The sequence below is a fragment of the Aythya ferina genome, assembly GCF_964211825.1.
Source record: "Aythya ferina genome assembly, chromosome: 21".
Taxonomy (NCBI): Eukaryota; Metazoa; Chordata; class Aves; order Anseriformes; family Anatidae; genus Aythya; species Aythya ferina.
In genome coordinates this window covers 5,264,633-5,324,151 of record NC_140319.1, presented here as the reverse complement: position 1 = coordinate 5,324,151, position 59,519 = coordinate 5,264,633, and the positions used below count along the sequence as shown (strand labels likewise).

The window sequence follows — 59,519 nt, the reverse complement described above, 5'->3', positions numbered from 1 at the left end:
GACTTACAGCTCCTTTAGAAACCCTCAAGGATTTAACTATCAGATGTGCACTGTACTGTAACTCCATTCACCCACACAGATTTTCTGATTCTGTTCACTGATTTCAACTTCCTCACAATCTGGAGCATCAGACTCCTGAATTATTTTCCAGAGCTGATATAACTCAATATAGATAGCATGAAACCACCAGAAATAATGCTGCTGCAAGGTCAGCCCTGGTACCAAAATGGAGAACAGCCCCACAAGGCCTTCTAGGGACCCGTGCAGCTCCTCTGCCCCCAATTCCCTGGGATTCAGGTAGCAAAAGACAGCTCCTCAGCAAAATTACACCAAAATTACACACGGGCACAGCCATGTCATGACCCGTAATCATGACCTGCTGCTGGATTTCAATTCCACATTGTCTCATCCCATACAAATGCAGACACACACTTCAATCACTGCTTTATGTTTGGCAGCTTGTTTTTTTATTATTATTATTTTTATCTCATTTTACTTTTCTTTGCCCTTTTGCATTTTAACTGTACCTTATTGTTTGCTTCTATCCGTGCAGCTTGTGGTTACTTTTATGTGTGCACGGCGAAGATAACGTTCCAAATCCAACCTAATTCTCATCTGAGCGGATGAATTCAGACACAGAAGCAGCTCTTAACGGATTCTTTTCCACGCTGCATGTGATGACACATAGGTCAAGGCAAGGGAGAGTCAGACCTGTGAAGAGAGATGAGTGCATGTGGAAAATGCCATGCCTTGGCATTTGACGCTTGCTGCGTTATTTCCTTAGTTTAACACACAGTCTATGAAGCCTAAACAAATTTTGCAGGCAGATTCCAGCCTTTGCTGTGTTCTACACCTTCCTCCTGAAGATTTTATCCACAGATCTCAAAGAGAAGGTCAGTTATCACACCCCTCACTTAGTCCTTGGTCAGGCATCTATTTACCCATGCTCCTATCATGAGTAGAAGCAATTGGATTGATTAGGTACACAACAGACACTTCTAGTTTAACAAACACATGCTGCAAAGCTTCTTGTACTGCTAAATTTGCTAGGTGAAACCTTGCTGTGAAAAGCTTACATCCAAGCTAGCTGCAAGCAGGCTAAAGGCACCAGTCTCTGTGGTTTGTTTTCCCCACAAAATGCCCCTAGAAGGCCCGCAGTTAAATTTCTGAAAACGTAAGCCTCCTTCTTTGTACACCTACCACAAAGGAGATCCCCTTTCCTTCCATCACATGCTGCTCATCACACATGTCACAGCCTGGAGGAAACCCAGCGACACACAGAGGGCTCGTGCTGCTTCCCAGCTGGCCACCGAGGGCTGGAAGCCACCAGCCACCCTTTTTGGGCTCAGAGCTCTGATGCAAGGTTCCCACCGCCAGCTCTTGCAAAGAGCAAAACCAGAAGGCCTGGGCTCCACAGGAAAGGCTACGGGGTGCTTCCCTTCCACAGAAAGCACGGTACCATCAGCAGCCCCTGAAGAGAGAAGAGGGTCATAAGAGGATTTTAAGACTCTGCTGAGTCTGATGGCGAAGGCAAAGTATTAAGCAAAAGCACCAGACACTGCAGAGATACATTCTGCAGACCGACCTGTTATGACCACATCTGAGCTGCACACAGGCCCTGACCAACTCTGAGGGGATTTTTGTTATCCTCTTGTAAGAACAGGTTGAGAATAAAGATAATGTGGTTCAAGACAGCTACATTTATGTTCACCCCAGGGTGTTTTGATGGCAATACCATTGGAAATGCTCCTCCTTGCACAACAGGGCAAGGAATACCTTGGGGACACTAAGCCCAGCTGTGGCTGCAGCCAAAACTGGGGGGCAGAGCACCCATATAGGCCTCGATAGCAAGCACTGCTGCTGCTCTCGTGAACAGCTTGCTACCAAACTCGGCCTCACACCTTCCCCTACCCTATACTCCTTCCCCAGCAGACGGAGGCTGGTGCAGGGTGGAAACAGCACCAGCACCTTTTAAATCCCCTTACCACACGTAAAAAGTGGGACAGAAGGGGGTACGCCTTCCCCGTTCAGCCCAGAGCTTGCCTTTGCTCTGCAAGGCCTTGTCCAAGTCTCAAAAAGAGGCTGTTGGTCTCACCTGCTGGGAAGCGTTTATCAGACTGGGAACCAATTTTCCCTCAGTGTTTTGGAACAGATCACTCATTTCCCTCTCTGTTTGGGAATGTTGGTGCTTTCTGAACTGGTCTCTACATGTTTTTGTTGTTGTCGAAGCGCTACAGTCGTGTGCAGACACCGCCAGATGACAGGACATGACGGTCAGATAACAGACAACAGCACATGCCAAGACTAAACGACTCGAGTCAGCAGTGACCTTTCAGAGACAACACAACTATCTGGCTGCAAAATCTCTGGGGATTTTCTAAAGCTAATCTTACCTGTCTCTGAGGTAGTGACATTTCATCTGCCAACCCTTTCTTGCTCAGCTCTGTGTGTTTTGCATGTCATTACCGCCAGGGCCTGGGTCCCATCCTGCTGCCTTACCCGGCCAGGTTCTCAGCAGGCTCTGCACCTACTGGTAGAACAAATGCCCATTTCGCCCAGCAATAAGCAGAAGTTTTCTCATCTCCTCTTCACCGGTTTGGTGGCGGTATTAAGCAGGAGCTACAAAATTAACCATACAAAGTTCAACTAAAATTAAACACTTTGGAAAGCAGCAATCCTTACATTTTTTCAACTTCCTACATGAGCAGAGGTCCTGTCAATCCACATGACCTGTGTTCAAAATTATAATCCCAAGGGTTAAAAGGCCATAGGAAGTAATGCAATTTTCAGGGTTGCCTGAGCACTTATATCACAACATACTTTCTCCTTTGCATGCAACAGGAGGACATGGCACAGTCTAGAACAGGCAAAGAGATGAAGCTAGGGGCTGAGATGTTCAGAAAAGCCTCAGGGTTTAGAGTCTGCAGCTGTCAATAAAAAGGAGCATCCAAACACAGGAGCATCCAGTACAAGTGGGTGGAGTTTGGACCGAATGGTCTCTGTAATGCCAAGCTCTAGTTCCTCAGTCTTGGAGGAAGAGGTCTTAATCTTCTCTGACTGTCTCCAAGAAATGAACCTCGCTTCTGAGAGTGGGGCCTCAATGAAGCGGGAGACCCAGGGAGAATGGGTTTCTTTTCCTCCCTTCAGCAAAGGAAAGGGGGCACAGAAACAAATGTTACCAGACACCAAATGCAATGACTTATCTCCTGCTCCAATCTCCCAAGGAACATGCCAATACCTAGCTGTCAGTTCAGGGCAGATTCAGATGGAAACAGGTGAACACAGCAGTGGAACAGAAGAAAAGCTATTACAGATCCCTCAGCCCCTTCTCCCTCTCTGCTGCCATGACCTGCATGCACAACACTAGGAGGGGTGCTCAGGGATGAGATTTGAAGGAAGAACCAGGGAATTCTTTCACCTGATGAAGCTCACCAATTTGGCAATTTGCGTGCTTCAGGGCACGCATTTCCACGATTAATTTCAGAGCTGGCTGTGAGTTCTAGTTTCACCCACCTTAATAATGATATCTCGCCACAAGCTGAGTGTTACACACACTGCCAGGTGACTCATTTTACAGTTCTCATTTTGTTTGAGGTCATTGGAGCCACTGGTTTGCTGACTGTTCAAATTACCTTTTGGGAAGAACAATAACAACAACAAATGACAATAGTGTAACGGCTTCTCAAAGGTAATTATTTCTTGCAAGTCCTGTGGCTTTGCAGACACTGCTCGGACTTGGTGCTGTCAATGGTAAGTCAGGGAGAGTTTTTGGTTTACTGACAATGAGATTTTGCTGATTTCTTATAATGGGTGATTAAAGCAGCAAGCCACGCACTTCTACAAGTAAGAGGTTATTCATGTGAAGTCAATGTAATTTCTGAATGACTATACGTTAGACCGAGGTAGAAATTGCCTTGTAAGCTATACCTCATAAGCACTTTTTGTCCTGCTGTAGAAAACTCCACTGCTAACTAAAGGATTTATACATTGTACAGAATTTGTCTATATTCTTGGAAAGCAAACGTCAGTCTTTATTATAGATCCTTTTGCTGTGCTATGACAGCGATAGGAGGAGTAGCTTACATGAGGTGATGTGATTTGTTGTACCTGCAGCAGAGCAGCAGCTCTGGTGGGCTGCAGGAAGCGTGGAGGAGCAGCCAGGGCAGCAGCGAGCACATGAGCCTGGTGCCACGATGGATACAGGGACAGCAGTTCTCCAGCAGGACACCCTCTGACAACTGACAGAGCAGTGATTTGGCTGCAGCTGGAAACTAGAAAACAAAATTGTTACGTGTTCCTTTCACTCCTTGGGATTTTGGAGTGAATGGGACTGGCTACCATGGGGTTTCCAAGAACCTGGGGTATTTGCTGTGGCTGTTTAAGGTCTGCCCTCTTTTGGCCCATGAGGGGAATTACTGCCTTGCAAGCCTGCAACAGATAGGGCAGGAGTCAGGCAATATAGTAGAAGTGGTCTGCATTATGCCACGTGTGGTTTCTCTAGGCAAGGTAAATTCTTCTCGCCCTGAAAAAAAAAATAAACAAGGGCATTACGAAGACCGGATCCTTCCTTTGAGCAGCTCTAAGCAGCCTGCAGGACACACACAGAACCTCTCTGGGTTACTTACACTGCCTGCCCACCAGCAGTGGCAACTCTCCACAAAGGCAAGAGCACAGGCTGGGTAGTAAAAACATTGACATTTCATAAAGGGAAAAACTTTATGAAACCAGACAGAGACAAGAAACTCAAGTCACTGACGTTACTAAGCTGTGCGTTTCCTCTTCAGCTAGCCACCAGGTACAGCGTGTCATTAGCAGATGTGACCTTTCTGAAGTTTCACATGGCAAACCTGAGTCATTTTGGTGTACTTCCAGGTCAGAGGAGAAGGTGGTGAGGAAGAGAAAATGCATGACACATAGGAGCTGCAGTAGCCACGACACATGGTAGCTGCAGGCGCTAGCACTTTTCATATATTTTGGGAGGGATTTAAAAAAAAAAAAAAAAAAAAAAAAAAAAAAAGACAAAGGAGAAGTTTGTTTTTCAAAAGTTTTTTTGCAGCAGTCCTATGATGCAACCTCCATCTGTGGAGGAGAGCAATTCCAAACAAATAACATAATGTGCTCACCCCAGGCCCTGTAAGTCATGGCTAGTGCAGTTAAAGTTAAATTATTCATGGAAAAATTGGCTTTATTCTCAAGTACAAACTTATAGCCTTTTTTATAGGTGGTTCTTAAAACAACAAAGAGGTCAAATTTTAGTGACAATATTGATGCAGAAAGTTTTACATGGGCTTAAATGAATTCCTGAACCAGGGCTCTGTGGTGTCCAAGACGCATATACCTTACAAATCATAAAACTTCACCAACTACTCTGCCACTGTAAGTTCACACTAAAACCAGAGCTTAGAGTTGCTTGCATAAAAGAAACCGGTATCTTTGCAATCAGAAAGAGAGGCTCATGGCTTTTTTTAAGTTAAAAAAAAGGCAATCAGTTGTGTTACACCGGAAAAAAATCTAGTATAGCCTTATCTTCATCAGCTTAGTTGAAGAAGCACAACTCTGCCCGTGTCGCTTGAGTGCCTGAAAAGGGGGAAATCTGAATGGCTGAAAAACAGGAACTTACTCTGTGACATAGCCCGTATCTTTGAGAAGGGAAAGTTTTATTTCTAGCACGTAGGAAGACAAATGTAGGCTGAAAGCAGCACAAGGTGTTCAAGAGGCTCTGCCTATTTTTAACTGGGGGTTTTAGAGCTTGTTTGTTCCATGGTTTTCATTCTGGAATGAGAAACCCAAGCAGGTTTTTGACAGGAAAGCAACAAGACTGAGCATAATTTTTAAACATTATCCCTTTATTCAGAGCAAAGTAGCCACACCAGTTTATTAAACCAGTCTACCAACACCCAAATACTCAAAAAAAAAAAAAATCAAATCATAAACATAAGCATTAAACGTAACCATGGTATAACTGCAGAAAGGATTATAGGTTGTTGGCACAGGGGTTGGATACAGAGGTCCTACAGCAGCACAGACAGGCTCACGGTCACACATCACCGTAAAAGCCAGCGGCACAGACTTCCTGATGCACACAAGCCAAAAGGCCTGCTGGATTCACTCCTCTTTTCCATGCTGATAAGCAAATTCAACTCGTGCTCAGCTGCCCTCGCTTGGCTGTGCACTTCCAGGGCCACCACCAGTTTATAATTTTGCCCGATGGAACAGCCCAGGCCCCATTTTCCAGGAAATCTCCCCATCAGGAGGCTGTAGGAGGGCACAACAACACGGAGCACTTGAGCATCTTCCTGTGCAGCTCAGCCAGAGGGCAGAAAACAAGAAAGATTCGTGGAAGCAGCTGGTGAGCACACACCACAGCAACACCTCCATAAGCACCTCGTCTGTTCCTGTGGGCTGCGTTGCCATCATTACCCCACAGCCTCAAATAGCTCATCGCTTATCTGCACCGTGCTCAGTTATGTGGAAACGCGGTACGAGCAGTATTGCCTCGGAAGGGCAGGCTACAGACCTGATAAGCATTGTTTCTGAGAAGTGGCCGCGTGCTCTCTGGAATCCATTTCCCAGATTCATCCATTGCACTCCGCCGATTCACAGCATCTAGACCACAGCACGCTTTCAAAGACTTCTACATTCATAATTTTGTTTGAAAGGGCTGAGCCTTATCGTCTCGAACCTCCCAGCAGCTCAGGTGGGAACTGCCACCAGACACAATTCACAAAGCACACTACTACACCGCTCGCTCAGCTCACCCAGACAGCGTGTCAACTTAAAGCCTGCTAAGCCATGGATTTGCCCATTTGGGGATCCTGCTTTTTGTGAGAATTACACTTCAAGCAAAGCAGGTCTCTCTGTTCTTGCAGCTAGGTCACTGTGTCCAGATCTAAGCTACCCAATAATTTTGATATACTTCAGCTGAGACAGCAGAGAACAAGCTCACACACCCCTTCTTTGTCACAATTAGCACAATTAGGGAATTCCTCTCATTGGCAGTCTCAGGAAAGGTCAGGGTCCATGGGCTCAGGCTACTCCCACTGCAGTCAGTGGCTATGATGGTGCAACAGCTGAACGTAAATAAGTTTAATTAGCAATTAATAGAGCACCCTCCACCATGCTTGTAAAATGACAAGATGTCATGCCAGGTCAGGATGAACAGAGTAGTCTAAAAGGCCCCCACATGACTTTAACAAAAAAACTAGAAGTTAAAGTCTTCAGAAGGTCCCTGACAATAGAAATAATTTTTTAAGGGTCAAATGCTCCAGTACAGGAACCTTCTGAAAAGTCAATGCCCATCTTAAGCTCCCACGCTGGTGTAATACCATTGGTTTCTTTGTACTCCCCAAATCATACGCAAACACGCACATCTAGCCACTACTACAATTTATTTGAAAAACTCAGTACTATACTTCATATATAATACAAATATTTATATACATTGTATATGCACTTCAAAATAGGAAGCCACTAAGTACACCATATGTATAACATATAATGAAACATATGTTTAAAAACATGTTTTTAGATAACCAGCTGTATTCTTGAATACATTTCCGTGCTGCATATTTTGCCATATGCTTTGGCACTATGTATATAAAATATGAGTTATATACTAAGGAGTATTTGAAGTGAAAACACTTCTGAATGATATAACTTTCAAGTTATATCAAACTTTTTTTCTCAAACTTTTACACAGAGATATTTAAATTACATCACAAGCTATTCAAAATAACACTTGCCTCTCAGACTTTGGGCTTTGAATTTGTTATCTAAAATTTGAACATTCTTTAAAAAGACACATCGATTAACTCACAAAAAAAAAAAAAAACATTACAGAAGTAAAATTAATTTCATACAGCATGCAGGCAAACAACCAGGTGTATTTTAACTGTGAACAGATCACACGAAGAAAACTTCTTCAGTTCTGAAGGCAGATTCAAGTGACAGTACACAGAAGTGAGCATCCATATGAACGGTATCTATCCACTGTTTCATGATCTTCACACATCTTTGCCAAAATACAACACTTGAAGGCCCATATGGTCACACGGTGTTAAAAGTTCAGCTTGCCTCTTATCAACAGAAAACATCTAGGGAGTTGTCACCACAAATTATCATTCATCAGCAGAAAAAAAAACCTCTGAATGTCCATTTACATGCTACTAAACCTAGGACATGAAAAGGTTTTCCCCAAATCCAGACCACCTGGAAACAAACTTGCTTGTGTGTTTCTTCCTTTATCCACAGCATTACTTTGAAGCAAGCAATCAACTCCCACAGAAGTGGTTTAAACTACACTATTTTACTCTTCAAGCTTGACTGAAGCAGCCTTGCTGGGGATAGACACACCAGGATATTCAGCACAACAGAACATCCACCAAGAAGCAGCACAGAGCTTGTATGTACAAAGCTTACAGATCAAACAGTTTTATACAGCAACTAAGTCTACAGTGCAGACAAGTTGTACTGTACTTCCCCCCTGCTCTGAATTACAGTTTTCACTAATCACGTTCTAATCAGAAATTACCATTCCCTTTGCAGTGAGTACATGGATTCTACTTTCCACACAGATGAAGATCTCACAGAGATTTCCAAACACTTGGAGATCTGGAGCTACTCAGTGATGGTGAATCATTCCATTTGTTGGCCTGTGGGGATCCTGCTCAATGTTAACATGACATTTTCTCAGTGGGTCTGCCCGAAAGAAAGGCAGAAAGGAAAAGAGTGGCACTGAATAGCCATCTCTTAATCATTGCTTAAAAGCCAGCACCAGAATTAGCAGCTGTGACAACTGTCTCTGGAGGCACAGTTGATGTATGCCACTTATTTTGACTAATAAAAAGAAAAAAAAAGGAAAAACAAAATGGAAGCACAAAGGAAACTGGCTAGGTCCATGCATGGAGATTCTCCACCTAAAAGAAAGAGAGCTCCTTTGGGAGCTCAACTGAAACCCTGCAAATGGCTCCCACTGAGAGAAGAGACGTGTCCTGCTCAGCACCTCAAAATTGTAGGGCAAGATATAAACCTAGTTATAAATCAGGTCTTTTATTTTTTCCCTGTACGTCAGTTTGCTCAACAATTAGCTCTTACAGCTTTGTAAACGCTTTCTGCAGCCCAAAGGCAAGTGGCTAGGAATGCAGAGGACTGTATCAACTCAGGTCCAGTACCAGGGATGCTGTGCACAGGATCTGCCTAATAGGAAGAGTCACAATTTGAGAGCAGCTACTCCCATGGGTCCTAATGCCAAAGGGATGACTCAATGAGTCCCAAAGGACTGGAAGTGCAATTAAACAATTACAGACATCCACACAGATAGCCGCTGAAAGTTGTGTCACGTTAGTCGTTAGGATTGATCGGCTCAGAAACGCAGGAAACAGTAACACAACGTGAAGTCAGTTTTTGATGAGACTGGAATTGGAGTCAATTTGTTCTTCCTGGACGGGAACTCGACAGCTCGTTTCTTCTGAAAGACACACGCACACACAATAATGTACAGAGCAGAAGGCAAAGGAAACCAAGGGATTTTCCTAGGTTCATGGACAACTAGGCACCTATGAGTGACTTTTGGTCGCTGCTTGACCTTCCAGCCAGTACTAGGATAGACCAAGCATCAGAAACAGTGAAAATGGACTATACCACTGCTCCCTGAGTGGAACAGGAGGCAGCTGTTGCCTGAATCAGAGCCAAGCTACCACTTAATTCCAAACAGAGAGCACAGTTCTTCTCAGTCAGGCGTTTCCTGTGTTTGCAGAAGACACTTCAAGACATTTCACTTCTATGTGGGCAAAAAAGTTCACACAATATACTCTTAAAGATTCTTGCTTTTAGATCCTCTCTGTACTGAATAGAATTCTATGCACAAATTCATTGCCTTTTTTTTTTTTCAGGGATTAAGGGGGGAAAGAAGATAAGAGAGAAAAATGAGAGCAAAAGAAGAATACAAACCAAGTCAATTAGTTAATGATACACTGGTATATGCTCTAATGATTCAAATCAAGAGCTGCACAGGAATAATTTCACATCATTTCCAGCAGCACATTCTAGAAACTCAATCCTTCTACACAGCAACAGGCAGGGGAATCTCTGCTCTATAACACTGCAACCCTGACATACTATGACCTCCAGTGCACCAGGAATAAGAAGAGGAGTGAACGTGAGCTGAGTAGCACAACGTCATCTGTGGTTAATACCAGGTAGATTTCATTATAATGGAAACGAAGTGCAACTAAGTGGCCAAGTGACCCTGACTAATTCTCTTTCCTATATATTTTTCTCCCTAATGAGATACTCACTCTGATGGTTGCTCCTATAAGGCCTCTTCTTGGTCGTTTTTTTGGCTGCTTGGATAATCAACAGGAAGATGGACATTCCAGACACCATAAGCAGTATTAGACAAATAAGGATAAGTGATAGAGATCCTGGTAAAAAAAAAAAAAAAAAAAAAAGAAAAAGAATATACTAACAAAGATTTATGATTCTAGCTGGAATTTCCATGGGAAAGACTCATTACATTTGTTTCAAATGAAAATTACCAACTAGCTCTCAAATAGAGAGACTAGACTTGGTCATTCTCCCTCCTTACCCCAGTTAGTCTCTGCGGGGCTGTTTGCATCTGAGCAAATAATGGAAGGGATCACACTGGATTTGGAGGGTGAGAGCACTGTAGGTGATGTATTATTCCTGTGGCTGGTAGTAGAAAGATCCAAAGCAGATGTTGCACTCGGAGGAAGAGTTGGCTGTGTCACATGGCTGCTGCAAACAGCATCATTTGTTTTTGTTCCTGCGCGAAGAGTCGTTTTCCCAACAGTGCTGCAGCTACGGATGTAAAATAAGTTCGTGTAATTCTTCAAATAGTTGCAGTAATGACTTTATTAGCCACCTCCATGGAACAAGAGAGTGAACACTGATCCCTCTGTTCTATCAATACAGACTCAGGCTTCACCTTTCCTAGGTTCTACAGATACATAAAGAACAATTAAGCTAATCCAAGTTATTACCAGAAAAACTGAAGCTCTATTTTTGTTAGCATCTGTGCATATAGTAGCCTTGAAGCACAGATGCATTTGGCAAGGGAACTTTTTGCCACAGACATCTCCAGACCTTTTAAAAAAAAGCTGAGAATACTGCTGTTGCCATATGTGAAGCTAGAAAGGACAGAAAGCAGACAGATGTCTCAAATCAGTGCACAAAAACTGTGCTGGTGACTTGGGAGTCATCAGCAATGTGGTTTCACTGAATTTACTGCTCGTTTATTCTAAACATCGTAACTTGGGCATCAGTGGCTACAAAGGTAAACCCAAAACATTGCTCTGAATGCGTTGGGCTCAGTGATACATACTTGGTCCAAGGTTGACAGTTCCCATTTCCCCCTGTGGAATAAAACCCTTCAGGACATGGTAAACACACTGGAAAAAAAAAAAAAAAAAGCAGAAATTGAGTTCAATTAGCAACGTAACTGTATAGTAGCTCAGCAGTAGTTATGCCAACAGCTTCTAAAACAGACCCAACAAAATGCACACAGCCTACAGAAACCATAGGCTTTGTCGAGTCAGAAGTAGCATGGCATGCCCAGTGGTTCATTTTAGTCTGCAGCTAGCAAGGTTTCTTGTCTTCTCTACAGGCTAATTATGCATATTAATGAGAGCATTAAAACTTCTGACAGCTCAAATTATGCAATAGATGTTTGCACAACTGCTATAAACACTTGCTTGGAAATACCAACAAGATAAACGACAACAGCTTTTGTACTAGAAATAGCAACTGTCTCATCTGAACCAGAAGCAATAGATTGGAAAATAATGTGGCCCTAACTTACCGCTCCCCAAGGGATATCTGACATCTGGCATGTAACCGGCTATACACCTGCAAACTCTGTCAGAAGTCTTCTCACACTTCTTCACTTCCACGCTCCCCTTTGCTAGGGACGATAAAGGGAGACAAGAAATTAGACAAGGGAGAGAAAAGAGATTAGAAAGCACACATTAATCTCTCAGCGCCTATCAACTGTGCGTAGAAACACACTGCAAAGTTTAGCAGTAATTCTTGAAACACCAATTTTCGGGCAGCGTAAGCCCACTTCCCTTTGAAGGCTCTATCGTTGGTATCAACCAGGAGATACCAGCTATGGAAACGATAACCCAGAAAGTCTTTGGGCTCAGTTTTCTCAGGAGATAGGCTGCATGACATCAGCGTTTGAGGAAAACACACACAGACCAGTTCCCTCCCAGCTTCCTATCGAGGACTGACTGTTGTACAACCAACTTACTCGTTTTGCAGATGGTACAGCTCTTGCAGAAGTTGTGGCTGTACTCAGTACTGAAGTATTCGTTTTGACAGGGGGCACAGACCGTGTCTGTTGTTGCTGTGCAGCGACTTCTCATCCTTTCACCTAAAAAAGGCCACGCAGGAGGAGCAATTGATCGTTATCAGAAGGAAATCCTCTTCACTTTTACACACTAGAACAAGTGCCCAGAAAATCACAGTTCCACTTACAACTCTGCAACATTCAGCAGCTTTAGGTATTTCAGAATTCCTAAGAAATCTGCCCCATAGCATCCCTGCAAATTAAGCAGGCCATAAAGGCCTGCTGACTTGCTAAGAGTCGAGGTCCCTGATGCATTCCCAGTATCCCGGTGTGTTCCATGCATCACTTCTCCAGGCTGCTACTTCACATGGTTTAGATACCAGGGTTTGCAGCCAATGTCAATAAGGAAAAAAAATCAGTTTTTATCATGGTAGTAGGTCTGTTATCTATGTAACACAGTGGCTTTGTGACAGATCTTGCCTTCCCGTATGAGATATATCATGCAGTTCAAGTCAAAGTAACCCGGAACAGAGAATATGACGACAGACTGGTTAGGTTTCAAGGCAATTCACTAGTGAAGCATTCAAGAACATACATTTGTAGTATCTTCCTGTTGGTATCCTCAAAGCCCATAAGGCATGAATGAATGGCTCTGTGCTTTGATTTACATCTGCATCACCCGCCATCAGCAAACGCTACCAGCTCCATTTTATTTACAGCTAGACAGAACAAGAGGTAAGGCGGGCATTTCCTACCACTCCCAACAGCATATGTGCACCACACGTTGCATTTAAAACCCAGTTAGAGCCAGGCTCTGAATGTCTGCATCCAGATACCAACCTGTATGACACACAGCATGCTCACGGAAGAACTGACGTATGCACTGGGATCTGTGAACAAAACTACTTGTCCAAATTGAAACAGCAAACTAACAACCAGCCTCTGAAAAGGAGTTGGAGACGTTCCTTCCATCTCACTGGCTTCTCTCCATACAGCACAGGCTGCGGGAACAGCTTTAATGACTAGGGTTTTACAGCTGAAGCTAAATATTATCCTTAATTAGTCCTTATTCTCCCATAATGCTTTCATTTTAGTCCTGCACTCTCCATTTCATAGGTGAACAACGAGCACCAAGCCTCTTGCTCACTCTGATTTTTCCTCTGTATTTTACTGAGTGCTGTCAGTGGCAAGAACAGGAGATTCTGAGCAACCACAATACATATAATTCGTTTCTCCATTTTCACTACCTACACGATGAGGAAGAAATGCAGGAATTTCCCCACGATCAGTGGATTAGCTAACAAAGCAAAAAAACTGGTAAGAGCTCTTTCAGAATAAGTAGTAACCAAATTTAAATATATAGGATTATCTGTGTCTGCATACAAGCATGCGTTTCCTTAACCTGAGTTGAGAAATATTCAGATTTCAACAGTTTTGAGAATAAAACTCTTAGATTTCAGGTTGAATGGGGATAATTTCTTCCAATCAGCATCTTTGAAGATAATTATGCTATGTTCAATTTCTTCGGCATCAATTTTATGTAGTAGAGAATTATGAAAAGAGAAAGCAACCATTGTGGAAGAAACACACAGAGCCTCATGCGAGATTTAAAGTTGAAACTGCACTTACAGATGGGATCTGAACACCTTCTAGGGGTGTGAACGTACACTTTGAATTCAGTTAATATTGATTGCCCCTTGAACAGCAAAATTATCTGTTCATTGTGGTTACACTGCATCACAACCATTACTTTAATGAAACCCAACTATTGCAGTGTTTGAGGCTTGCTAGTTTGCATTTGTGCTTCTCAGCATCATTTTCAATGATACTTGGATGTGGAAAAAATGCACGAAATCTAAAATTTATACTCTTTTTATAAAAAGGAGAAAAATACAGTTCTCGTCAAGTCATGCTTTGCTAATCTAGATCTGTGAATCAGACTTGCTTCCCTTCACAGGGGAAAAATAAGTAAATGTGGAATTTCTTCACAGCCCAACAGAAGTTGTGTGCATAGTATCTGTAACTCAAATTTTAATTATTTCTCTCTTAAAAACATCCTAAAAACTTAAGACACCAAGTCTTAAGTAGTGTAAACCTTGCTAAAAAAAAAAAAAAAAAAAAAAAAGGCTTACAAAATATCTATAGCAATTACTTGAAATTTTCTGTTATTACACAAGATTTCTGGGTTGAATGTCTTTTTAATAGGTAAAAAGTAACACAAATGATACCCTCTTTTCTCAGATACCGCTCCCACAATACAAGTGTACCAGGCTGACACAGTAGCAAACTCAGCCATGCAAAAGAATTGTCTCTCAAAGAAGAGAATCCCTAAATTTAGTATGTTACAGAAATAATCTGTCAGTCTAGAATGATAACAAGTGCTCACCAAATGCTTTTTTTTTTCCCCCATGTTATGCTTCCTAATCAGAATACTTTCATCAAGCTCTTTCCCACCCCTTCTGGATTATTAACTGATAGGTATTATAACACACAAGTACAACAAATATATAGGGAAAAATCACTTACCAGGAGCACAGTACTTGCAGCATTTTTTGCCAAAGGGATATTGATGCTCTTTGCACTGCAACCCCAAGCAAGGGGGAAAAACGACTGCCAGCAGCAAGAACAAAACGCTAGAATAACGCAAGGAAAAAGCTACAGCCACCATAATGCAGCCCCACTGTCCCCACCAAATTCTGACTGCAGCAAACTCTTGGAAGAGATGACAGCAAACTGCTGGCGACCAGAACAAATTCATATGTCGGTTGCTGGGAATTTCCCAGCAAGTGTTCCACGCCCCCAGACTTCTTCCCACCCCTTGGCAAGCTTTTTTTTTTTTTTTTTTTTTTTTTTTTTTTGCAGTTTGTAATCGAAATACTCACAAAGGCAGCATGCTGAATAGGATTATGAAAAGACTTAGCCTTAAAAGAGAGCACACCTCTGGCCTGGTACGTACCTCTCAGCAGTGTCACGTACGTGGCTTGGATGTCAGGAGAACTGGGTCATCCTCGTTCTCCTAAGGAGGAAAATTAAAGCAATGCCGAGGTAACAGCTGAAAACCCTTAAAGATCTGAGCCATATGTAAAATGAAACATAGCCCACACAGCCTTACTCCCTAAAAGGTGAGGTGCTGATAGATTCTGGTCCCTTGGTCTCACTGGGACGGTAAAGCTGTGATTTTTATTGCTGCATAAAAACAACCAGCTAGTTTTGATGCCCGTTTTATTGCACAGAAGCAAAATCCCTGAATGCAACTCCCTCCTGCTGTACAAACCAGCAATAACACAGCAGGGTTGGGGCGCAGCACATCAGTCCAACCCTCACCTGACCCAAGCACATGGAATAGACCAAAATAGACCAGAATAGACCAAAAATAGACCACGCTAGAATTAATAGGTTTAGCTATCCAGATTCGCTACTGGAATTTTACTAATCTGACGTTATTGACCCAGGATCCAAACTGAAAAATCTTCCAGTGCCAAGAAATTTCAGCGATCTTTATTGTAGAAGCCCAAATAAAAGACGCCCTACAGTAATCAGATGGTTTATTCAAATTAAACACATCCAGACTTACCAGGCAAAGTGGATCTGCTGGCAATTTACATGTAAACGTAAAGATTTCATTGGAACAGAAGCACACTTGGACGCCCGATTAGCCTGCAGCACCTGGAAGGACTGCACAGCAATACAGCTGGCATGTTTTAGCCAGACTGCTGCTTTTCATTTCTTTCTTCAGTTCCTCTGAGACTGTTTATGAGTGGGAGAGAAGATCGAAAAGTAAGGCAGAACACTAACTGGTTTTCTACTTCTCCTATTTTCCAAGTATTTTGGAAAACAATCACTACGGGGAAGAAGTCAAACCTTAAAGCCATTCCTTCCAAAAGGGAGTAGAGCCGACAGCACACAAACCAGACCAGCTAAACTTCACCACCTTCACACTCAGAATCTGCATGCAGGAAATATCCAAATCTCTTCCAAGTGCAGGATCACACTCAATGATATTTAAGTGGCTTTATGCTTCATGACTCTGTTATTCCCTCAACAGCATCGAGCCAGACTTTTAAAAAATATTCTTTCACAAACAGCAGCAGACTTTACTTGTTCAGTAAGTCAATTATTATTCAGTAGGAAACTGAAAACAAACCCTCATTATATTCAGAAGCAAGGTATAGTTTAAAATTTGCTACATACATTTAAACTGAAAACTCTCCAAATGCTAGAGCAGCAATGACGAAGCACTGAGATTCTTTTTAAGGTTTTTTTTTTTTTTTTAGGATGCTTTAATACAAATGAAATACTCGTTAATGAAAGCAGTCAGCGCACAAACTTTCAGTTCAACTTTTACGTAGAGCATCCTCAAGCATTACCAGGCTTGGTTTTGCCAGTCCTTTATGTGGCCAGTATTATGCAAGTAAATAAAACATGGCATAACCACAGTGCTCTCTCCCTGGCATTTACTACAGCCCTCGGCTGGGTTTTTGGCAATGCCAGTTAGCCTCTCCCAGGCAGTTTGACATTGCCACGGGGACTCAGTGGCAGCAGGAAAAGTTTCAGAGTGGTGAGCTGAGCCATGCTATGGGTCTAAAATAAGACCTTGTCCTGCTTTTATTGAACATTTTTGGACAGATTTGGTTCTGAACTTCCACAGACTCTGCAATCAAGTACATGTGGAAGACAGCGGGGACTGACCAACGTGTCCAACTTCCTAGGTCAGTCTCCGTAAGCTCCTTTCAACACAAGATTATCACCTGAATTTAGCCATTTCTTACACTTCTTTCAAATCATATTTTGATGTCTTTCATCTGAAGAGTTCGATTTTTTTTCCCCATTCACTAAAAAACCTAAAATCAGCAACATTTCCAAAGCACAAAGAAAATTATTTATATGCATATCAAAAGACTCTGATACAAGCCATTTAACAACAAAAAAGTAAAAAGTCAAAGTGAATACTGGAACCGAAAGACAGCCATACTTATATTTACATTATATTAAGGGAATAAATTTAATCAAACATAATATCTATCTTGGATTTTTCAGGCAACCCCTCAAAAAGAGGGGTTATTACAGTAAAGACAGAACTAGAGAAAAAAAAGGTTTTTTTTTCTGTTTAGACAGTGAATATGACCTTTGCGTTGCTTGATGCTTTCAGATACTACCCAAAAATAGACTGATCAAAAAGCTTCTCAAATGCTGACTGCACGTTGCTCTAACAAAGGCAATTCAAAAAGCGAAGCCTGTATTTCCCCCTGCCTTACCATTCAGCATCAATGAAGAATTTTTTGAAAGAAAATCTGCACAGAAACAAGTAACTATACCAGTTTCAACAGTAAACTGTAGTTAAGTAGGAATCATACATCTAGGTGAACCCCATTGTTCTGTGCAGCATCTGAAGTCTACAGAGAAACCTTCCCCATTGTCTCATTGTGAAATCTTATTTTTTTTTTTTTTCCTTTTTTAAGACCTAAGCAATCTCAAGTCTTCCACATTCACAGTGCAGTTACAAATCCTATCACCAGCTTTCTTTTTAAAGTAGATGTGGACGAGTTTCTCTGTAGTATTTAAAATAAGTTCTTCCCCACAGCTCTTAAAAAACATTCAATGATGGAAGGAGAACTTGTATTATTTTCCCAGCAACGCATAGCTGGGTTGAGATGCCTTACGAATAAAAATGAAAGATTAGCCAAATTATCACAGCTGAATTAGGAATCTCAGGAACATGACTATCATCTTTTTTCTCCTGACTCTTAAATACATGTAACAGTTACTGGAGATAGGTAAGAGAACAGCACTTATTGGATATAGCAAGTTAATTACAGTGTTAAGCAAAGTAAAATCCAGTAAGAACTGAATTCCTGAGACAAACAATGACAAAAACCAAGGAACCCACTGATACTGAACACAAACCATTAAATGTATATTGACTACACAAAGCAGTGGGACAGTAGAAGAACTAAGCATGACTGGAAAAAACAACACACACAGCAAGAACAGTCCAGGCAGCAGCAACCTGATCCAATTTACTGATTTTCGTAACTAAAACATTCTGAAATGAATATGACCATAAACAAAATACAAATGTAAAATTTGTTGAGCAAAACAAAAGTATTTCCAATCAGTCTATGTATGGATATCCTCATGGGGCCAGAACACACGTATCTGAACCGCAATCCCCTTTACAAAAGCCAACATCTTTCAGTGTTACTTGTGATTTCCATGGATCAGCAGCTATGAGGGCAACAAGAAAAGTTAAATATTTAAGATACCTCCACCAAATACAATTAGCAAAAAGCAGCTGAAACTTCAGCTGGATTAACTGTACAAAACAGGGTGAACCAACATAGTCCAGTACCTGCCTCATTATTTGATCAACTTTTTTTCTTTTTAAACATATTGAAGGCAAAGCTGTAGATCTTCTATATGGACGGAAGTTTTTTTTTTAGTCTAGTACAACACACTGTACGCATATAACACAGATAGCAGCAAGGAAATTTTCTGTCCGTTTGTGAGTGTTGGTTTTTGTTCCTTTATTTTTATTTTGAAAGCAGGAAAGTGCTTCAGAACTCTGGAAAAGCGAGCAGGGTCAGAACTCCTCATGGACGTTACGTGCATAGTCCATAAGTTTGCTGCCTGTGAAGTATTCACTGTATTTTAGGATCTCCTCCAGCTCTAAGTGGTGGTTTTGATTTTCATCTGCTACTGCTATCATTTGCTTTGCTTCATTTAGGGCATTGTATTCATTCATAGGATCCATATATTCCTAGGACAAGAAAATCAGTCATTTTCAGTAACCAAGAAAACATTTCCACACACCAGGATTATCAACCCTGGCTTCTTGTAAACTTCAACAAAAACTTCAACAATTGTGAGAACAACATAAAACACCCTAAAGCAAATGTAAGTCATAAAAAAGAGCATTAGAACATCTTTGTTTCAGACTTACATTCACCTCCTGGCTATTTTTCCATTCACTGCTTCCTTGTCCATTCTAAGAAATACAAATTTTCTCAGTTCATGCCAGTACCCACAAATATTTTTGACATTTTGGTTGCAAAATAAACCCACCATCAAATCCAGTAATTTGTGAAGAAATATAAATTCAGAATTAAAATCAGTACAGTGTCTTTCTGTATCTCCTACATTTATTGTTTTTGGACATAATCTTTTTGGAGGATGTTCATTTGAGAACTTTCTTGTTCCGTTTTAAACTACCCAGGTTGAAGTCTCAAAAATTAAGCATTAAATCCTTCCTTCCGCAAACAAAAGCCTGAAAAGGCTACAATCTACAAACCACACTTAAAAAAGTTACAAAAAACACTTGGAAAGATAGAGCTCTCTGCTATTTTCTAAGCTACTGGGGCCCCAAGGTTTGTTCATTTTGCCTGTTTGACTTTTTTTTTTTTTTTTTAATGAATACACAGTTTGCCAATTACTTGTTTTGTACGTGGAAGTATGACTCATTGTCCCATTCACCACAAATTTCATTAGGTGCACTGACTTGCTTTCATGCACTACATATCCATGCAAGTGTCTGTGTGACAAAAAACCCTAACAGCATACCTATGAATAATAGTTACGCTAGGAAAACTCCCCCTTCTCCGAGAAAGAGCAGTACAACAGCCTACTCCAAGCACTGATGCACAATACTATAATCCAAAACAGTACACACATCCTGTACTGTTCATTCAAATATTTCTGAGCTTCATAATCTCTAAAGCAGTCTCAGTCTTGTATTTAAAAACCACCTATTGACTTCAAGAACTCGAACTGTTTGATGGAGACTCACCTCCAGCTCCTCCATTGTGACAATACCATCATGGTTTGCATCAATAACCTCCTCAAACTCCTTTCTTCTGTCTTTTACCCAATCATCATCAATGTCTTGAGCTTGCTGGTTCTCTACAGTACCAACAGGCAATGAAATGAACTCTGAAAGGGTAAGCTTCTTATCTCCGTCTTGATCTACAACAGAAGTACATGGAAACTGAAAAGTATTTGCTTAATGTCCATAAAAATGAGATATTCCTTCACGTCAGAGTTGTCTGCTGGGCCTGAAAGATACACCAGCTGACAGGCTGGGCATTTATTTTATTGATGTTGCTGTGTTATTTTTTTCCACCCTGTATCTGCTGCAACTGAAAGTTTCTGACAGCTGTGTGCAGTCTCTTCTTATATCAGCATATCAAGTAAATTAATATTCATAAACGACCGTGCACTGGAATTGTTTTGTCTGTGCACACGACACTTAAACATCACTGGAAACTCTGGAAACTCTTCATATTTATTAAGCCAACTACTAGCAAAGTTGAAGTTCACTTTTTTTTTTTTTTTTTTTTTTGAGGTGTTCTAGCAGTTCCAAATATGCATAACTATTCACTCACCAGGAAAAAACATTTGTTGACAGTACTCAGGAATATTTAAAAAAATATTTTTTTCTTAGAAACCTCAACTATTTCCGTTTTCCTAAGTGTATGTCAATTCTTACATGGTTGCTACACTGCAGAAGTACAAAGCAATTAGTGCCTCATTAAACATTCATATAAATATATTTTAGAGTATTTTAATATTCAACCCTTTTCTACTATTGCTAAGAGACCCTATGATGCAGCAGCACTTGAGTGTGAAGCTGGGGCAGCTGATCAGCTCTGTAAGAAGTACTCAGAATACCTTCATAACATATAATGCTGTGCTGCTCCTTAACAGACTAAATTTAGTCTTGAACAATGCACAGACAACCTCATTGATATACCAATATTTGTGCTAACAGCATGTTTTTCTTAACACGTCATACTGGAATGTGTAAAACAGCAAACAAGACATGCCAAAATTTCAGATAGAGCCACGGCAGTACAATAATCTCACATTCACCCAACAAAACAGTTTGCAAGTAAACAACTCTGAAGAAAACATCTTTTAAAATGGCATACCCAGATCTCGGATGATTTCTTTGACCATGAACTTCAGCATTCCCCTACTATGCTCTGGGTGAAGAAAGGACAAGAATTCTTCTTCATTCAACAACATATCAGGAGGTGGGTTGTCAGCTTGGTACCACCGATCCTTCAGGTTATCTAAAACTTCCTGTGCTAGAAATTTAAGATTAAAACCGTTATGTTTAAGGTTGACAGTTTTAAAAAATATACCTACCCCTAGTCAATTGTTTAAACAAGGATGACCTAAGAACCAGTTATTATACAGTTAACCTTCTAGGGAAAGAGGGTGCTAAAGGGAAACAAAACACAATTAGTTTGGAAAAGTTAGTGCTGCAACACTAGGAAAGATCCTTTAACCAAATCACTGAGCTGAAATTAGGAGATGAAAATATTTAGCTACACCTGGATCAAAATTTCAATGTAAGAAGTGAATAGGGACACTGTAAGAAGACTTCTGCACTGTCCTTGCTCCTCCTTTTTTCTTTTACCCTGTCAAAGGCTCAGAATCCAAAATAATCTCCCCCCCAGAAAGCCTATATCCTTTGGCTCAGAAGCAGCATCCAGTATTTCAGCCTGAAAAATTGTTTTTTTGCAACTATGAGAGACCTAAGAAGGTAGCGCTACAAAAGAGAACTCGGAAACGTTAAGTACACACCAAGAAATGTATTTTAGTTTCCAGTCACTTCAGGATATGAGTACTTATTACTCCTTTTAGTTATCTTGTCTGTCCCGAAAACTGATTGCATTTTGATACAGACCTAAACCATACATGTTTTAATTGTTACTATGATAAAGAAATCTTTGTGCTACAAAAAAGAAATGGAAGTCTAAGCACACGTATGAACAAACAGCAGCAGCAGAAATCACTTTACATTTCCACCTATTTCATCTTACATCATGTCAACAAGCACTTTCTAAGTGAGTTTTTTCCTAAGCTCAACCGAGAATCATAATTTGAAGATGAGTTTCCGCTAAAACTATGCCACTGACTTGTTGAAAAACCACCCTACAACACACAGCATGAACAGGACATGCAACCAGTGGTCCTGAACATAACCAAACAGGAAAAAAATACCTGTACAGAGCATTCTTTTTCTGGTGTAGGCATTTTCTAAATGACAAACTGGAAGAAAAATACAAGTCTGTGGCACACCCTATCTGCAAAATACACTACCAAACATGAATATGAAGTATTTGCATTTCACAAGTTTTAAAAACGCTCTGAAAGACTACAGTCATTGCGCAATGAAGTGTCTTGAATATCACCAGCATGCTTTTGGTTGCATAAGAAAAAGCAGCAGCAATGGCTGTACCTCAATTTTTGAAATTGTAGCTGCAATTAAGATTTAAGTCTTCATTGAATGTTTTTCTTTTTTTGGTGAAGAATAAAGAAATCCTTCGGAGTCTTAATATGAACCTGAAGGTACATTTGTGAATGTTTTAATTCTTTAAAACACCAGTTAGAATAATCAAATCATGGTGTAGCCAATCCCAAATATTATAAAACAAAAGACAGCCTCCCTTTTGCTGCTTTTTAGTCCTAAACAAAGCTCAAGTATCAGTCATCAGTTCAAAACTGGGTTATCTGCCTAAGGTAAATATAAAATTGTGTCCCCAGTTTTGGCTTGGCTTTCAAACTGTAGCATGCTAGAGAACATTACCTGCTTCTCCCTAAAACTCAGAACGTCTTACATTCCACACGTTCAGTTATTTTCTATTATGCAGCCAATTAAACAAAAACCAAAAAGCTTTTGCACAACAGTGGCGTATGAAAATGAGTTTTGCCTGTCATCCTCAGGAAGCGGTAGATAACTCATTTGGTTTTCCCAAACAAGGCTTGGTACCTAGGTAGAGGAGTTATGCACATGCTTTCCTTATTCAGCAAATCTTTTATCTGATGAGCATTCCTGTAAACTGTAGTTAACCACACTGCCATAAAACATGCTGCACAGGTGTTTTCCCCGCCATAAAATTCAAAAGGCCCATTTGCATTGTAGTTGCTTTTTGATGAATGGAAAATATAACATAACCCATTTTTAAATGACTAATTCCTGCAAGGAAAGACTAAGGCTTCATGTTCTACTTAACAGTAAGCCTAAGTACTTTTAGATGGGTAATGGGGGGAAGATTACTCTGTTAAGCGTTACCGTGTTCATAACAAGTCAAATTTAAATGAAAGTTTCAAAAGTAATAAGGAAGAAATGATTAATCTCACTAACCTAAAGATTCTCTCAATAGAGAACTTAGATGAAACACGAAACAATTGTTAGGCAACCTGCTATTTTCTAGCATTCTTCACAGTGCCTGAGCACACACCTATTTAACCACAACACGGTTTGATAGTACACATGCCCCTCCTCAATCTCAGAAATCAAGTACACCCAGCTTCCTCTCATTCAGAGCAACCGGGGACGTGGTACCCCAGTTAACAAGAGAATGGGCCACAGATAACACAGGTTAACACATTTTAGCAGAGCATTAAACACAAGTCAGAGTAACAAAAAGGGAACAAAGATTTTTAGTATAAATACCTCTATCCAGAGTGTTGGAACTGCAGAATTGAGTTAAAATTGAGTATTTCTGTCTTATGACTTACACGTTCTATATTTGCATAGAGGCAGCAGAACAGCTAAAACATTCATCTCGCATTAAGAACAGTTTTAATATTCAGAATTTAGGAAAGTAAAAGAAAAACATAATTCACGAACAACTGTCTCCACTTACTTTCTTCATCTATTTTCAGCTCTTCGTTGTTTCTGATCTTCTCTGCAATCTCTTTTTCGTTAAATCCCTTACTTGCCAAGAATTTGATTTTGTATTCATCCCAGGACACATGGCCTGTAAGAGAGAACCTACCCTCAGACACAACATTATAGTTAAATGGTAAACTTTTGGTCTCATCTCTTAAAATGGCACGTGCTAAAATCTTTTGGTTCAGCACTATAACCACTACACTAAGCTTTATGAACGGCAACATGACAGCTGTCACCCAATTCACTTTCATGTTTCCTTATAGCAGATAAGCCTTGTGAAAATAACCTATTTATGTCACGATCCTCACCTCATCCCTGGCAGAGCCAATTAGGATTTCCTATGAATTCAAGAGAAATAAGATCGCAGTCAGAGAACTACGGTGTTGACAAACACATTACTTCTTTGCTCTATTGTCTTCTGTACGGATCAAAACCCTTGAGAGGTGAAGGATTACATGCAGTCCAAAGCAACTAGGATTTTAGCACAGCACATCAAACGAGCAGTCTGTCAGTTTGCCAGCTAGCAGCTGAATTGGATGTCATCAGGAGATGGAGGAAACATTCTGTCTTACCATCACCATCAGGGTCCACAGCCCGGAAATGCATTTTATTCTCCTCCACAGCTTCCTGGAAATGTTCATCCGTCTTTTCCATGATCCAGCGCTGCATCTCTTTAGCACCTATCTTTTTATCATTATTTATATCCACCCTATGGAGGAATAGAAGACAAGGATGGTTTTTTGTTTGTTTGATTTGGGGGAGCATTTGTAGATTCTAAACAAATCATTCAACAATAACAAACCTAGGTGGCTTTAAAAAGTAGTATATTTATAAGCACGTCTGAGAAGTTGTAGAGTCTTTGAACTATAAACAAGCAGCAAGTTAACAAATGGTTTCATAATTAAACACAGATGACTGTATAGACTCTGGACTTAAGCATGCATGGTAGAAAGTTTCCTTGTTTTTCACACCCATCTGTCTCAAATCAGGAACATCGAGGTAACTACCTAGTTCAAAAACATCCAGCCCTACTTCACTTTGCTGTACGTTAACTCATTTTGGTATTCTATTCATGAACACATTTTTAAAGTAGAGAAAACTACAAAGACATTGCTCATTGCATACTAGCTCACTTCCTAATGGGTCAGAACTGTCAACGGCCAGCTGCAGCTGACTGTCACTACTTGGACAAATTTCTTCCCTAACATTCTCCCAAACCAGTAAGTCCCTCTCAATTTACGTTTTTCCCTTGATTTTTCAAGATCTCTGATGTTTACTGATAAGCTGCCTCTCTGTGTGTGCCTAGCTCACATTACAATTGTTGCAAACATCAAAAACAATGAAAATATAAGGTGAATATCCTCAGTGCAAGGACTTTCAAACTACTTAATACTATTACTTGTAAGCAAGGGAGGGGAGCGGAAATCAAGCTTCCTCTACGATCCCTTGATCTCTGGTAATACACTACAGGTGATAGATTTTAATTCTTAAAAGAGCACATTTAGTTGTTCCCATTATTTTTACAGTGACTAGGCTATGTTTTATCAAAATATATGCCTGCACACAGTGCTTTTGAGCTACACTTATGTACTTGTTGGGAAACACTTGTATACTTTTTCTGTCTCACTGGCTAAATTGTCAGCAGATGTCCAATCTCCACTGCTCTCATTCACGTACTACCAATACTGCTTTATCAAGACAGACAGACTGCCAAACAAGCATTTCCATTAATGCTTATTTCATAAAAAGAATATAAAAGTCACAATTGAAAAAATACAAACAACAAAAAATAGTAATAACCTGCCACCCTAAGAGTTTTTTAACATATATTTACTAAAGATATAACAAGATTTAAAAATGAAAAGACAGCAGTAACATGTAATAGGCAAGATTATATTTAAAAACACACCACCAAGCATTCTTGTTCAATTTAAAAAAACAACCTGACTTTATCTGTTTGAATCAGTCTTAGCACTACTGAAGTGTTGTCATTGAAAGTCAAGTTATTAAATGTGATTTGCATTTAAATGTCAGCTAAATGTTAAAAGCTGAAGACAAATAACAACCCTAGCGTTTGATCGTCTAAAATACAGAACTATAAGTGCAGTGCTGGTGTTTTTAAAAAACTGTAACCACATCTTTCTACATATATATGCATGCACTGACTCAGCGTTAACAACTTTTCAGTAAACAACAGCAAAACCAGTAAAACGGTCACATTCCACTCCTGCCACCTTGCACTTAGCAGGTAAATAGATGGGGGTTTTGAAATGCAGTAGGTACTACCAAAAAGGAGAAAACAAAAGCCTTTTTCCTCCCGTCAACATTTTACATTCTAATTTCTTTAGATGTAAGCTATCAAACTGACTACTTCCAAACTGTACTTTCCATTTAAATCGCATTGTAACTAAGGAGGTAACAAACATCCCATTCATTGCTCCTCTAGGTCATGAATGTACACCTGTGTTCTGCTACCATAGTTCACAAGAAGTCTCCAGTGACTCAGATTTTCAAGAACAAACAGCCATCCCTTACAGCGAGGTAAAATCTATTCAGTGCCCACAAACAGCACTGCTGCTTTTGAGAGGAGCATTTACAGTCATGTGAAATATGAGGTATGGTCCTGTAGCAAGCTTACATCTAAGGGAATAAAAAAAAAAGATTGTCCATGTTTCCTCAGGTAACCATCTCACTCAGAACAGGCTACTGAAAACATTTCCACTTATAATGAAGAGCTTAGATAATTGTGTTGCCAAACAACCAAATGCCACTAATTCATGGAGAACCAATTCAATATCAAGCTGATGGGAACCACTTCTCTGAAGCAGACATGCCTGCGCACTCCAAAGATATTAGTAAATATTAGTATGTTCTTATGGAGTCCTTAAAAAATTGCCAAAGAACAAGAACTGGCAAGAAATGATTTACGCTAAAACAATCTGAATCCAAGCAAGATTATCAGCACAGATAACTTTGCTCAAATCTTCCTCAGTAATCTGTGTCGAGAAGTTTTGTGACAACTTCAACACATCATGATACTGCAGCTCCAAAAATAATATTGATTGTACTTTTTCTAGCATTATCCAGTTCTCAGCTAGAGCGTGCCATCTCTAATTGGTAGAGACTTAGGTCTGTAGCATACTATTTCCTGACTTGACAGAAAAAGTTCCTATACAGCAGGGACTACGGTTAGCACAACTCTCAATTCAGAAATGAAGACTACAGAAGGAAATTTACCTTGTTCATCTGTCTCTTCCCAAAGAAAGTAACAGATAAACTGCATCCCAAATAGTTTATGCAGTGTGATAACTACCATTAATCTTAATATATTTCAGTAATATGTGTATCAGAAATAACAGATTCTAATCATTCTAAATTAAAGGTTAACATACCTGTGACTATTCAAACTATTTTTTATTATCTATTCACAGGCTAAATGGTGACTTGTTTCTTACCCTAAGGTGTTGTGAGTATTCCACTTGATAGGATAATTGTAAAACTTTCCTTAACAAAAGCCCTGTGATAATGGCTGTATTGAAGATAGATGTTAAGCCTGGAAGAACAGCTTTTAAACATTTCAACCCTGTTTCTCAACCACAAGCCACTAAAAATCAGACTTCTGTGGCCATCTTTCAAAAGGCCTGGAAGTGTTACCAATAAACAGCTGGCCACTCGGATTTTTCAGATTCATGTTTTCAGGTACCTGAATGACAACACTGCAATGTTGCTTGATGTACTGTGTGCGCGCCTGTAAGGTGGCAGTGTTCTTACCTAAAGGACTACAGATAAAAGATTTCCTTGATCACTGAGTACTTACAACTTCAGAGTTGGTTTCTGATTCATTCAAGAAAAGCAGATACAGAAAATAATTTTTAAAACCAGAATTCAAAGCAAGGCATTACTTAAATCATAGGAGATACACAGAAGTTATCGGTTGAGTTTTTGATTGTATGCGTTAGGAAAATACAAATCAAGGTATTCACATTACTCTCTCTTAACTGAACAACGTAAATCCAAGATCTATCCTGGATATTCCAGAACAAGAAAGCTTAAAACATCCCTTTCTCCCCTTTTTTATTCTACCTGCTTATTGTCCAACATCAGCCGGCATTAGCACCATCTTTCCATCACAGATGGGAGGCAGACCAGTAGAAATGAGAGCTCTGTTAAGCTGTGAGATGAACCTGAAACTAAGAAAGGGGGCATGGGGAAGAGGGATATGGTTTTGGCAAGATCTGTTCTGTATGTGCGCTATGAACACAAGCAAAATGTCACAGCTGTGAATTTCAAGAGAGCTATACTTAGAGGCATTGTGGGTTTCAGAAGGAGTTTTGCTTTAGCAAAAGGATAAATCCATTAATTTTAAACAAGGAAAATTAAATTAGAAAATATCTGTGCATGGTATAGTTGACTGAAGGTGTAGCTAAGGCTCTGATCCGACAAATTCACAGTAAGGCACTTGGCTAACACAAAGATTTTTGTTCTTAAACCACAACTAGGGCTGCCTGTAAGTCACTGAAAACATCAGCAAAATGCAAATCCTAGAAGGGTACTCAACTCTCAAACTCACAAAGAGAACTCAATCACCACAAACATCCTGACAGAAAGCCACATACGTCACATTACTGAACAGAACTGATGAATCTATCAGTCTGAATTGAAGTACTTAGTACAGAAGAGACGTGACTCAATTTACCAGACAACTTTCCCTTAAACCTCACCAAGACTGAGTTCTAGTACCAGTGCCGTCGATTTAGTGAAATCAACATCACCATAACTACAGTCAATTGCTTTCAACATCCTTCCTCCTCCTTCCCTCCCATCAACACCCACCTACACATGCCAAACTACAGCACAGAAGAGAATCATCTATAGATGCACAGCTAATTTAACCCCCTCCTTTTAAAAATCCCAGTTCAGATACGGATGAAAGAGAAGCATGTCACTTCACACCTTCTCACAGATTTGCTTTGCCCGAAGGTACCTGACCACTTACCCTTGGCTAAGGCTAGAAAGATGCACCCAGGATTTCTGCACCATGCCCCAGTTTCACGGGATGAAGTGGAAATACAGACTGACTTTCAGCAGACAAGCAAGGCCAGTAAAGGGCAACGAAAGAAACTGAAATACAGAATTCTGAAACGCCACTTGCTCTTTCAGTCACACGTAAGAGCTAGAAAAACATCATTCAGGAAGCTTTTCCTCCACGTTTCACCTTTATTTTCACTAACTCCTTAGACAAGGGGTTATGCTTTGAACTGAGTACTTTATAGCATCCTGACACGCCACAGAACCTCAGCTTTCATTAACAAAAAACGGTGCAGGCTTTTTTTATGCCTTGAAAGAAAATACTTTCGCAGTATCTGGACACCTGTGAGATACTAGCTTTTGTCAGAAGCTCGTAGTATTTCTCTCTTCACTCAGCCTTTAAGAGAATGTCCAGGAAACAAGCAAGCTCCTCGGAATGCATTTAGGCTTTTCTAATGGGATCATCTAATAGAATGCAATTTTAAATATCTGACTGAAGTTGATCTCTAATCCGATTGCTTTAAGCTGCCTAAATCAACCTCTTTCATAACAAACAGGCAGCAACGAACAGTTTGTGATTGTGCACGAGATAGATTAACCACCAAATCAATGTTTCCACTGAACATGTATACAGCAATAAAGAAAATGTAATCTTCTCACCACAATCTTCATATTTACATTTAGATGGATTAACTCGCACCAAACTGCTTTGGTAGACAATTAAGGCCAGTACAGAGTGACTACAGGAACTGAAACAGAATTGTAAACTGCCACTTGTTCCTTCAGTCCCACGTAAGAGCTACTTGTGCATCCTACCAGTGAAGTCAGTGGTCTGAATATCGACGCAGTAAGTAATAGTAATCTAAATGTAGAAGGAATTCTGGTTGTCCTGTTGGCTTTAGCTGTCTTTAATCAAGAGAACACCAAAAAAATTTAAAAAAATCTGTGTTATTATTGGTACCTTTTCCCCTGCTAATGAAAAGTCAGCAAAAAAAAAAAAAAAAAAGCTTTGCTAAGCCTTCTCACTTCATCTCACATAAACGCACGTCCCCACACCATCAGTAACAGCACCAGTGCAATCGAAGCTGTTCTCATCAAATTAATCCTCAATGGCAAAAATGCAAATAAAGCCAACTCCGCCATCTAGTGTCTACCAGTACACCTTGGTTTTGGTTTCTGTTACGTTTACTGACGTCCAATTAATTACCTACTGAAATTGCATTAGCTGACACAAACCTTTCCTAACACAAGTGTTTTATAAAAGGAAAAGTTTTAATGCCTAAAATATTTTACACCAAATAAACAGCTATATGGAGTTATCAAAAATGCTACAAAAAATTGAACCTTTTTATTCTCATGTCAACTTCTGAGTTCTTGATATACGCAGTTAGACAATTATTTTTAACCCTGTGTATTTCCAGACACTCAAATTTTAAATACTTAGCACCCAGCAGAATGTTTTATGAACAGAAAGCAATTGTTAGTTTGTTTATTGCCATCTTACACCTTTGTCTCTCTGTCTCTTTTCCCCTTTTGGCTTCCCCACTGCATCTTTTTCAGTGTTTTGTGGCTTCTGCAAATTACTGCAGAGGAGAAGAGAAATAAAAACAAAATCCAAAGGGAATATAAGCCCAAATGAGAAAAAAGAAACTTCGAATGGCAACTGACCCCAAACTTACAGCAAAGCAATAAAGCTTCGTGATGGAACAAAATCCTACTTCTCCAGTTAATTGCGTAGGCATCCTACCAGTCAGGAAACCCTAATCTACTAATTCTAATCTAAACTACAAACATGATTTCACTCTTCACAGGTTCACTGAGGTGGGAACCTAGGTGTGGTGGTTTGTGGTTTCACCCTGCTGGGCAGTTGAACTTCACCAGAACTGCTCTCTCACTCCCCCTCTTCTCAAAAGAAGTGGGGAGGAGAAGAAAATATGCTGGAAAAAAAAAAAAAGGCTCAGAGGTTGAGATAAGGACACATGGGGTCCCTCCCACGGGATGCCATCCTTCCCAAACTGCTCCTGTGAGGGCTCTCTATGGGCCACAGCCTCCTCCATGCCACATCCACCTCCTCCACAGGCTGCAGCGTGGAGATCTGCTCCATGGGGGACCCATGGGTGCAGGGGGACAGCCTGCTCCACCAGGGGCCTCTCCACAGGCCGCAGAGGAACTGCTGCTGCATGCCTGGAGCACCTCCAGCCTCCTGCTGCACTCACCTTGGGGTAAATCTGCTCTCCCAGAGGCACAACAGTTGCTCATGGCTCATCTCTGGCCAGCAGCAGGTCCCTTTTGCAGCCAGCTCCTCTCTGACACAGAGCAGAGCCCAGCAGCTGCCCACAAAGACCACCCCTGCAGCCCCCCACTACCAAAAACCTTGCCACATAAACCCAATACACTAGAAAAAAAAGTAATGTTACTTTTTCTGACAATCCTGAATACTGACTGCAACTCTCAACATGTTCTTGCTTCTAAAAATACTTGAGACAGCCACGTTACAATCTTAATAAGGCAAGCACACTGCCCACAGAACGATGCTTCCCCCATTACCATTTTTTTTTTTTTAGTATGAAATCAAAAATTCACTAATTTTACTCCAAAGATCGGAAAAAGGCTGCACTTTTCTTGGCAGCGTGCACAACTTACTTTGAAAAGATGGCCATGAGCTTCTTCCTGTTTTTTCTGGGTTCTGAATCTTCCTCAAACTCTTCCATCTCTTTTCCCAGAAAAACTTCCTGATGAAATTCTTTGTTAAGATGTCCATCCATCTCCATTTTGACCCCGTTCAAGTGATCGGGGGGCAAGATCTCATTCTCATCTTTACTGTCAGCTGCCTTTTCTTTGAGGGCTGAGTTGTTTGCAGGCCTTGCATAAACATCCATTAGAAGAAACACAAACAGAAGGGACAAATACAGAGATCCCAAACTGCAGAGGAAGGCCTGTCTTGACATCATTTTTTCCTTTTTTACTCCAGATACTGGCCAATTAAATTATTGTGAATGGATTAAATGACCTACAAACAGAAAGGGAAGAGCATAAACAAAAGCAGAACTGTAAAGTGTTACATCATTAATAAAGTCTCCTAAAATTCTGATGAAGCTACGTAAACACGGGTATTCACAGAGAAAGAATAAAAATTCACATTAAAATGTATACAACAAGAAATTGATCTTGTTTTTTTTTTTTTTTTTTTTTTTTGACTTTGCACAGCTTTAACCTCTATTAGAAGACTTTAGAAGGTAACATCCTGTAAGCAGCCTAGCTCTGCTCTGAAAACCATTTTCAGGCATTGGCACAGGTGGTGACCGGAGGCCTAAAACCCAAGCACTTAGCAAGGGGCCAGCTCAGAGCACGAACCACCCACCTGTCTGTGTGGGGAGCCGCAGCCTGACTGTGGCAACACCCCTACCCCTGTCAAGCGGCAGAAACGGGCACAGCAGCACAGCAAACCTTTAGAAAGGCTGAACGACATCAAGCCGTTTGGGGGGAGAAATGACCGAGGGGTGACAACTCCACTGCATGAAGACTGGATGATTTTAGAGGTCCTTTCTAACCCTTCTATGATTCTAGGGGTAGCTGGGAACAGGGAGCAGCTGGAAAAACACCACGGGGGCAGGAAAAGCACCACCGGGGCCCCCTTTTCACGACCTGCTTGCTGCTGGGGGACGAACCTCCCCCACCTCCAAGCTCCCAGGCCTCAGGGGAAGGCAGAAGAACCCCGGCCCGGCGTTGGGGAGCACAAAACCCCCACAGAGCTGCGGGACAGGAGGGCGCCGAGCACCCCCCCCCACCTCACGAGGCCCCCTCACGACTGGGCCGGGGCTGTAGGGAGACCCCCGGCGGCCTCACCACCCTCATCCCGCGGAGCCCAGCCCGCAGCCCCGGTACCTGTGCGGGCTGCGGTTGCTCCTCATTCCCGACCTGGCTCCTCGGAGCCCTCCCCGGCTCCCTGCGGCCCCCCCCGGGCCCGCTCCCACCCCGCGGCCCCTGGCGGAGAGAGGCGAGCGGGCCGGACGAGCGCCGCGGCGGAAGTGCGTCATGCGCACGGCGTGCGTGGCGAAGGCGGAGCAGCCATCTTGGAGTAGGGCAGGAAGAAACCCTCGCCCCCCCCGCCGCCATTTCCCCTCAGGACCAAGCCCCCCCCGCTGCTGAACATTAATGTGGGGCAGCGAGCGTAGCTCCTCATTCACTTCTATTTCCCTTAATTAATAATTAGTAATTAATAATAGATTTTCCCCTCCGAGCGTGAACGATTTTTTTTTTAAACACTAATTCCTTGCCAGCTGCTTTATCCTGGCCACGGCAACACCCCTAGCTTTGTTCTCGTCGTTCACCTTCTGTTCAGGAAGCGTTAAAACAATGCCTTTTGTACCGACTTCCCGGCGCCGCCTGCCCCGGCCCTGAACACCTCAGCGCCTCCTGCCTCTCCGTGCCCGCACCCAAAATGGCGACGCCCCGGCCTCGCCTGCCCTGCTGCAAGATGGCGGCCGCAAGATGGCGTCCGCGGGAAGATGGCGGTCGCAAGATGGCGGCCGCCGGGCGCCGTGAGGCGGCGTAGGCGCGGCTCCGCCTCCCGCCCCGGCCTCCACACGGCAGGCGGCGAGCGGAGCGGAGCGGAGGGTGCTGCCCACACCGGGGGCTCAGCAGGTAGGCAGGGCCGGGGCAGCTCCTCCCCGGAGGAGAGAAGGGGAAGAAGACAAAAAAAAAAAAAATAATAATAAAGAGGCAGGAAGGAGCCATGAAGCCACCTCCGAGGGCAGGCGAGGCGCGCTGAGGGCTCCCGGAGGAAAGCTGTCCTCTCCCGGACAAGAGACGGGGACGGAGGAGAGCTTCGGCCGGGGTCTGCTCACCCCAGCGCCATGAAGCTGCTGCGCCTGCTGTGCCGCCACAAAACGGCCCTGGGCCTGGGCGGCCTCTCGCTCTTCGCCGTGGTCCTGCTCTACCTGGCCAAGTGCACCTCTGAGGGGCTGCGGCCGCTGCCAGCCCCCCTGGGGCTCCCCCACAACCAGCCTCCGCCACCTCGGGGGGTGAGGGGGGCACAGCCACCCGCAGCCCCGCCACCACCACCGCCGTCCCCTCAGGAGACAGCATTTTTGGCTGTGCTCATCACCAGCGGGCCCAAGTACACCGAGCGCCGCAGCATCATCCGCAGCACGTGGCTGTCAGCAGCTGGCCGCCCTCCTCACGACGACGTCTGGAGCCGCTTCGTCATCGGCACCGGCGGGCTTGGGGCTGAGGAGCTTCATAGCCTGGAGCTGGAGCAAAGCCGTCACAAGGACCTCCTGCTTCTGCCAGAGCTGCGGGATTCCTACGAGAACCTGACTGCTAAAGTCCTGGCCATGTACGTCTGGCTGGATCTGCACCTTGACTTCCAGTTTGCCCTGAAGGCCGACGATGATACCTTTGTACGCTTGGATGTACTTGTGGAAGAGCTGAGAGCCAAGGAGCCGCGCCGCCTCTACTGGGGCTTCTTTTCCGGCCGGGGTCGGGTGAAATCTGGTGGCAAGTGGAAAGAGAGTGCCTGGGTGCTCTGTGACTACTATCTACCATATGCCCTGGGTGGTGGTTATGTGCTTTCTGCAGACCTGGTGCATTATTTGCGTCTCAGTAGAGACTACCTGAACATGTGGCAGAGCGAAGATGTCTCCCTGGGGGTTTGGCTGGCTCCCATTGACGTGAAGAGAGTGCACGACCCTCGTTTTGACACTGAGTATAAGTCACGGGGTTGCAACAATAAGTACATAGTAACGCATAAGCAAAGCATCGAGGACATGCTGGAAAAGCACCAAACCCTGGCTAAAGAAGGGAAGCTCTGTAAGGAGGAGGTTAAGCTCAGGCTTTCCTACATGTATGACTGGGGAGTGCCACCTTCACAGTGTTGCCAAAGGAAGGATGGCATCCCATGAAAAGTCTGAGGAAATAAAAAGCAGATTGTTAACGGACTCTGAGCTTGGTTACCATTACATGGGGAGAACCCCAGTAACTAGGGCTTAAAAATTATTGAAAAGATTTTGCACGATTCATTATGTCACTATCAATGAAACCCTGAAATTCTGAGAGCTACTGATGTGGCATGATGTAAAAACGTTTGTAAAACAGAAGTGGCAAAAACCTGGAAAGGCTTGTATTACAGGATTGAAGGCAAATAATAGATTGCAAAATATGGATAATACAGAAAATTGGGGGTAACTAACTTGGATCAAAAGCTGCTGGAAGATTTTTACATTCGAACGTATATTTGCTAAAGATCATGACAGGCCTGCACATTATCTGTAAGATTGTGAAACTAACATCTGCTATTTATTTCTTGGCAAGAAACAAGTGTCAGTTTGGCAAGGTTTGAAGATTCTAATGGGGCCGCAAATCAGTTGCTGTTGCCAGTGGGAACAGGTGGCTGGTTATTGACAAGCATTGAAGTAAAGAGAACAATTTTGCATCAGATATTCACAGTAGGGGAGGGAGAAAGTCAGGTCTTTGGAGAGTGCTCTGATTTACAAGAATGGAATTGTTAGACTGTAACTTGTCTCTAAGCTTTCTGTTGCTTTAAGGACATCATGTACATAAATTATCTGGCAGCTACAGAGTAAGTCTGTATTTAAAAAGGTGGATGAGTTATGGTTTTTGGCAGATAAGAGCAAATCATTTTTGGCCAAATAGTTACACTACAAAGCTAGCCTTCAGTTGTTAGGCATAGGTGTTGTTCTTAGCTTTTTGTCCAGACACATTGTGTGTGAAGAAACATTCCTCCCAACAGTAAGTAATCCTATAGACTACTACACAGTCAGATGTCATAGGCTTCAGATTTACATTTTGATTACTTCTGTAAAATGTAAATTAGCAGGATTCGATTGGTGGAGAGTATTTAAAATTCAAGCAAGATTGCCCCAAAATGTCTAGCACAGATAAGAAAGTAAACTCAATATGTGGTGAAGAGAGAAGTAGGTCACCCTGATTATCATTTAAAGGAAGGGTGATTTTACCCCCTCCATCCCTCCCCCCAAATTTAAGACAACTCTTGTGTTTGAAGACAACCTTTTCTCCTGTTTTAAGAGCTGCATGGCACTCTAAGGAGAGTGATTTCCCAGCAGTGACATTCTCTCCTTTTCCCCAGTAGTACCTCATAGTAGAGCAAAGAATATTACAGAAGGTCTAAGTAATTGCTCAAATGATATGTCAGTAAATGGGATTATTCCCTTCAGTTCTGTCTACACTTCAAATAATTCTAGTGCTGACAGAATTGTCATCATCAGGTACGGTATTGAACAGTAAATGCAGACAGGATGTTTTTGGCTGTAGAACAGATCACTCATACAATTTCATTATCTTATTTACCCTCAAACTTTTAGGTGAGCCTGTAATTCAAACACTTGCATGGCAGATACTCTAATACACAGATTTTTTTTTCCAGTATTAGTACAGAGCTACTAAGTGCCAATACCCTTTGTCAGCTACAAATCTTTCCCAGTACAACCAGAGATTTTACTTTTATGCCTGGACGTATGTTCTTAATGATCAGTTTTACTGTTGCACACTGCACTTTCATACGACTTCTACCATTCCCTCATCTGCCTTGGCAGGAGCCTCTTCTCACCTGCAGGAAGGCACAAATGGAAAAAAAATGGTGCCAGTATCTCTAGTTTTGCTTTCTAAATGAGCAAGTTAGTAGTTAATACCAAAGGAATCAAGTATGTTATTTTGTTCTTCTCTTGTTTTGATTGAATTATTGAAGATTAAGAAGAGTCTTTTGCCAAGGATGATAATTCTCCATTTTGAAAACCTGAATCCTTGACTTCATTCCAAAACAAATTACGGTACTGAAAATAAGTTATTTTAGCATGTGTCCATTCTAATGCATGTCCATGTATTGGCAGATAGGCAGATGTGCTTTTCAGCAAGGTGTATCATTCCGAAACAAGGATTTCATACTTGCAAGATTACAGGAGATTTAAATTGATTTTTGCATTTTAAAAATATCTACTTGTTAGTTGGGGTAAACTAGTATTGTGTGTATATATGTGATTAAATGCTTGTAATGTGAGTATTTATAAATATTGAAAATGTATTATGTATAGGAAAAGGTAGTTAAGTGTCATATTTTAAATTTGTTTAAGGAAGTACTTTAACGTCCATGAGAATTGCGTATCAAGCAGTGCTTGAATCTGTTGGCATGTGAGCCATTATTTAAAGTACTGGGATCCAAAGTGCAGGTGAAAAGTCTGCTGCGTGTCTCTCAGCCTAGCGAGAGTGCTGCTCATCTGTTCCTACCAGTCTCCGTGTTCACAGGAGGTGTTTACATTGCTGGCTGTGACTCCCCTTACCTGCCCCCCAACAATTTCCACAGGGGTCAATTTTTAATGAAGGAGAAGCGCTGGATCTCCATTCGATCTTTGGCCCATGGAGAACATGATGCATACAAACACTTATTGAAATTCTCCTGAGTTGTTTCTTACACAGGTGTCAGGAAGAAGCACCTGGCTCAGTACATCTCTCAACAGCAGCACAGCCCTTTGCCTGCCGAGGTGCTCTGCCTGCACACTTGCAAGATGAAGCTGAGGAATGATGGTGACCACTCTTACATACTTGATATCACCCCTCTTATATACCTGATATCCGTGTCTAACACAACTTCATTATACCCTTTCCTCTTTAAGGTTGCTCATGTTTTGTTCTAGCTGCAAAACAAAATAACGTGGCAAACTTGGGAGATTCTTGTCTTTTTGGTGTATGGTTTTTAGTTTTCTTAGTAGACACCCATACTGCAAATATATTGCATAGATGCTAATCCCAATTAACTGGAAAATTCCACAAAAATAAAATCTCAATTTAAAAACAAGGAAAACCAAACTTATAATACTATTCCTGTAGCTGAACACTTTCTTTCCTGAATGTCTCGCTTTGTTCACGTGAAGTCAGCTCAAATACAGCTCCTACATGTCCTACTTTTGACAAACAGTGGATTTTCTGTAGTTGAAATACCTCATTTTGAGCATTTGAATTTGTATTCCATATCTGTTAACGGTAGTGTTCTAGGGGGCAGGGATCTCTATTCAGTGTTAGCTTTGTAGATTTTATTAAAAGCCCAGCAGCATGGGAAGGTGATTAAGATTTGCATTTCTATTAATTTCTGTTCAGCTCCAGCATCAGAGTTGAAGTATGTTCTCGGTATCGCTGTATGCTTGACAAACTGTCACCAAATACTGCTCTGTATTTAATTTAGATCACACTGCCTGCAAGACTCCGATCTGTTGCTACACATACCTGTGCAAGAAATGCTTTTACCCTGGAACTGGACCTGCTTTATGCCGACATAATATGCCAGTTACAACTTTCTAATACAGACTATTTAGGTAATGTCTACTAAAACACAGAAATGTGTCAGTCTGTTACTTATAAGCTATGTGAAGCTGAAGGATACTACTTAAGTGTGCCTTTATGAAACAGAATAAACATGGGATACTGTGCTGAGTATATTTTAAACAATTGAATGAAAATGCACTTTTTTTTTTGCAGCTACATAACTTTGCCATTTGGGGGTAGGGTGTGGCACTGTTTATTTGCTCAGCATTTATATAGGGAGTAAACTGCTAGAAACCTGAAGCTGTCTGTGACGATGAAAACATTTGGTAATTGTGTAAGTATATTGTATAGGTATTTATGTCTTTCCACATATGCCATTATTGGCCAAAGGATCTGTGTGCTGATTTTTAATAAAAAAAAAAAGACTTTTTGCTGTAGAGGTGATTGCTTGTTCTGTTTAAGATAAGTGTGTTTTTATTATGCCACTGTGTGAAAGACACTAAGCAAACTTTATGAATACAATGCTCTCTTCATTCTAGTTGTACATTGATGGTAATACACTGGACATGACAAACTGCAGTGCAGTCAGAAAAAGGTTTTTCCAGCTAAGAATGGCTTGATCCTATTCTTAGCTAAGAAATCGTCCAAGCAGTTAGGCATCAGGAAACACCACTGCCTGTGGTCCTGTTTTATGTTAAATAAACAATAAACAAAGCCACAAGCCCAAACAAAACTAGCAACACTAATAAACAACTGAAAAGTATTTTCAATATAAGATTTGTTTAAGTAATTTCAACACTTCAAGCAGTTTAAGTAGCACTAACTTCTGATCAATTAGCTAGTCCGTTTGAATGTATTCCCACTTTTTTCTGCCAAAGCCTTGGAAGCAGACTTTGGGCTCTAGCCCAGAGAAACACCTGGTTTTAGCTAAGTAAAGCGACCTAGCTGAGCTCAGAAGGACAAGATGACTGAGTAAGATGTATTTTAATCAGGAGTGTCCTGGTTCTCACTAGAAGTTCTTCAGTTTACTATTTTTTTTTTTTTTTTTGAGGTATTTGCAATCAAGTACATTCTGAGCAGACAGTGATTTTCCATTTGAGACTATAATCTTAAGAGATGACACCCTGTAGCATGTTACAATACAAAGAAAAGTTGCTTTCTGGCTATATGCAAGACAGTGAAAAAGCTGAAGGATTTAATGTAGTTGATACTGGCACGTGCAACTAAAGAAACAACTCAAATTCATTGGTTCTGCTCTAACTATGGGAGGGATACTGGTCTAGTATCTAGTAGATTCCCTTCTCTGCATGCTGGCAATTATTTCAGACAAGTCAATGGGAGAGCTGCTTCATTCTGGCTTGTCGTACACCTTGGCTTCCCCTTTTTTCTGGGCTAGCACAGTAAAATTGTCCCATCCTGCATCGAATCAGATGCAGCAACATTTCAAAGGCCCTGACCCCAGTAATGCTGCTTTCTCCTCCCAATTTAATCTGTGCGCAGCTTTGAATTCACAAGACAAACTAGGGTTTAATCTACATTTGGACAAAAAGCAATTTACATATCAGCAAGAAGGGATAATGAAACTTGACTTAGTATTGCACACTGCTCAGACCCAGCAAACCACTGCAGCCACAAAGTGCCCAAAATGACTCTCAGCTGAAACTAAAATAAATAAATCATGGAAAAAATCTTATTCCTCTACCTCAGAGGTTTCTCAATCACAAAAAGAAAGAAAACAGAGCACAGTACTGATAGAGACATTCCTAATGGAAGTCAAGTTGTGCTCAGCCCTGCGGTGCCAGCATGCTCTGTGGAGAAGGCAGCACAACGCCCTTCATCCTTGCTTCACCACTGCGCTGAGAAGCACGGAAAACATACTTCAGAAACACAACAGAGAGCTCATGTCACCAGTAGCCCTGCTGCTGCTTCTCAGGTAGCAAACACAGCCACATCAGTGCAAGAAGAGGGAAGCCAGCTTTTGATCTCAACTCAGGGTCAGGGCACATATGTTTGTTCTCCTCTTCTGTGCTATTTATTCAGCCCACTTGGTGCCTGAAGTCATAGAAAATGAATGATCCTTGATTATCAGTCTCTAACAATTCCTAAAAGTTACTGAGGAAACCAAGATCAAGTGGATTGAACCGTTAATTTCTTAAAAAACTAAGTCTGCTGGGAGGCACCATGAATTATGTAGTATTTGCTCTACTCAGGACCTAGCCACCCTGCCTTTAAAGCATTGTCTCTGGGACACAGCAAGATCTCATAGCTCAAAGTCTTGTTTCAAACTCAGTCATCCAATTCCAAAGAAAGCTAGCTCAGAAATTATTCCAAGGCCAAACAACCTAAAGTAAATAAAGGCACAACTGCAAAGCCTTAAAGCTAAGATGAGGAGTTACTTTGCTGCATGATGTTAGATGTTTTAGTTCCAACACAAGCGATCAAATTGCTGTTGAAGTGAACATAAGGAAGAGAAGACTGACAAATAATGCAAGTCAAGGGAACTAATTCAAAACAGACTGCCCAGGTCATCAACCAAACAAGATATATGTTAGGATTTCTGCCAATAACCAAGAAAGTTGCCTAAATATAGAATATATGGATTCCAGAAAAACACAGAGACAATCAGAGTCCAAGGACACACAGGGTTTCATTTCCACAAGGAAAACAAGCCAGCCCAGGGGTGAGGTGACTTGTCCCAGACCACACAGGAGGCCTGCAACAGATTAGGAACTAGAAACTGGTCGCTGGGGCTGTCGGCCTCGTGGTTTGTCCTGAATGCTGCTGCCTTTGCCTTACTGAAGGGAAGGCTGACCAAATCTTACACACAAGAAGCTAGTCATAAGTTCTTCCTTTCTAAAGGAAACTTGCCAGAACCCTACAAATGCATCAGATGTCCATCGTGCTTGTGCCAGCAGAGCCAAGCCATTTAACCCTGGCTTGTTTTTGTGGTCAAGCTTGGTTTCCATCAATGACTTCCCCTGTGGATATCTAGGCACACACAGCAGATTACTAATGAGTTGCAGTGGGGGCTGTCAGCCCCTACACCTAAAAAATTAGCCCTTCAGGTGGCTTTTTGTCAAGTGCTGGGGTTGTTCACCCCAAAGCAGATGCTCACGTAGCAGGATAGAAGCAAACAAGATAGGCTGAGTTTGCCATGGCAGCTGAAACTCTGCAGTTAATGCACAACACCAAACATTCAAAACATAATTTCAGAGAAGTACACAAGATTTTTCTCACAACATAGGACTCCAGAATAGGTAAACAACACACTATGGCTCCTCTGAATCCAAGCCCACCCTCTTTCACTAGAGCAACATTACTCTCTAGAGGGTTGCTGCCTGAAGACCATCAGCCTGCCCACCACAACAATCCTTTCTATTTTTCTACCTTACCTTTTTTCAGCAGGCCTTACAAATCAGAAGCCATTTAACCCCATGCTGTCCCCACAAGATGATGCCTATTATCACCACTAAATAAATAAACAAAGAAAAAACAAAAGAAACAAAACAACACCAGCAAAAACCCACAGGCCTCTTCTGGTTGCTTTTAAAAAGGCTGGTTGGCCCTCACATTATTTCTGACAGCTGGGAAGCAATTAACGAGCTACAGATGAGGATTAGACCCAACTATTTTAAAGGGACATCCCCAGGTGGATATTGTCCATTTTTCTCTGACATAATTGAATGTGTATTCTGATTGCTTTTAAATACTTTTTCACTAAACCTAAGATATTTCACAAATATGTAATGGACCTGCTTCTTTTTGCATTTTTGCCACGCACAAAAAAAAAAAAAAAAAAAAAAGCTTTCCCATTTTTCGTAACTTAAAATAATTGTCAAATTTGTTATTGAGTCAGAACCTTGAAGAAACATCTATTTGAAATTCCTTGGTTCTGATGCTTACTTGCCCTACACAGTTTAGTCACTAGATGTCACCACGTGCCTTCAGAGCAGAAAATTGGATGGGTTCCTCAGTTAAAAAAAAATAAATAAATAAAACAGAAACAAAGCAGGAGCCTAAGCTGTGTGGAAGGGCAGTTGTTTGTGACTAAAGCCTAGCTATGTTCTCTTGTATCTGCTGTTTAACACAGGCTCAAATGGATGACTGGGGAGAAAAGGAAAAATGTATGCCAATTTAGAAATGGATTTGTAAAAGAATTACTGAAGATGGAGCCAAAATATCATTCCATGAAATTAATGGTTGATAATGCACTCCCAGGTTTTCAAGGCATACCTTTGTCAAAGCCCACAAAGCCTCCTAAAATGGAGAAAACAAATTAACTAAAAATTATGACCGTGTGACTTGCCACATTTTGGTCGATAGAACAGTGAAGTTTAGGTACCTTTTGGGAGGTACGATGGCTTGGGATTATGAAAAGATAACGGTGCCTCTTCTTTGGATGATTTTTTGTTGTGTGTCTGTGTAATTTTGTAGTTAACTGGCCAAAAATTAAACATCAAAGGATTTTGTCATTGTTGGAGAGAGTGTTGGCAAGTAGTAGAGAAAGAGCTTTTTAATCAGGTGGGCACTTTTTATATAAAAAGCCAAGGCAACCCAAACCCCCCAGCACATCCCCCTCCCATTTCAATCCTGTTTTCCTGTGTCTTCATCAAGAAATACATTTTGTGGGTTTCATCAGCCAAGAATGCAATTGATTTGAGATGTCAGATTTCATTTTGTTAAAGGAAGCCCTCCTCCAAGATATTCAAAGAAGGATTCAGTTGCAAAAATGCATGACTTGTTCCTGAACTTTTGTTTTGATTAAAGGCTATGTAGAAATGAGACATTAAAAATTATCAATGCACTGATTGAATCTAGGAGCTTCTCAGGTGAGTCTTTCCTGGAATAAGGAAATAATTACTCATTATATTTAATTAAAACATTCACCTGGCATTTGGTGCTGAAATACAGGGAGTGTTAAAAGAATTAGGGAAAAGTGGGGTTAAGGAATGAGTTCCCAATACCTATGTGTTATTGCAGGGGAAATAAATATTTGTTCTGAGGCAGATTCCAAATTCCTCATTAGTTCTGAGCAGCACCCGCTCAGTAAAGCGATGCCCCGCTTGTAGGGAAGTACTGACACAATTGGGTCCCATCCCCTGGTATGCCCATGCTCCTCCTTAAACATATCAGCTCCAGTGTCTGGAGCATGAGGACACAAAAGCCAAGTGAAGCCATGGTGGGATTCTCCCCCGGCATAGCCTGGTGTTGGACCATCCAGGGTTTCAGAGCCCAGAAATCCTTATTTATGTCTTGGGGGGTATGGAGCAGTTCAGTTCCAGAACTGTTGTGGAGCTCTTGTAGCCTTATGCTTTTATACCCAAGTCAGAAACATCACTTAAAATTCAAACTTCACCCATACTTTCCACATCCTCTCTTAGTTCTCCCTCTTTCCTTTTTTTTTTTTTTTTTTTTTTTTTTTTTTTTTTTTTTTTTTTAGATATTGGTTTCAATGAAAACATGGAAAAAAAAATGTGGAAAAATCTAGACACTGATTCATGTTTTGATGAAAACTCAGAAAACCACAAGCCCGCACATCCACCCCCTGCTGCCCACTGTGTGCTGATCACTCCTGATTTCTGGAGACGCCGAGGCGATCGCCTCTGCCCAGCGGGGCAGCGTGCTCTCGCAAGCTGGCAGCGAGGCTGATGGACACCTCCTCATTTCTGGCCCCAAGCCCCACCTTCTGCTGGTCCCTGCAATTCCCCACTTGGCTTGACAGCCAAGACCCAGGGAATGTGAGTCCTGTTACAGCATCTGTTTATTTTCCAGGCAGCAGGCTGATGCGCGGTACTGAAATCTGAAGTGCTGGGTAAGTGGAGGAGCCCCGCACAAAGTCCCTCCAGTGCAAAGTGCACCGTACCTAAACAACAGCAGAGGCTGGAAAATTAATAGCATCGCCTTTTTTAAATAAAGGGGAAGGGTGTTGTTGTTGCTCGTGATCAATTGATTTGGGATGGTGCCAAATGGCTCCAGTTGGCTTTGAAGCATTGTAGCACAAGACGCTGCAAAAACATTTATCCAGAACAGATCCTAGCCACAAGAGTTACAAATATTTACTTTATATATTTACTTTAGGGAAAGACTCAAGCCAGAGATAGTAGATCTTGATTGCAAACATACCAGCAATTGAGGTGCTAAGAATTGGAGGTTTGGGTCTAATCTTTCTGATTTTATCTTGTCTAATAAATTTGTCTTTCTTTCCATGCCTTGACCTCAATAAAACAAATGTTCTGTGCACTGGAAAACACCCATACAACTGTGTCATGCTGAGCTCCAGGCCCAAATCCCTGGCTCTGCTAAGATCAGGGAGGCCAGGAGCTAAACCAGACTTAAATTAATTTCTGTCTCTTTTGTAGTTCCTCAGATATTTACACTCTGTACACTCACGTGCAGTTTTTTCAGCTCTCTCTGCCCTAATCTGCTGCTAGGCTCAGAGAGTTCCTTATCAAGTAGCTTCTCTCTGAACGGTGCAGCGTGACCCTTCCTAAAAACAAATCTGGCTGATCTTGGCTGTAAAGTAGTTGAAATCTTCTGCCATGCAGGGCATTTCCCAGTTCTGGGGTGCCATGCACAAGAAGTTAAGGAAGTTACACAAATTCTGGTTTTCCTTACCCTTCTTAACCCCTGGTTTCATAAGGACTCCTGGCTGGTAGGGTGGTTGGTTGGCTTTTATCTTTCTCTTTCTGACTTGCCTGCTGGCATACTATTCTACAGAGCTTTTCAGGGCAGTGGGTGCAAGAGGACAGCAGGCTCTCCACCCCATCAGGTTTACATGGTCAGGGTAGCCAGCTCCTTAACCCAGATGCAGTCACTCCTGGAGCTCTTCTTCTGCAAGCACAAAGTCAGGTCTACTCCTGTGTGATGGGGCAGTGAGATATTGGGTTGGACTTTGGTTAATGCAGCCTGCTGTGCTGGTCACTTTATTATTTCGAAGGAGGACTGCCTACTCATTATAGTCAGGACTCACGGAGCCGACCACCAGATTAGTCTGTAACCAAGGGCAGGCCTGCCAAACCATGGTCTGCGAGGCACTGAGCTCTCGATGAGCTGTGCATCTATTATTCCACCAGAACCCAGTGGAAATAGTTCTTAAAACGAAAGTAATAACCACCCTGTGCCTCAGTTTCTGTGCCACAGATTATCTCTTCCATAATCTCTTCCAAGGGCATTGTGAAGCAAAGCTATCAAAGACCTTCAGCACCCAGGCATGGCAGGATCTGGGGAAGTATGTGATTATCTTACACTTTATAAAAGGCCAATCTGGCTCCTGAAAAGCTTCAGCAAAGCAAAACCCATAGCTGGAAGGTTTATGAGGACAGGGAAAGGGGTAAGAAAACAATAACCAAGATCTAATTTCTTAGGAGTAACGGATAGTCCCGGGAGGATACAATTGAAGTCTGTAATAGCTGCAGATAAGATCAGACTGAGTTACTATTTTCAGCCAATCTCAGACATCAGGACTGGAGGCACCGAAATAAATTCTAAAACCTGAGACAAATGAAATGCAGTCATCAAGAAGCTGCAGGGTCTCAAAGAGCAAGAGACAGCGAGAAATACATAAATATTGCAACTGGGTGGAACTAGCCACTAGGCAGGGCTGTCCTGTCCCAGTTGTCCTAAGTGCTGGGGTCACTAAAGAAGAGATAGATGCTTGTCTGGGGAAGGACTGAGATGAAAAGGAGGAGCCTGAAGGGGTAAAATGACCTTGATTTTAATTCCAGCTGTGACAAGAGGAACGTTATCCTCATTACAGCGCACCACCAACAGATCTCTGTTCCATTTGCTTTTGGAAACGAGCAGGGCACAACAAAAGAGACGAATTTAGCCCAGGGGTTGTACTTCTGCCCAAGAAGTGGGCAATGCCTGTGTAAAGAAAGTTTCTCCCAGCTAGGTACCTGGTCACCAGGCTGTGGTCACAGGTGGGCTACACCAAAGGGCAGTGAGACAAGCAGGGGTGAAGTTTGCATGTTCACAGCAGAGGGATGGCAGGGTGGAGAGCGAGGGAGAAGAATCCCAGGGCCATCCAAGGACACCAGGACACACTCCCTGCACTGCCACGGCAGTGGGGCACGCTTTCAGCTGCCTCTTTGCAAACGCAAGGCACAGAGAAGCACATGGTCAGGGCCCCAGGGCATTAAGCTTGTTTAGGCTGGGGAAGAAAGGTTTGGGAGGCCTAATAGCAAGCTTCCAATACCCATGAGAGGTCATCAGAAAGATAGAGCCAGGCCCTTCACACTGCTACACAGCAGGAGGTTGAGAGATAACGAGCATAAATTGAAATAAAAGTGGTTCAAACAGGATTTAGAGATTATTTTTTCCATCATGCCAACAGTCAAGTACTAGAACAGCTTGACCAGAGAGTTCGTGCAGTCTCTATCTATGAAGGCTTCCAAAACCCAAGCAATAAAGCTGTGAGTAGCCTGGTCTGCCCTCAAAGCTGGCTCTGCTTTGAGCAGTAGGATGGACTAAAGATCTCCTGAGGGCTCCTCCAACCCATCCTAGGATTGACAGCAAGTCTGCCTCCACTCATCCTTGGCATGCAGAGAGATCAGCCTTGGCCAGGGCACATGACAAATGAGAGATTACATCACCAGGCAGGGGAATGCTTGGGAGACATCCCATCACTTGCTTTACATCAGTTCCACATTGGCTTGTGCCGAGAGCACCCCACCCAGTCCATGTGGATCTGTTCACTCCCTACCTCTGACAGCTTGTTTATTCAAAAGCATTTGGCTCGCAATGCCTTGCAGATGAAATAAGAGATCAAAGGCCTTAATTTCCTTTCCTCCCACTGCATTCCCCTTCCACATTCAGGGTAGGGTTCACATTGACCAAGGAGCTCTTCGTGGCCTGGGGAGAACCCCCAGGCAAAAGAACAGGCATAAGCCAGAAGCAGGTTGGAGGTAGCTGCGGATTCCTCAGGTGTGTGAGGCTGAGCGGGCAGCAGTTGGATGTAGGATTACTCAGAGATGAAGGGAAAAAAAAAAAAAAAAAAAAAAAAAAAAAAAAATCAGAGGCATTACAAAACAGATTCAAAGCTATCTGGAAGGTCCTGTCCCAACAGATGGGCTCACAAGAGACGTTAGGTCGGTTCTATGAGGACTGGGAGCTGAGGGGAGCCACTTCATTTAGTTCAGATACTGACTGGGACTCCCATTCCCAGAGAACTTCCCAGGGTTTGCTACCCTGCTGTATCTCTATCAGAAAGCTTGATGTGATGGAGCGACTTCAGAAGGGAGCTGAGGGATGGGAAGCCCCCGATGACAGCCCTACAGCATCCCTTAGACCCACGCACCTTCTGCCTTGACACAAGCTGACTGTCCGGGAGCACCTCGTAGCCACGAGGCTGAACTCAGGGTCAGAATCCCAGCCACAAAAGGTCACAGACCATACGGGACAGGCTGATCTTGGCTTCAGGAGCAAAATCAAGGAGCAGAGCCACATTTCTCTGGTCCTACTCAGGCTCCGAGGCTGCTGTGGCATCTCTGCAGCAGCACCAGGCTCTTGAAGTGTCCCCACGTACCCGTTCCTTGAATTGTTCTTCCCTCTCCTGACTGCAAACAACCTGTGATTCACTGATTTCTTTCTAAGCAAACACGCAACCCCTTCCATGCAATCAGAGTTTGTTTACTTCCCGGCTTCCCCTTTCATGTGAGGCCTATGGCTTTCCATTTCTCTTCAGGCATCGAACACTAATTTCACTTGGCTTTTGTCAGAGAAATGGGCTGGAACAGAGAGTCATAAACAACTAGATCAGTAACACTTATGTTTATTTAAAAGGCAGTTATGTGTTGGCTTTTTTTTTTTTTTTTTGACTGTCATCTTTTAACTCTTCAAATCCAACATCTTTCTGTAGCTGTGTAGTTTCCCTCTCTGGCTTCACAGAGCAAGAAGAAGAAAACAAGCAAAATATAAAGAATTTAGGATAAAATGATCATTTTGTAACCATTGATCCTCGGAAGTCAATCCTGTATTCCACCAGCATTGTGTACTTACTGAGTACACACACCTGCATTTGGAGGCTCATGCCCTTATACTGCAAATGCAGTTAGGTAACCAGGCTAGAAAGAAGAAAATAAGAAGAAATTTATTATTTCTTTTACTCCACAAATCTAGAACAAACCAGTAAAATGGGCTTGGGCAAACGACATTTTTACATAGCTGCATGGGCAGCAGTCACAAAGTGCAGCTAGCAGCACGGGTTCAGCAGGGACACAAACCAGCCAGACACCCACCTGGACTCACAGTCTAACCTGGAGGCATGGTTTTAATACTGTGATCCTCCCTTGAACATTTCATGACTGCAAAGACTTTCCTCTTCTCATTTCCACCTTCACAAAGCAGGTGGAAATGCAAGCTAAATGCCTGTGTTTGGAGGCTCGTGTAGATGCTGAAGCGATGCAGACTTCTGCTGGGTGAATCTCTCTCCTTCAGGCCCGCTGTCTTCTCATTTCTTCACTCTGCTGTTTGAGAGTCCAACAAATGCCATTAGTTTCAGTACCTGTTGCTCCACATGCCCCTCTCAGGTGGGGGATTAGGGCCGTTGACTCTATTTTCCCTTGGCTGCCTAACAAAGCCGATGTGTTGCTTCTGCCCAGCCCCAAATCAGCTCTGAAACTCCCCATGGTGATGGCTGCAGCACCCCACTGGTGCACACCTCCTCTTTCCAAAGCTTTCAGATTTGCACAGAGCATTTTCTTGTCCTTGGGGAATGTTGGAAAGAAAACAGTGTTGTCGATAACTGTGAATTGCGCTAATTGGGATATTTAATACTTACTTGCAATTGCACTGGTGCTGAAACCATCATACCCTGGCTATAAAAGACCCTAGTGTCAGAAATACAGTAGAGTTTTTCATGCCAACTGCTGTTCTGGGCTATGGCTCCAGTCTGGCTGCATTGCTCGGTTAAATATGTTATTAGAAAATTAAACCGACAAAGACGAAGTTACAGCAATGTTCAGTCTGAGCCCAACCCACAGAGCTGGGACATCCATCACAGAGCAGGGCATTGCATCCTAGGTCAGCCTAGGCCTGATCCTGCAGCGTCTCTGAGGCTTAACATCTCTGCACCCTGCAACCCATCACTCTTGTTCGCAGGGGATCGAGCACCTTGAGTCCTGCTGGCTCAGGGCACAGGCAGAGGAGATGATGCTGTTTGCTTTCCCTCCTCTGCCCCTGTTCCCAGCAATGAACCGGGACACAGCACCCTTTAACAAAGCTCTTGCTACGTGCCCTTTTCTCCACGTAGGGCCAGCAGGGGCCCCTTGCAAGAAAGCTGACATAATCTGCTCCTTAGAGCCCATCCAAAACAGGACAGCTTTGCCAAGGCCACCAGCAAGCAAGAAAATTTCCCAGTCGTGAAGCAGTTCTTGGACTGGGCACATTTGCTGTTTGCAGGCTGGCCTGAACCCACTCGCTCTGTTCCCAGTGGCTGCCCAGTGCTCTTGTACTGGCCCAGCATGGATCTGAACTCACTGCTTCTTGGTGCCAGAGGCTTCACAGACCATGAGATCGTGGGCCATATAGGCAAACTCATGCCATGCTTGCTTTACTCACTGCAGCCGACACATGGGGCTCTCCCAGCCAAGCCAAAGCCCACTGGAGATGCATGAAATTTCTTAATCAGGAATAAAAGAAAAGTTGTCATTCCGTGTGCTGGATAAAAATTGATTTTGCAAGTGTGAGCGTACTTGGTCCAGTGGGCTATCTTCAATGAGAAATAATTTGTTAGCAAAGGGAGTTTGGGTGCTGGGAGAGTGGATCAATATTTGATTTAGTATTTCCTCTGTCAAGAGGCCGAAGTGATTGATCCACTTTGCAGCCTGACTGATTGTTTAGAAACCCCACTATATTAAATGAAACCAATTGATTTTTTTTCTCCTGTGTACTTCTTACTTGGAGGAGCTGTAAAACAACAGAAAGAGAGCAGGGAAGAGTATCATCTTGCAGCCATCAAACCTACCGGGCTTTCTCCCTCTCAGATTCTGCAGTGCCACTCAGCCAAGCTTTCTGCAGAGGTGGAGCCAGGGGCCAAGCCAAAATGGCAAATGGTAATCCAAGCCCCCTCCAAAGGGGTTTATGGGCAAGACAACGTAAGGCAGTGTCCTCTGTCTGGTATGGCACTGCTAGCGGGCGCCGTGGTAATGCTCTGATTTATACATTCATTTCCTACTCTCATCTGTGGTTTCGAGTCCCCAGCTCTGTAGCAGCATGTTCTGCACAAGAACATGGGCTCGCAGAGGAAGGATGGAATAACAGAGACACGAGACACTTTTTTAAAAAACCCACAAAAGGAAAACAAACAAACAAAAGCAAACAAGCACACCAACCACACACAACCCGAGAACAACCAATTTTTCTGCCACGTTGGAGCTGCAAGAGTTATAGTCTAGGAGAGGACAAGATAAGATCTGCCCACCCACAGCAGAACCCACGGTGTTGATGAAGAGAAGGGATGGAGGCAGAAGGGATGGAGCCAGAAAGCAGAGAGCAGGACCAGGTTATTTCTTCCAAGGTGGGGATGGAGCAAGAGTGCAGTAAAGCTGCAAGGGCTCAGCAAATTTAAGGCAAATTCTGCAAATGGCCTGCTTACCACTGCTGAATGGACTCCAGACGGGGAAATCAAATATTTTTCCCTCTTTGGGCAGACTGCTGTCATTCCTACTCACAGCTTCTATCATCACAACATTTCCCTCTTAAGGAACAGCTTTTCTGCCCACACTGAGCCACCTTGGAGGGCTGCAACCATTTCCCAAGAACACACAGCTTGGTTCATTGTCTCAATATCCTGACATTCTCTGACTTGCTCATCTCCCTGGGGTTGTTTTTCTGCTTGCCCGGTGATTCTGACCCCAGCCCACCCTGCCTTTGCACTCAACTGCAGGCCTTTGCTGGCAAAACATTGTCCGCACCGAGCGAGGCCGATTGGTATCTGCTGAAGTTGCCTGTTGTGAATTCATCCCATTGCTTTAGAAATCAGGATGAAAATCTCTTTCTTTAAAGTGCAAAATGTTAATTTATTTGCAAAATAGCGTGTTTTGGTGTTTCAGTTTGAAGCAGCATTCCATTCAGGAGTCTATCTACTGAATCTTAATTAAAAGATGGGGAAGAACCCTAACCTAAAACAGCATGTTTAATTTTCTCCTGTTGCTTTGGCTCAACTCAAAGTAAATATTCTTTCCTAAATTCTCAGTGAGCCAGGAAACAGAAAAAGCAATTTTTCATGCAGTTTTACTCTACATCCCTCTCAAACTGTAGAACTGCTCTGCACTTCAAGCACCAGCCTAACTGAGCCGTGATCTGCCAGAACTCATCCCTGCAGTGAGCACAGAAATTAACTCTTCTCATTTCAGAACATCAGAGACAAAGAGGAATGTGAGTGCTGCACATGGAACGAGAACAACCCAAGGCCTTGAAGAGAAAGAGGACCCCCGAAAGTCTTGCAGGACATCCCCAGCAGGCAGCAGTGCAGGCTTCTCACGTAAGAGGGCACTGGCGTGTTTTTAATTGGGAGCAAATTCCCTCATCTCAGCCTGCTGAAGTTCCAGCTCATAAGCAAATGCGAGGGAATAAAGAATACTGAAGCTTAGATCTGGCCACAGTACATAAATTCTGTTTGCAAAGACACCCCCTGATGAGCCTCCAGAAGACAGGGGCAAAAAGGCATTTCAGAAAGGAGGGATTGTGATAAACACTGAGGAGCCGAGTCAAATTCTGATTTCAGGCTCTGCCATGTATACCTATACCAGCATCCATGGTGTTACTTCAGATCTCACTCCAGGGTTGCTGAGAACTGGATGTAGGTTGTGGAACTGAGCAGAAATTGGCTGCAAAAATGCTCCTCTTGACCGAGAGCCAGACTGATTCTGAGGTTGGATTCAAAGTTTGGGGTCATGTTCAAACACACTCTGGAGTCCAAGTCCAGAGATACCTAAGGCTTACTGGCTTCATATGGAAGGAGAATTCCCAACAGCATTCTCAGATGGTGAGATTTTTGCCAGGCACTGGAGCTGGTGACCGTCCTTGACCTCCAGGTGCAGCTATCACAGGGATCCCCTCATGCTCCCAGCTTGCTTCCAGTAGTCTCCATTTTTCAGGGTTATGCACAGAAGGGAAGTGTTCCTGGCTGAAAACAAGCAGACCCCAAACCACTTGGGCAACACAAGCGATCCAGAAACAGCTTCATTAGCTCTGACTAATAGGGAACACCCCGAGCAGGACGGGTCGCCCAGAACAGTGCCAGCTCCAGACTGCTCTGGGTGTAACTGCTGTGAATGACAAAACCAAACCCATGGGAATCTGGGGAGTGGATTTTAAGGAATTAAAGCTCCCCCCAAAAACTCTGGATGGCATTTATATGATAAGCAGTGCGCATCCTTTTCCAGCATACGTGCCAAAAAGTATTAGCAGCAGTGATAATAGCATCAGGCACATCACTCTCCAGGTGGAAAAAATGCCTCCCTTGGAAGGGAGCCTGCTCAAGGTGGAACCAAAATTTAGTTATCAACCCTCTTTTCAGGATTTAATTGCTGCCTTCACCTCTCCCTGAGATTCTGAAGGCAAGGGAGTACTAACAGCTCAGAGCCCATGGTGCCTGTTGCAACAGTAAGAGTTTTTCCTCTGTTTCAGCTCTTACTTAAAGTCCCCACTGTTTTCCACCCACGAATCAGCCAGTTGTGCTTCCCATGGCTGCAGTCCCCACAGGCGATGGCATTCTGCTGGTGGTGCAGGCACCAACTTTCCTCTGACCAGGCTGCTGTCAGCCTCAGGCATAATTCCTCTTGCTTTCAAAGGCAGCACAGAGTATGCTTGGAATAAAAGATAAATCCAGAATTTGAAAAGTAATTGGCATGTTTCAGAATTCTAATTTAATTTATTTTATTTTTAAAGACTATTAATCAATAAAAGAGATGTTATTGATATTACTTTGGCATTTAAGAATATGTTTGATAACTCACGTGAGCATCACTGGAAGGGGGTGTTAGCCATGCACCTCCCCTTGAAATGTTATCATCTATCACTGAGGCTCCTGGCATGGCACAAAAGAACATCAGGGGCACAGCTGTCAACAAGATGTCCTTCTGTGTCTTACAGCTCCCAAGACAAGCTGCAAAAAATGATGCTGAAGAGCATAGGGTCATGCAAGAAAGCTGGGGGGTGAAGACTAGAGGGAAGAAAGCCTAAGCAACATCCTCAGCTCAGGCTCCCACACCAAATAGAACAACACCTCCACGTCTGTCTCAGTCCTCCCTTCTCTCAGCATTGCCTCTTTCCCCCTGGTTTCCAATGCCGAGTTGCAGGACTTGTTGCAGCAATGGCCACAAAGAGGTTAACTAAGCACAGAGAGGCCAGTACACGTATCTATCCACATATCCTTGCCGAGGAGATCCGGATTACCATCCCTGTATAAATAAAGCATAGCGAGGGTGGGTGGTCAGCTCCCATCCAGTCTGTTTTAAAGCATCAGTTTTCTGAGCCTGGAAAACCTCCAGCCATGTTGGCCTGATCAGAGAACTGCAAACTGCGCTAACACACAACCCTGCCACCCCACGGCCCCACTTCCAACAGACCAAAGACCTTTCTCTCTGCATTATTTCTCACCTGCTTCTGGAAGGCCAGACTCAAAGGAGCTGATCGTTAACAGATCTGGCCATTTGTTAATTGATCCAAAGCCCAGTAATGGAAGGTGGCACCTAAACAACCACTAAGATGTAAGCATCTCTGCTAAGCAGGGTTTTAAAGGAGTATTTGAAAAAGCCAGCCAAGCTTTTCTTTTTTCAGCAGCAGTTTAGCTCTTCAGTCTGAACAGACTTCAAACAAATGAGCAAACCTTCAGGTTCAAAAAACAGCCCAGAAATTTATAACAAGTCACTTCAAGCTAGGAAGAAATCTACTCTCCAAAAGAGACAGCTGTTCAGTGTGAGAAGCCATAAACAGGAAGGGTTGGATGCAATTTTTAATTGCTATTACGAGGTAGCAGGCAGGCAGGGGCCAAAGCCCTGGGCTGTCCGAGTACCGTCAGGTGTGTATGAAGCCCCCACTGCCCCATGCACACCTACCCACGCTGTTTGAAGGCACTGATGGAAGCCAAGCTCTGCTCTCCAACTATTGGTAATAGCTCTCACAAAAACCCAGAGAAGTTGGGCACTGTCAACACTGATTCAAAATATGAATCTACTTGCACACTGAAACAAGACTTTAAGGAGGCTATAAGTAATACATCACCTGGCAAGGCTAAGCCTAGGAGAGAAATCACTTTACCTCTTGCTGACATACAGCCATATGGATGTAATAAAAATAAATTAATTAATTTAAAAAGAAAGAAAAAAAAAGGAATCCAGCAGGAATACAGAGTGTAAAATAAACCATAATGTACCCAGGACAACAAGACCAACACCTGAGTTCAACATCATTTATCTACTTACATAAGTCCTCATCTCCTTCGCCTTCTACCTAAACCTTGACTTTCCCCATCCACTCCAATTTATTTTTTATCTGTTCAAAAAAGCCAGCAAATTTGTTAAACAACATTCTTTGCTGTTCAGTCAGAGCTTTTCAAACGTTCTCTCGCTCCAGATGTTAGCACCGCCATCACTTTATAAAGCTCTAGCTGGAAACTCAGGGAGATGAAGAAAAATTATGCCTGGATAGATGTTCATCTCCTGCAATGTTAGCACATTTCATAGACGTGTCTCACTGCTGCCAGTGAATTTATTGTCCCTTATACCTTCTCTTTGCACTATACCATAGCGCTCTGAGCAAAAAGATGATGATCCAGACCTCACGGAGAATACCTTCTGGTACTGGACTACCCCCTGATCATGCAATGTTTCCCTTAGGGTCCATGTCTGAAGTACTATGTCCACCCTGGATGATATCACATTTTCAGGACCCTGTAGCATACACTGCAGTGCAATAGACTTAGAAATGTTGCTTTAACTCTTAGTAGAAAAAGAGATTGCCTGGGTTAGCTGAAACCCCAGAATTCTCCTAGGACAGTATACGAAGTTGTTTTCTGCCATCTGGTGTCCAGAGACTAAAGGCAGATGTTACCACTAATCAGAGCCTTCCAGATGGTCACCAGCCTCAGGATGTTTGTCTTACACAACTCTGTAGCCAAGAACCAAAGAGCTCTCCTCATAGCCAAAATTCAACAATATTACTGAGGGAAATACCATCTGTGTGCTCTCACAGGGATTGAGTTAGACCTAACTCATCTGGAAAGAGCACTGTTTGGCATTTGGGAAGCTTCTTATCCTATCAAAGATCTCAAAGTGCTTTGATAACATTAATCAAGCCTCATTAAGCCTCATATGCACATCTGTGAGGCAAGTAAGGATTTCTTCTGCTTCAGTCACAGAAGAAAACACCAAGGCATTGCAGAACAAAGTGACTCGCCCTGGGCATGGTTGTTGGATCTTATGCTATTAGCATGAATGTTGTCATATATTATTGATGCAACTTCATAGTTCTGGGGTCTCAACTCTTAATTTTTGAAGGCTTACAGTATGCAACGGGGCAAATCTGTTGTGAGGCCAGGAAAATGAATGAGGAACCCAGTGTTTGATTTTTCTTTTTAAAGTAACTTCTTAATAATCTCATCATAAAGACCTGAAATAAACATCTTAATTGTGTAGCAAGCCATCTTCTCCAACATATCTCCACTGCCTACCTATTTTGTGTGTCTGGTCTGTTTGCTAGCCAATCAATACCTGCTTTCAAATAAAAAGAGATTCAAAGTAAAGGTTTGACCAATGTTCCTGAGGGGTGTTCCCAAGGAAATCACCAGTGTAGGATCGATCCCATCACAGTTTTTTTCAAACAAGGCAAGGCTGGAGTTTGGATAGCAAGCGTGTACTTACTAGGGGATGCAGGCACTATGCTTATGGGAAATACTTTGTTGCCTTTTTAAAAATTTTTGAATCCACATTATGCATCTTCATTATTTTCTTTGTAACTCGGATGATCTAAAAATTGCCTAAGACTCCACTGTTTACTTTCGAAACAATAGAAAATGACTGGCTCTCAGTCACATGTATCCCAATATTTTTTTCTTAAGCGTAATTAGAGTTCCTTCCATGGCTAATTAAATTCTCCAGTGAAGGAAAACAAATTTCCTGGAATGAATATCATCTTGATTCACTTTGGGCAAAGCCAGGCTTACGTGCTTCTCCCACTCTGTTCTCTGAGGGTGTTGGCTGCATTTCTGAAATCCTCTTGTCAACACATGACAAAGCAGGGAAATAGTCAAGTACTGGGGTCTGCATACTCTTTTGCCACATATTACAAGAAAATGTGTCTACCTTATTCCTCTTCACTGCTTTATGTGATTTTATAGACTATTATTGTCCCCCTCGTTAATCTTTGTTTTTCTTTTCCAAGCAGAATAGTCATAATCTATTCAACCCTTCTTTAAACACCCCTTGGTCTTTGCTGGACCTTTTCTAGTTCTACTCTACACTTTTAAGCATGATATTCTGGTTGGATACTACAGTACATTACAGTATATATGGTAGAAATAGGAGTCCTTTTCTTATTTATAGAACTCGAGACATCAGTTCACTGCATGGTTTGTCCTGTTACTCAGTCATTTCTGCAAAATTTTGTCTTCCCATTAGAAAGCAGTCTATGGCAATAAACACTGAGTGAAATAAGAAGTCAGAAATACCTTTCCAATAACAGTGAAGTTCTGCCACATTTCCCTTCCGAAGAAAGTACCCGAGTACCTGTCAGAAGCGCTCACATGGTGCATGGGTGCACTGCAGGTGATTTTTACTGCTGATATGGCCACATATATGGGAGAAATTCCTACAACTTAGACAGTAGTCACAGTCCATTAATGAATTGTTTTTAGTGCCCAAATTCCCCACAATAACAGCTCAAGAAATTGGCACTCTCTACCTTTAAATGCAGTTTTAAGTCCACAAGGATGGAGGGATGAAGCCTTTTGCATGATCCCACTCATTTGAACTTGAGAGCAAGTTGCTTATAACTTGCTGAAGACCACCAAAATCAGTTTACAAGCCATTTTTGGTTTGAAGAGAGCAAGATCCCTCCCAGTGCTGACAAAATCCATACCTGGCAAAATCACCTCCTTTCCTATGCTTATTCCCCACTTGTCATCTCTCCTGTGAGTCTGTATTTTGTACTGTAAGCTCCCCAGGGCAAGGCAGGCCTATACTCTGCATTTGGCAGTCAAGTGAGGTTAAAGTCAGCCCAAAGCAGACAATAAATCATTATCGTGGTTAGACTGTGAGCAGATGCCCTTGGAGGCCATCCATTTGAAGGCAAATTCCTTCCCTCTCTGACGTTTGCTTTCCTGTTTATTCCTTTCAGAGTCTCCATAAATGGTGCTCAGTTCTCCATCATCTTGTGACACTGAACTCCTTGTGTCCAACTGGCCTCCAATCATCTCCTGATGGTAAACACCACCAAGCTCCCTCATGTGCTGGAAAACTTCATTCCTACGACAAACTTGCAGCTCTCTGTTCTATCACCCAGTTTTCGTTGGCCTGTCAGAAGGCTGATCTGGCCCAAGCCCTGAAAAATAAGACAGAAACAAGACGTCATGTCACAGCTGATCTGAAGCAAGTTATTCTAGGAAGCAGCGTCCAAGGTCATAAAGGGCACGACATGGTGCCTGCTGGGCAGTTTGTCACCATGGGTGCGTGAACTCAGCTGTGACAGCACGTAACTATTTTACCTGGATGTTCAGGCCATGGTCAGCTAGATGATGGTTGCATTTCTGTGCAATGAGATATCATTCCTCTTCCATGCTGCAGTGACTGGCGGTGGGTGCACTCCAGGCTGATCTGCTCCACAAAATGGTGGAGGTGTACCTATCTTGCTCAAAGGTTAGGAAATTTGAAGGATCAAATGCTTTTTTTGGGGAGGTCCAGCCTCTGAGTGTACCTACAGCTATTTCCTAGATCCACAGGATGGACCGAAGTCACCTTTTTACTTTTCAAATCACAGTTTTCTTTGCAATAAGAAGTCTAGGTGCACCTACAAATTTAATTGCTATGTCCCAGACAAAGATGGTGGCAACTTCATACTCCTCTCTCATATCATTATCTCCTCTGAATGTCCTGCTTCCAGGACCTGTTTTGTGCTAATTCAAATGTCTCTGTGGTGCATTTTCCCTGTGCAGAATAGAAAAACTATGAGTTTTTACCAGTTTTACCACCACTCTTTGCCTGGACCCCTCCAGCTGTGACAGTCAGGTGTACAGCCCGTGTTAGCAGCCTCCTGCCTGAGAAGTACTCACATCCTGGCAGTGGCTCAGCTACTAATTATATAGTTCCTACACTTCCCGCAAAGTTATCTTAAATCACAAGACTTTTAGGACTTAAACATTCTGGCTTCATTTTATATAGCTTCTGAGATTGGAAGTTCACAGTTTCAACCAACTGCATGGAACATATTTATGTTTTAAATGAACATTGAATGTCCCACATCATCACACGGTTCCAGAATCTGGAACTTCTTGAAAACCCAGTTTCTTATGACATTAGAGTTGTTAGCACTATGTTAACTCCACACATCAATTCTGCTTTGAAGATGGAACTGTTTTCTAGGCCTTGTGCTCGATCTTAGTGCATTGTGGACAATTCTTAATACACTGCACGAGCAAATTTAAGTTTTAGGGCTAAACCCCTTGCTCTTGAAAACCTTCCCTTACAAACTCAGCACTGGTTATTCCCAGCTCTTTGCTAAAATGGCGTAAAACAAGTAGATGGCTTTCACCTAGGTGTCAGGCAAATATAGAACAGAAATGCTGTGTTAGAAGCGAAATGGACATGATCTCATCTTGTGAGAACTGTGGTTCCTGAATTACTGTTGTTTGCTTAGTAATGTGTGAGTTGTTATGTGTGAAATTGCAGGTCTACCAAGTCAATTAGCTTCATTATGCCATGAAATATTGGAGAAGTTGACAGTAGAAGGCTGATTTCATACATCGCCTGATGTTGCCAAGAAGTTAGCTTGTGTGCCTGCTCAAACACAGGATGCAGAAAGGCTGAGGATCAGAAGACAGCAACTCTACTGACGGCCGTCTCAATGACATCATTTGACCCACTCAATAGCTTGGCTTCCCCCTCTGTAAAACCGGGGGACCAGCCTCGCTGCAATGGGGTAAGAACTCACATCTGTGGAATATTTTGGAAAGGAAAGTGTCACAGAAGTAGACTGCTTGTTTTTTTGTGT

At 42.5% G+C, this 59,519-nt stretch overlaps 3 protein-coding genes across 5 annotated transcripts; 1 reads left to right on the top strand and 2 right to left on the bottom strand.

Annotated features, from left to right (window-relative positions):
* Positions 1 to 7,379: 7,379 nt before the first annotated feature.
* TNFRSF4 (TNF receptor superfamily member 4) lies at positions 7,380 to 15,295 on the bottom strand (the record flags this gene model as incomplete). Its single annotated transcript, XM_084494792.1, has 8 exons — positions 7,380 to 9,466; positions 10,296 to 10,421; positions 10,586 to 10,818; positions 11,342 to 11,408; positions 11,819 to 11,920; positions 12,269 to 12,391; positions 14,834 to 14,940; positions 15,264 to 15,295. Coding segments are annotated over 8 exons (861 nt in total), but the record flags the coding sequence as incomplete, so codon positions are not given.
* Positions 15,296 to 18,293: 2,998 nt separating this feature from the next.
* Positions 18,294 to 41,841, bottom strand: SDF4 (stromal cell derived factor 4). Of its 3 annotated transcripts, none has more exons than XM_084494982.1 (7): positions 41,705 to 41,841; positions 31,662 to 32,028; positions 24,563 to 24,699; positions 23,962 to 24,075; positions 21,232 to 21,390; positions 20,091 to 20,266; positions 18,294 to 19,064 (listed from the first exon to the last, which is right to left on the bottom strand). In XM_084494982.1, exons 2-7 carry the CDS (start codon positions 31,967 to 31,969, stop codon positions 18,888 to 18,890), a joined length of 1,071 nt encoding a protein of 356 aa, XP_084351108.1. In that variant the 5' UTR covers positions 31,970 to 32,028; positions 41,705 to 41,841; the 3' UTR covers positions 18,294 to 18,887. The 3 variants fall into 3 exon arrangements, with proteins under 3 accessions (XP_084351108.1, XP_084351109.1, XP_084351110.1); XM_084494983.1 differs by lacking the exon at positions 41,705 to 41,841 and adding an exon at positions 33,350 to 33,506; XM_084494984.1 differs by lacking the exon at positions 41,705 to 41,841 and adding an exon at positions 32,904 to 33,053.
* On the top strand, positions 33,596 to 37,092 carry B3GALT6 (beta-1,3-galactosyltransferase 6). Its single transcript, XM_084494985.1, has one exon. The coding sequence runs from the start codon at positions 33,875 to 33,877 to the stop codon at positions 34,919 to 34,921; it is 1,047 nt and encodes a 348-aa protein (XP_084351111.1). The 5' UTR covers positions 33,596 to 33,874; the 3' UTR covers positions 34,922 to 37,092.
* Positions 41,842 to 59,519: the final 17,678 nt, after the last annotated feature.

Bases quoted from the DNA above. Each gene is read 5' to 3' on its own strand.
- SDF4 (XM_084494982.1), bottom strand. From the start codon at position 31,969: ATGATGTCAAGACAGGCCTTCCTCTGCAGTTTGGGATCTCTGTATTTG. The intron at 24,700-31,661 runs GTAAGTTGTGCA...ATTCCTCCATAG, and splicing joins CTCATGGCCATCTTTTCAAA to GGTGGATATAAATAATGATA. The intron at 20,267-21,231 runs GTATGCCATTTT...CTTCTGTTGTAG, and splicing joins AGAAATCATCCGAGATCTGG to ATCAAGACGGAGATAAGAAG.
- B3GALT6 (XM_084494985.1), top strand. From the start codon at position 33,875: ATGAAGCTGCTGCGCCTGCTGTGCCGCCACAAAACGGCCCTGGGCCTG.